Genomic DNA, 72,089 nt, shown 5'->3' on the forward strand with positions numbered 1-72,089 from the left:
CGAGAAATAAAGATGAGCCATACATATGTCAAAGCTAGTGGGAGTAATTGGAATCTTTGTTTCAATGAGAAAAGTTCAAGGAGTTTGAATTTCGAGAAACATAGATAAGCCATATATATGTCAGTGCTAGTGGGAGCATTGTAGTCACCCTTGTATTGTACATAGACAATGTACGATTTATAGGAAACTATATTCTAACTTAGCAGGTGTAAAAGCATGGCTTGGTATGAGAACTGTTTCTATGGAGATAGATCAAAGTGATTTATTGGATTAAGCCAAAGTACATTGAATGTTGAGGAAACTCGACATGCAGAACACAAAAAGGAGTTTAGGCTGGCATGACATTGAGCAATGCTAATGTCCTAGTTCTACTATTGAGCTAAAGCAATTGAGTCGTGTCCCACATGCTTCTGCTATGGGATCGATCATAAATGCCATGACATGTACTTGATCCAATGACTCGTATGCCTTGAGCATGACAATTTTGATTAGATCAATTTGGCAAGAATCAATGAATCAAGATCAAGAACATTCTTAAGTGACCTTGGAGGATAGAAGAGATGATCTTGATAGTATGGAAGAGATCATTGTAAGAGTGACATTGATGCTAAGTTCCACACTAATAAAAGCAATTCCGTTCGCAGTCGGAATTCGTGCTTTTACTGAATGGTGATATATTAGCTTGAAAGAGTACCAGGTAATACACCATAGTGGATTTAACATACTTAGAGTATATTGCAGTTGGTTAGTGGACAATGTGATTGAAAGCGATTCATTAGTGACATCTTTGTTGAAATTCAATCATTGATGGTCCTTATGAAGTTTCTTGTGACTTTGGGTGAACTTACCTCGAGTATGGATCCCAAGTCACACGAGCTCACATGAAACATACTCAGTAAGTACCAACACATTTGATAGTGAGTAAAATGTAAAGACATCATAGTCAATGATTCATATCGAAAGATAATCTTGTCGACCCATTCCATAAGCCGATGTCATTGACCATGTCTGACAGTCAGAAAAAGTTGAGAGGCATTAGATTTGCAAATGAATTGGCTTAAACACTCTTAGTTTGGTTTGTTTTAAAACCCGAGAACTTTAAGCAGTATAAGTTTTAATTTGATTTGGCGATTATTAAGTGGTGATCTTAATATATGATGGATTTCGGTCATTTCAATTAGCCTATCACTGCGTTCTCACTTTTGCATGTTTGGAACCCACTTCCCGAGTATTAATTTACTCAAACGTCCACAGTCGGTCATACTCTTGGAAGTAAGTAGTGATTCAAGACTGTCATGAGTATTGGTGGATTGTCCATATTGATTAGACATAGCATAGTGATTGCGCTAACACTCATGAGTGCTTAATAGAGATTTAAGTATTGGACCAACCCACGCTTAGAGATTACTTCATGGATTCAGTCACGAGTAATTCTAAGACGATAATATCTTCTATTCTTCAAACCTACATGCATGCGGGGTTTTGCTCTATGATTCTGTTATGCATTGGTCTACTCCAACGCTAACCGTAACTGGTAGTTATAAAGGGTATGTCCATGTGTGACATGATGAAATAGACAAAAACTATGTAGTCAAAGTTTATTCGTTCCTTCTGCCTTAATAGGAGAAGCGATATCTTTGGGCCCCTCGATGATTTGGTGCTGACATCTAAAGTGCTTGGCCGAGCCCTGACTGGAATTGATGTGTTCAATTTAGTAGTCAGATGCAGTCGTCACAAATCTATATCGGGAAACATAATATTGAATTCTTGAGATTGACCATTATACATGTCTCGAATTCATACAGATATCATAGAACGAAGGGATAGTTGATCACTTATCTAAGGGCTGAATCTGGATTAGATCAAGAGTTCGGTAGTTGCATTGGATGGCTAACTCTCTGTTGATTATTGAGAAATATTGGTCCTCATATAGTCCAAGTGGGAGACTGTTGGAATAGTGTCCAAGGTCATTAACTATTGCTAATATTTCTAATAATAGCAGGGTCCTTTTGGGTTGCCCTCAAGACCCAAATTGAGTAGAATAAATAAAGGAGAAATTGGTTTATTAATTATTATGGTTAATAATTAATTAGAAACTAATTGGAAATATATTTTGGGAATTAATTAACAGTTTAATTAATTAAAGGGTTGAATGTTCATTAATCGATAGTTGGTTAATCAGGAATGTTCCAGAACCTTATGGAATTAGGGTTGGATGAAAATCACTCCATCCCACATGGGAAAGGAGTGAAATTTCGTGGTTAGGCCTCCATCCCACATGGGAAGGAGTACTAAACCCTAGGAGGCATCCAAGGCTATAAATAGGGCCTTAGGGATTTCATTCCTCCTTGCACCTTGGCTTGAAGTTTCGCCATCCCTTCTTCCTCCCCCTCCTAGGGACGATTTCTAACCCCTTTGGGTTTGTGAAATTGACCCTTCTCCTAGTTATTTTTATTCCACTCTTTGGTGTCATTGGGTGTGATACCATTAGAGGGATTCTGGTTTGGATCCTTTCATCCAAGCAACTTCATGGAGGTTCAAGATCTCAAGCATGGAGATCAAGGGCTACATAAGAGGTATGTTTTCTTACTTATGTTTTAGTTTCTAGGGTTGATGTAATTAGCATGAAGCCATAGATCCATAGGTTGCATGTACACTTAGGTATATCGTTGTTTCGATTTTTCCGCTACCTAGTTTTAGAGTGTATTTGATGCGTAGAAAACCCAACAGCTACAACACTCATGAGTGCTCATAAGTTCTGAGTATTGGATTCAACCCGCGCTCATTTGAATCACTTCATGGATTTTATCACGAGTGATCATGAGACGATAATATCTTATATTCTTCAAACCTAGAGATATGAGTTGTTACTATGAGTTGGTTATACATTGATTGCACGAAAACACATTGGTAACTCGATGTTATAAAACGTGCCTTTGTGTATGATTCAACAAGTAGTAGAACAAGCCATATGAGTCGAAGTTTATCCATTCTTTTTACCTTCGGGATAAAAGCGATATCTGTGGGCCCCTCGATGATTTAAAGATGATACATATGAGTGCTTGGCCAAGCCAGGACTGATTTGATTTGTTCAATCAGCCAGTCATCATGAATCGGAAATCGGGAAACAACAAATGGACAGAGAGAATGATTGATAATCCATGTCTCAGTCCATATGATATCTAGAATGGAGGAATATATGATCCCTTATCTAATGGACAAGTCATTGACAAAGGTCAGAGTTCATCGACAAGGTCAGAGTTCGACAGAAGCTTTTGAGAGCTATGATTGCTGATCGGTTCCTGAAGTCATACGCAATAATAGTTTTAGACTTATCCAAGTGGGAGACTGTTGGATTAATGTCTAAGTCCATAACTATAATTGGTAAGACTTGACCCGACCCGGCATGGTCTATTTGGGTTGCATGGCATCATGCATTTGGATAGACTATAATGAGAGAAATAACACTTAAGGTTGGTTAATAGGCATGGTCCATTTGGGTTGCATGGCATCATGCATTTGGATAGACTATAATGAGAGAAATAACACTTAAGGTTGGTTAATATATTATAAGTTCTAATATATTAATAAGGTTATTTAATTAGTATTGATCAAGAATTAATTTGGAATTAATTAAGTGATCAAAAGGAGACTAATTAAATATATGGGTTGATTGTGTAAATCATTCATTCTTATATATGTGGGCTTGTGATCCAAGATTCCTTATGTTGGTCTAAGTCCATGGGGTGACCCATGGATACTCCATGGAGGTTAAAATCCATGGAGCATAAGGAATGGGTAAAGTTATGAGTTACATGGTGTAACCCTAATAGCCACCATATAAAAGAATCCCATGGCTCAAGAAATCGTACACTAATGTGTGAGTGTGAGGGCTAGACGATTTTAAGGAGTGTTCAAGTTTCTCTCAAGTTATTCCAAGTGTATTTGGTGTTGTGTGAACCATTTGAGGTGTCACACTTGGGGCACTAGGCACTCAAGCTTCATGAAGACATTCTACATCAAAGAGGTATGTATTCTATCTTGTTATATTTATTATTTTGTATGCTAGATTAGGATAATACCTTGGATGTTCATAATTGTATGTATAATAGAGAAAACATAGATCCAAGGTATTTAGGGTTGCATGTACACTTAGGAGTGTTAGAATGCTCATAACCCTTCACATCAATGGTACCACGAATTAAGCTTCCCTAACTCGTTACTCTTTGTTTTCGCCGGCGACTGGAGCGTCAATGGTGTCGGACGGCGGTGTACCGGCGGCAGCGGGCTTGGCAGCGCATCGGCGGACGATCTTGGCTGGGCGGCGGATGAATAGGTCACGATGGAATGGTGGCGGCCGCAAGAGAAGTGAGACTTAGGGTTAGGGTTGCAAGGTGACGGGTTCTTATACCTGGTCACTTAAAAACTTTCCATAATTTACACTTCCAGTCCTTGCTACACCTTTTTCTATCAAATTAGGTCCGAAAATTACTAAATGGTCCCTCCTTTACAAATTACATTCCACTTTAGTCCGTCAATGTTACCATTCAGCCACCGTCTTCTGAAATCTTTACAATCCAGCTCCATATGTTACCCTTTAGCCCTTTCCCTCAAAAATCCTTTCATAATAAGTCTATATTTTACCAAATGGCCCATCACTTTGAGAATCTTTTGCAAAACAAATCCAGAAATGACACTCTAACCCCTGAGACTCTAAATCATGCCATTTGGCTTCCCGGAACCAACACTCCATTAATTATTATTGGATTTTGGGCTATAATAATATAAAATAATAATAAAATTACTTCTCGGGGTCCCGGGTTTATTATTTTAATTATTCTTTTTAAAATGGAATGTTACATTATATGTGATAGTGGTAGGAGGGGTGGTCAGACCCCGTAACCGGTTGTGATAAACCGAAGGGTAGGTCGGGAACCCATATATGCCTGACAATATGTTATGATATGTTATTATGTGGTGGTGGTAGGGGTGAAATAGTCTCCGTAATTGGTTGAGATAAACCGGAGGGTAGGTCGGGCACCCAGATATGCTTGACAGGGGTAGGTCGGACACCCCGGTATGTCAGAAAAAGAATTTCACGCTCTTCCTTTCGGTAAGGGAGGATTAGGGAAATCCTATTGATTTCAGCTTTCTCCAGACCTCAGGGAAAAGCATGAAAAAAAGGCTCGGATGGTATGATCCCTTCGTCACCCCAGAATGAAAGGGGTGATATCGTAGTTCTTGGTCTGTGAAGATGCGTTGTTAAGTGCTCCATTTTATTTTCCCATTGAGGTCGAACCTAAACATGTGCTCGAGAGATGGTTGTCCATACACTGATAAGGGATGTATGGATTCTCGAGAAGATAGGAGCCATGGTGATCCCCCCGGACCGCCCAGATCCCACGAGTAGGTTGGGCACCCTGGTATGCCTAACATGGGTAGGTTGAGCACTGAGGTATGCTCAGCAGGGTAGGTTTGGCACCCAGATATGCCTGACAGTATGTGTTTATGTGGTATGATGGGGGAACTCACTAAGTTTCGTGCTTACGGTTTACAGTTTTGATTTCAGGTACTTCTTCTTCGAAGGGAAAGGAGCCGACATGACTACAACGCATCACACCACGTTTTTCCGCACTATGATATTATGGGGATTTGTACTCTGATATTATTATCCTATGACATGTTTTTGAGACATATGACTTATGGGTTTTTATGATATGAGATAACTTGATGATGTGTTTCAATAATCTGTTTTATGAATTATTAAATTAAAAATGAAATTTTTGGTCTTGGATTTTGGGATGTTACAAGTTGGTATCATAGCCTTGGTTTGAGGGATTCGGACACACCTTCGGGGGTGTCTGAACTTAAATCGCGGATTTGAAAGGTTTTTACAAAAATAAATTTTCTAAGAATTAAAATTAAAGGTTTTGAGAAAGAACAAGGAGTGTGATGTGTGCAATCGGCCGAGCTCAAGTAAGTTTTCCCCAAGATACCCATACATGTTGATATGATATATGATATGATTATGAGAATTGCATGCTAGATTAGGGCTAAGGATCTAGGAAGGATGCCTTATATGCATGTTGTATGTGTATGAGAATTGCATGCTAGATTAGGGCTAAGGATATACGAATGATGCCTTATATGCCTGCTGTATGAGCTTATTGAATTGTATGCTAGTATTGAATAGTCAGTAATATGATGGCCTGATTAGGATATGCTTGGTTTGGTTACTCAAGGCCCGAATGTTGCTTGATTTGTGCTTTTAGGAGTTCTAGTTATCTTTAGTTAACTAGTAAACGAATACGTTAAGTTACATATTACGAGGACTAAATAATTTCAGAAGGTTAGGTCTAGCCGTATTTCGCAGCTCTTGTCTGAGTCCAACCGTTGTAGGGTAGGACCTCTCATTCGAAGAATTATCTGGTCTTAGTGATATGTAATGGTATCCGCGAGCTAGTTAGGGAGAGATAGCAGAGATTTCTCATGCAGCTGATGGCGGAGAGTGGGTCGGAGATTACCCTAGGGTAAGCTTAGGATGAGATTAGCATGGAGAGCAATAGTAGTAGAAGGGACTTGGTGAAGTCAAGGAAATCCTTGAGGAAAGTACGGATAGATGTGGAAGGTAGTATGGGCCCCTACTACTGAAAGCATAGGATCCGTACTCGAGTCAAGGAGGGCCGAGATAGAACCAGGGAACTTATAGTGTGTGAGACCTCTCGAGGTTATGTATGACCCTGACGATTATGTGTTTTGTTTCAGAATGGTGGTGACACGTCACGGAGCAAGAGGTTCAGGGTCAGGGTCTGGGTCAGGTTCAGGTTCAGGTTCAGGTTCGGGTTCGGGTTCGGGTTCCGAGCCAGTCGATGATGGATTACGAGCGTTCATTGCATCCGAGATTACGAGATGCATCCTTGAGGCGACCCCGATGATTTTCGTGTCGATCAAGAAAGGTATCATTGAGCTGATGGAGGATCACCTTAGGGCATTCAGTAGCGACATGGCACTGGGCCAGTCAGGGACTCGCACGCTCTCCTTCAAGGATTTCAGGGCCCAATTATGGCCCAATCTTCCAAGGCCCAACTCAACTACTCAAAAAGCTCAAATCCTAAATGGCAACTCAAGGCCCAGTTATGGCCCAATCTTCCAAATTGGGCCTAAAGCTCATCATGGGCCTAAATCCAAGGAAGCCCAATATACTAGTCAAAAGTCCAAATCAGAAGTCTAATGGCTTAACAAGGCCCAAACTTAGAAAGCCCAAACTATGGCCCAAACCGAGAAAGCCAAGCCCATAACGCCCAACTGTTGAGTACGCGGGGCGTACTCAGCTCGTACGCCCAGCGTACTCCCCTGACCACTAGTCTTCTTCATTAAGCACTTAAACAGTTAAGACCTTTTGCCAAACTCTCAGATCTAGTTCCTAAGGGTGACTTATCACGTAAAGTTGGCAACTTTACACACATTCATGGCTTAATGGGACCCAACACTCAAAAAGAAGCTTAATAAAGATCTTAATACATGCATGGATCAATACCCTCCATAAAGTTTGCATTTTTATGAACAATGGACCTCCATGGAGCTAAGATCTAACATACATTTCTTTTGGAGTAGATCAAAAGCTCAACTTTAACTCAAAAGACTCAAATGCCATAATAATACCATAAACTAGATCTAGTACAAATGACCGTCAAGGTGAGAGCTTTTTACCTCAAAAGACTTGCAAATGAGAAGATAAATCTGGATTTACAAGCTCAAGCTTTTCCCCCCACGTGTTCCTCTTATTCTTCTTCACCACAAAACACCAACAAACACACTTTCAAGCTCAAAACTCACCAAAAGCATTTAGGGTTTCGTTTTTAGGGTAAAGGGAGGTGGAGGCTGGTCAAAAATGTCAAAAGGGTGCTATAATGAGGTTTCAATAGGGTGCAAACCCTACAAATTAGGGTTTGCCGTACGCCCAACGTATGCGGGTGATGCCCGCGACCAACATATAGCCAATATGCTAAGCGTACTCATATAGTACTCCCCACGTACTAGCCAATGACCAAAATGAAAAGAATTTACATTAAAGGGCTAAAAGGAAACTTACCAAAAACTTGAATATTACAATATATGTGTAATTATTATAAGAAAAAAACTTATGAAAATTTATTAAATTAAAAAATAACTTTAAATAAAATTATATATGAATATGATATAATAATTATGATGCTCATATATTTATATTCACAATAAAATCGTATAAAACCGTTTGAACCTCTTTTTTCTATGACTTTCTGTTGAGGGTGTCATATGTATTATTCCTTGTAGATCTTTACCATGGCCGACCCTAGGGGTGTTCAAAATGTTCTATCGCACAGGCCCTGAAAAAAATAGGGTTCGAAAATCATCCTATTTACCTAGTAAGATTATATTATATACAATATTATTGACATTGGTTAAGAAAATTATTGAAGTACACCCGGTAAAGGGTACGTCACTCGGTATCCATCCACCCGTGTTCAACTCCTTTTGGGCTACATATTTTTTTCTATTTTTTTTAGTAATGTGTGTATATATATATATATATATATATATATATATATATATAAATTAATCGGAGATTTTTAAAACCTCTCCTATTGTAGACGAATTGGTGAGACTATATAAACTTATGGTGCCCTTTACCCTAGTTCGATTCCTACGCGGCCATTTTTTGTTTAATGTTTTCCATTTCAACATATACTAGTGATAATTAGGATTTTTTTATATAGATCTATTTTTAGTGTTTTTTTTTTTTTTTTTTTTTTTTTTTTATTACATCAGGCCTAAGATAGGTCAGGGTGGGCCCTAATCATTAGCATATCGTTAAGTCAATTTATTAATATTTAAGTATTCATTATAGATTATTCATGTCATCCATCAATATGTAACAAACTATTTGATTATTTGAGTTATGGTTTTGTTAATAGATCATAAAACGATAACAAATAAGATAATTTTTAAATAAAAAGAAAATTATAAACAAATATTAATATGACAAGCAATATATAAAATATAATATTAGAAACAATATGAAAAATACAAAGAAGTTTAAAATGAAAATACAAATAAAACGAAAAACTTAATAATAATATATTTGACCCAATGTTTATAAAAAACCAAAATATTGACAATGTCCTAACATCTAAAGTAGATTATTGCATATTTTAAAGTCCTTTTTTTCTCGATCTTATTATTAGAACCTAACTATATACTGGGGATGTGAATTTAGCCCGAAAACCCGAACCAAAACGAAACCGAACCGAACTGAACCGAATTGGACCCAAATAAGTAATTCGATTCGGGTCTCGGGTATCTATATATGCTTATTCGGTTCTCGGGTTATTCGGTCTGGGTTACCCAAATAAGAGCTTATTCGGTTCTAAATACCCGACCCGAATAAGCATTCCTCCTCCCCTTTCTCTAATCGATAGAAATCAAAATCACGATTCACACTTTTGTCATCGTCGTTCATAACAGAAAAAAAAACCCAATGCTCGTTCTCTTCGTTTCAAAATCGATCAATCTTCTTATCTATTTGCAAACTCGAAATCACTTATGTCGATCCTTCCTCTTGTTTCAAACTTTCAAAAATTAACCCTTCCTATTGTCTTTAATGATTCACGAATTCCTATTTTGTCTAGTCATGGAAAATTGAGCTCCAACTCAAGTAAGAAATTAATTCTCATTATGTTAATCTACTATGTAAATGTTATTCTTTCAATGTGTTATTGTGTTATGTTAGTCTTTGAATGTTTTATGTTGATGTATAAAATTACATTGTTATTCTATTATTCGGGTTATAGAATCCTAATACGGTTTATTCAGGTTTTTTCGGTTATATTGGGTCCTTACTCATCTTGTAAATGTTATTCGGGTAATAACCGAACCGAACCGAGTAATACCCGAACCGAACCGAACTCGTATTGGTTAATCGGTTCGGTTTTCGGTTCATCCAATTACCCTTATTCGGTTTTTGGGTTATTCGGGTTCGAGGGTCGGGTTGGTTCGGTCCAGTTCCGGTCCGAATAACATCCCTACTATATATATATATATATATATATATATATATATATATATATATATATCAACCATTTAAGTAAAATAAGTTAAAAGAATTTTAAGTTATAATGATTAATTGGTTGAAAGGTAAAATAAAAAATACGAGTAGTATTAAAATAATATTTAATATAGATATAAAAAGTCATTTGATGTTTACTAATGAGAGGATAAGTGAAAATTGTAAGTTTCAAATGAATGTTGTTGAAGTTAATATATATAGATGCTTGAAAGTCCTCGGGGAAGAGACCACACAATTGATGATATGATCTAATTAAGTAATTCCACTTGCTAATATTAATTTTCAAGCCAAGAAAAACCAACACAACCTGACAGGTTGAACTCGTTGATTAAGATGAGCCATGACATATTAAACAAATCAAAGATATGACATTATGACTTACACACAACGAGTAAGCGATGAAAAATAGAAACAAAATGGGTTAGTTGTGAAGGAATGACCTTCACTTCGCTCAAATCACTATTCACTATTCAGTACTAATGCACCAGATCCCATCATCTTAGAAGAACTATTCATGCGGATAAACATATTTGGAAGAAACTATTACTAGAGAGTTTTGGTGTTGTGCCCTTTAAATATCCATTCATTGACCTAACCAATGTAATGAAACACCAAACATGTTGGCAGCTTGTATCATTTAAGCAAATTATGAAGTCTTCTTTAAGATAATCCTAAGATCCTAACTTCAAATATTAATCTTTTGACACGTCTATCCCTAGCAATAACATCTTCACCATGTCCGAACCCCAATGCTATATCACCATCTTTGCATAAAAATTAAGGAGAAAAAAAAGGACAATACTCAAAAATACAATTGAAACATCTTTTTACCAAAAGTCGATTGAGCAATGTCAAAAAATATATGCAACCGACTAACAATTATAACTGCTGCCAAACTCCTGTATCGATCATATGCCAGACAGCAACAAGAAAGCTCAAATCCCACCATTGTTAGTGTTAATTCACTCTGCTAGTGCCAGATTTACGCCTCTTTACCCCCAACTCTTTCACTTTGGTCCCTACTCCTGCACAACATAACCATTGTTGATTCTTTTTCCACCAAAATTATAAATTTAAAATAATAAACCATATACATATAGCATACAGCATTGCATTTGCATTATGCACCAACCTTCTCTTCTCACATCTCGGCAGTATGAGCTGCCACACTGACATTTAAATGCCTTTATTGGATGCCCATCATCCTCAAAGTCAATCTGATAATCCTGGAATCATTTCAAATGCTTCACTTCTCTTTTAACTAAACCTTCATATACAGATACATAAACATATACATATATAACAACTAAGCTTATATGATGTGAAGAGTGCATACCCATGTCAGCTCTTCGTATGCATTAACATTTCTTTTAGTGAAAAAAGCAATCTGTATAAAACAAAACCCAAGTCAGATGTCTAAAAATACTTACTGTTACAAACACTAAATGCAGAAAGTTGATACATATTACATACATGATAGTAGTGATGATCAGGTGTTTCCACTTCAACAGGGATCTCGATCAGGTTTGAATCAAAGCATCTAGATTTATATAAAAAAGAAAAAAGAGTAGCTATAAAGATTCCAGTAAAAGAGCATGACTTTATAGAGATAAATACACATGTAAGTTAATTACCTGTGATTAATAAACCTTGCAACATTTCCATAATTGGTTGCATCCAAACAGAGAGCTTCTTCATCCTTTAGTATTTGTTCAGAACCCCAATCTGAATCGAGGGATACTGGATATGTATGCCTCTCATTAATCCTGGTTTTCTTGTTTCGTTCATATAACTCCATATTTGTTAATATTTCTCCAACATATTCACATACAAATGAGCCTTTTGGCAAGTTTTCAAGTGTGCGAAGACCCCATCCTTTACCCTCCATTGCAAACACCTGATATGCAGTTTATATTCCAATATAATAAGTATCTGTTTATCATACAAGAGGAAAAGTACAACATCCAATATAAATAAGAGTTTATGCCATGCTTTAGCAACCAATTATTCTTTTTAATTTATATTATGTAAACAATATAGAAATACTTTTTGATAATAACATAAATAGTAGGTTGCTAAATCATGATATAACTCCTATATATAAATAAGAAGCAATTAGGAATGGTGTGTTCACATACCTGCAACTTGCAAGTAATACCTCTTTGGACAACACGGTTCCCACATTCCATACTGCAACCACATTTTCTCCAACATTCTTTTATAAACTTCCTCACTAGGTGACCCTTACAAGGTTCAGGATTTTGCACATTCTTGGCCCTCTCCAAGGGGCAATCTTGGCAATAAAAATGATGATGATTATGTGGTTCATGATACATGGAAATGCAAGCCCCTAAAAACTCATCTTTCAACAAACCTTGTGAAGTATAGGCAAATTCTCCCCCTGTTTCACGAGAACAAGCACATGGGACCCGCGAAGAAAGACAATCACCATTACATTTAAGACAGCAATTTTCATCTGCAATTCGAGCTAATGTGAAAGGCACATATGCATCTTGATAAGAGGTATTTTCTGGTATGTACCCAAATTTTGGAAGGTCTATACCAATTTCATCTATCAATGATATTTTCAATCTCTCTGTGCCTCTTGTTATGTCATTGATCTTGTGGATTAACCTTTTATCAGTAGCTTTATCTTCACATGACTCGTTGTTTTGATGTCTCTTTCTTTGTATTCCTGATGAAGATGATACTCTTTGAGCACCTAATCTTGTATCAACAGAGGAGCCTTCCACATTGGAATTATGTGCTTTCCGATTGGAATCGGAATTGGATTCCTTTACCTTGTTTCCATTCTCCCTTGCAGATGAAGCCTGATCTTCAGATTCCACCATTACAGCCTTACTCTTCTTCTGTTAATAACATTCAGACAGAAAAAAAGTACACTGACGTAGGGACTGAAGATAATAGAATAACAGAAGATATATATGTTAATATGTATATATGTATTACCTTGTCATCAAAGGATTCAAATATAGCATCTGCAAGGGTTCGATAGTTATCTTCTTCGATTAGCTCCCAGCTTCCGCCATACAATTTAAGAAGATTCTTGAGGACTGGTGTGACAACTTCACGGGAAATGCCTAAGCACTCCATTGCACTAAAGGCCTTAGAAATTTTTGGATCATTTGGATTTGGAGCCCTTGGTTCAGAGGCCTTTGAAGATCTTTGAGGAGATGCCATGTAAAAACTTCAGTTTCACAAGTAATTCTAATCAGTTTGTAAAATATGAAATTAGGTCTGTGTTTCATAGGATGACATTCACACTAACAGGTAAGAAAATAGCTTCAAATATACAAGTCAATATTCAACGATGGTAAAACAATAGGATGAAGGAATTATCAATCACATGAGTTGTCTCGCCTAATTATAGCAACCACAAAATAAGAATTATACACTCCGTTCATATTAAAGAAGGAGCACCATTTTGCTTTTTGGGATGTAAATTTGCACCATTTATGGAAAAAGGTATCTACATGTCACCAACATTACTTCAATTTGAGTTTCCAGGCATGGGGCTCTAGACACCCATCTGGGCCCACATATAGTCTCCAGAGTCAACAATTACACTTTCATAAATATAGAACAATAGCTGCCTTGACACTTGTAAGGACATCTTTAGCCCATGAGATAATGCTAACCAATGACATTAGGTTTCAGCAGGAATCAAATCCCCTCCGTCAGAATCAGTATCATCATAAAACAAAGCATTTAGCTAATGCATAGAATTCAAGTGTTACGATCATGCTAGTGGAAAAAAGGGGATCATCAATATATTTCAGATCCATGTAAAGGAAGAATAGATCGTTGATATGTATGTATACACACATTAATTCTACCCTAGATGCTACATATCATATAACAGAGAACAGATTAGATTCATAATGATATAAAAGAACATAAATGAATAGCATTTGGGAAGCGTAATCCGAAAATACACAACTCAATAAGACATGAACCTGGTAATAAATACTCTCGAAGCCAAACTAAATATGCTTAATGAAGAGAGTTGTAAATGGAAATACCCTAATTATATGAACAAGGGAATACCAGCACGGTAGGTAGTAAAGGAGACGGCTTTCAAACTTCTTGTGAGTTGAGTAATCAATGAATCACCAAATGACCTCCAGATTTTATAGAAATGCAACTCAAAACAGAGGGTTTGTGTATAAAGGGTTTATGGCATACGTGCGAACAATCGAGGAAATTAGCTACGAGAGAGAGAGTAAGCAGGAAAGATCTTCTCCGATGCATATGCTTGGATTCCTATTTTCGTGGAGGAATGCATCGATCATGACGCAACTGGCAGCGCTCCGTTTCTGCTCTGCTCTTTCTATCTCTCTCTCTCTCTATCTCTGCATGATAGCTAGCAATGCATTGCGTATAGACTATAGAGGGGGCAAAATGGCGTATCCATTTTTTGTTATATTTGGACCCCTAACTTCATGCGATTTCGTTATAGCCTCCCACCTCTTTTCTTTTATTTTTACCAATTCCACAAGAACTTTGGGGCGTTTTAAATCAACTTTTTGAATTTTAACTTTTCCAAAAAGTTAAAAGTCCAAAATTTGTTTGACAAGTGGAAAAATACTTTTAAAACCAAATTTTGTCAAAACATAAAAACTAGTATTTGCAAAAGTCACACATACGTGACTTTTTGTATCTTTGGGAACTTTTGAGGCTGGAAAAACAAAATAAATCACAAACACTTTTTAAACATCATCTTTTGGAAAAATGTCTTTTACAAAAAAATCCTTTTACAAAAATGATTTTTCCCTTTGAAAAATGAATCCAAAACACCCCTTATCGGCAAACTCAAAATTTGTTTTGAATAGTCACATTCACTTGTACCAAATGGAATGCAATAACTATGTTTAAAATATGATAACAAAAACTGATATACAGTTTTGAATAATTAATTTCAATTATGATATAATTATGCAATTGATATAGGTTTTATTAATCGAATATCATTTTCAAACATATTTATTATATTCCATATGATATGTGATTATTCAAAATATTTTTGATTTATAGAAATATGAGTTTAAGTTTTATAATAATATCATTGGATAGGATTATAATTTGAAATTACTCTTTAATTTTAATTTATGTCCGATAGATTATAATTTAAAATTACTTTTTAATTTTATTTTATGTCCCAATTTAAACCCTCTTAATAATTACAAAAAATTGATGTTAAATATTAAAACACCATATTTAAGATTAATTTTTATGCAATTGAAATTATAAACTTAAAATGAAATGAAAACAAATTTATGGATTTAAAATATTATAGATTTGAAATTTTATGAAATTAAACTTATGGATTTAAAATATTATAGATTTGAAATTTTATGAATTTTAACTTATGGATTTAAAATATTATAAAATTAAGTTATGGATTTGAAATTTTATGAAATTAAACTTATGGATTTGAAATATTATAAAATTGAGTTATGAATTTGAAATTTTCTGAAATTAAGTATATGGATTTGAAATATTATAAAATGAAGTTATAGATTTGAAATTTTATGAAATCAAGCTTATGAATTTGAAATTTTATAAAATCAAACTTATATATTGAAATAATACAAATAAAGTTATGGATTTGAAATTTTATAAAATAAAGTTTATAGATTTCAAATATTATAAAATTAAGTTATAAGTTATAGATTTAAAAAAATTTCAAATTTATTTGAAATAATATTAAATCTAATTTATGAATTTAAAATATTATAAGTTTAATTGTGAATTATAATATAAATTTGTTGCTTTTGTCTCAAATTTTATGACTTTATTTCATTTTTTTAGTACTATATTCAAAATTATAAGACTATTAACAAATGAAAATTGTATTTTCAAATATCTTCAAATTTGTTATCAATCATCGATATCTATATAATTACATATAAGTATATGAATACAAAATTCTTGTTTGCGAATTTATAGTAACATAATTTTGATAATTAAATGTTATGTAACATGAATATAATTTGAAAATTAATTAAAACCATATGAGTTTTGATAATAAAATGTAACTTTCTTATAGTTGAACAAATAAGAAAATAAAATTTGATATAAAGTGTGACATGCTATATCTACTGGAAAACGGTATGATTTTCATTTATTTAATTTGAGATGTTTTTGATAACTTGATTTAATAAAAGCATCGATTTGATAATTAAATTCATTACATGTGATATTGTCATCTATCAAATAGGATTTTTTTTTACAGATTTATTTGATAGAAATATAAATATTGAAATCATGTAATTTTGATTCGAAATAATGAATAATGATTCATTACAACAAAACATGATTTGTTCATATTCATCATAGGTAAAAATAGGGGTTAGCATATATGGGCATCGCCTTAATTGCATAGAAAAAGAAGCAATGATTATTAGAATATTCGAACTCAAACGGAAACTTGTTGGATTAGGTGTCTAAGTGTAACACCCGTCAAAATTAGGTCAATAACAAATCACATGTGATTATGCCAATCATGTAATGTGATTTTGTTAAACTAGTAATGTGATAAACTTACTATGTAATTCATGTAAAAGTATGAACATTCATACATAATTTATCATATAACTCAAAGTATACGTCCATACGATTCCAAAAATGTAGAGAACGTCTAAATCTAACTTCGTGTGAAGAAGTTATGATAAACCAAACACTATAACATCTCTATAATAAGAGGAATTTAAAATATACTTATAATTAGCTATTGGAGTCCAAAAGAAAGTTGTAGTACTCGGAGTTAGCTACGCGTGCATATAAAGAACGTCAAAAACGAAGTTCGTATGCAAAAGTTATGAACTTCCGAAGATGCAGCTGTCTTAGAGCATGACACGTGGCAAGAAACCCTAGCCGCCTTAAGCAACGACGTGGCAATTAAGGCCACGACGTGAAACGTGTCTGGGACACTAATCAGGGCTAGAAAACACGTGTTAAAGCTACCGGATAACTCATGGATGGCCACGACGTGGAATGGCCCAGAACACCCTATAAATAGCGATCAAAGCTCATTCAATCCTTACACCTTCTACTTTCATTCTCTCTCGTTTCCGAAGGCCGTTTCCCTTCCCGAGCCTCACTATGACGAGCCTCTGACCGCTTAGATTCTATAGATCACGCTACTAGGGTGAGTTTCACGGCCCCACTTTCTAATATTTCGGGGGAAAACGCATGCTAGATATTATATATATGTTATTATTATGTCTATATGATAGTATATTAGTATCAACGTAGATAGTTATAATAACCGGGATATAGTTATTTCGTATATGAAATTATACAACTATCGTAAAGTTGTTAGTATGTTATTGTTATAGTAGTATACTAATGTAGATCTTGAGTTATACTTACGATTCTATATATATTATGTGTGCGATATAGTTCCAGAGTTATACTCGGAAGTTCTATATGTTAATTGATAAATATGTTGTTATTGTTGGTTTTATGTCAAGATAAAACCATGTATGTTATATGTTGTTGTTATTGGTTTTATGTCAAGATAAAACTGGATATGTTATATGTTGTTATTGTTAGTTTTATGTTAAGATAAAACTTAGTATTGTTATTGATAGTTTTATGTCAAGATAAAACTAGGAATGTTATATGTTGTTATTATTGGTTTTAGGTCAAGATAAAACATGGTTTTACTTCAAGGTATAGTTGTTATACTGCCTAAATGTTATGAAGTTAGGAGTAATGTTTAAAAGCATAGTCTAGTGACTTAGGGTTTTAGACATGAAAATGCTTTTGTTGTTAGAGCTATAGGAAGCCGTCAAAGTCTACATGAGCTACCTCATTCATCAACTAAGATTGGGGATCTTAGTGGAAGTCCTCTAACCTGTAACCGTTAATCCCGTGTGAGCGAGGAAGTCGTGTATTAAATAAGATACGGGTTGACGACCCCACTCGTGGTTGTTAATTACAACCCAAGACAAGCGAGTGACGATTCGTTCCTTTTATTTTTATTCCGGCGTCGATGAAGCGCGCGGTGTTGTTTCTCATGGTAAATCATGAGTGTATTGTTTCTCATGGTAAATCATGAGTGTGTTTTGTCAGAGGTTTTGTTGTCAAGCAGCGGTTACGGACTCATGGTAACAAATTGTTAGAAGCATTATACTTTGTCGTTATACAAGTATTAATGTTAAGTATAAGTTTCCCCCTACTTATACCCTAGGTACTACTTGTATATTAAGTAGATAATTATACCTAACACACATACTCGTATAGAATTGAAATAGATTTATACGTAGCGGTTTTACTCGTATAGAATTGAAATAAGATTTATACGTAGCAACTTTCGTTTGTATGGAATTACAAACACTTATATTCATAGTATATGAGACTTATAGGTAAACTACTTATTTGGTAAGTAAACTTTTATGCCTAGGATATATATGCTAAACGTTGGAGAGTCAAAAATGATACTTTCAAAACTATACTTTTGAACTTGGCAAATGTATTATTTTTATATGGAGTCAAAACCTGTGGACTCACCAACTTTATGTTGACGTATTTTAAATTGCATGTGTTTTCAGGAAGTTGATAACTATGATACGAGAAATGACGTTACACTGCCCGGTGTTTCCGCCGACGGCCGGGGTGTGACACTAAGCCCATAGTTATAATTAGTATATACTTCAATTGATAGTAGCATAATCCTTTTTTATTGCCCTCAAAACTAGCAACTAGACAATATGACTTTTGGAGGGAGAGATTGATTTATTATTTGGATAATAAATTGAAATAAATAATTTGTTAATATATTATGAGAATAATATATTAATTAGAAATAGTAATTTTTAATCAAAAATTAATTGGAATTGATTTTAGGATTAAAAGAATTAATTGAAAGTGCATGGACTGAATTGTAATTGTTCAATAGTTGAGCAAGAGACAATCTAGAACTCTCCATTAGGTATGGACAGTTTCTTGAAGCCTAAGGGATTCTAGAATTATCCCTGATGAATAAACAGGAAGATGGATAATTACCCGGTTTAAGATAATCTTGGATTTGGGTTTATCTAAGGTTTCCTGACTGCACTATAAATACAACCTCAACCCTAGAATTTTCGGCCACTCATTATTTTGAAGTGATAGCCGAATTTTCTAGCCTCCCTTCTCTTTCTCAATCATCTTCCTTTGCTAGTGTTGGGTGTGAACCACTAGAGACGTGACATTTGTGACGCTTGCTCTCAAGGCTTCAACAACACAAGGATTTTCATTGTTATTACTAAATAGCAATCAAAGTATGTTCCTCCTAACCCTATTTGTATTTCTCGAAAATATGATAGTGTTCTATGTTTTCTACTTTTGTTGTTAAAAGTTGTATGTTCAATTAGAGAAAACATAGATCAAGTATTAGTGTTGCATGCACACATATGAATTATATGTTTTGCATAATACCCATCAAAACCAATGATACTAGTTCCTTAAATATTAGAACCAAAGTATCCAGTGTGTGGGTTTTAAAAAATAAAAAATAAACAAGTAACTCCAATAAAATAATATTATTAATATATTAAATATTATATATTAAAAATAATATTTATTAATATATAATAATCCAATAAAAAGAATTAATCCAATAAAAAGAAATTAAACAAATTAATTAAAAAAAACTAATATATAATACGTCAATAAAGTTAAAAAGAAGATATGCAGAAATGGTCCTTATGGTTTTTGATAAAAAGACTCAATTGCAGAAATGGTCCCTGAGGATGAAATAGTCATTTTAAAAAAGTTGACAGTCAAACTGTTAAAGTTAACGACATAGGGACCAAATCCGCACAAGGTATCCAAAATTGGACCACTGGTGCACCACCAAACCTTTTTGGACCAAAACCGCATAATTTTGACAACCACAGGGACCATTTTTGCAATTTTGTCTTTTATATAACTTGTCTGAAGTTTAAATGATTCTTTGAAACTGAATTTGTCTTTCAAATTCCAATTCCATTTCTCTTCCCAATAAAGCTTGCTCCAATCCCCATATCATAAGAAAAACAATCCCCAAAACTCCACACTTGTCTTAGTATTAATTTTAGAATCTAAATACCAAATGTATCACCATTTACCAATAATCCTTACAAGAACACAATCCATGACTAAAATGATGAAACCTCTTCGAATCTCTCACAACAATTTCACGATCCACAATCTTGGCTATCAACTTTATAGTCTCATGACAATCACCACAAATCCTCAAGTTCTTCATCACCTGGATACATGTCCCAGGAACCGAATTCATAATCGCATAAGCAACAGCCAGTTTCTCACTATGAATCTTCAATGTCATTTCCTTCTCTTCTTTATCAATATCATGTAAAACAGATGTCATATTCGCTACATATCCAGCTTCTTGCACCTTCATCATCAATTCTTCCAAATACAAATAAATCTTCTCATGATCAGGATGCTCTTTATCCCCAACCAGAAACACATGAACCCTACCTTTTAATTCAACCAAACTAAACCCTGGTGTTTTACTCAACCCATGATTCTTCATATAAACCCGCATCTTTTCAACATCCTCCCACCTTCCCGCATCAGCATACATGTTACAAAGTAGAACATAATATCCACAGTTTTCAGGGTCAAGCTCAAAAAGATGTCTTGCTGAAATCTCCCCAAGCTCTACATTCTTATGCATTCTACACGCAGCAAGAAGTGAACCCCACACAACAAAATCAGGCTTTACCTTCATTTTCTTGATCAGATCATAAGCTTTATCAAGAAAACCCGCCCTCCCCAAAAGATCAACCATGCAACTGTAGTGCTCAACACCTGGCTCAATAGAGTATTTATGTTTCATGGTTTGAAACCAGTGCCACCCTTCATCAACCATACCTGCATGACTACATGCAGATAGAACTGATACAAATGTTATGTGATTTGGGACTATTTTAACACGAATCATTTCATAGAACATGTTTAAAGCTTCTTTAGCATAACCATGCATCCCATAACCTGCAACCATTGCAGTCCATGATTTTACATTCTTGTTCTTTATGCGGTCAAAGCTTCTTTTTGCAGTCATTACTCTTCCACATTTGCAGTACATGTCCACAATTGATGTGCCCACGATTACTTCCTCTTCAAGACACATCTTTATGACCTACGTATACAAGATTATGTATGTTGTGATTAGTGAGCATATTTATTAATCTATCATATATGTTTTGAGGAGAAGTAGTTTAAAGTACCTGATCATGTATACATTTTCCAAGTTGTAGAGCACCAGAATGAGCACAAGCCAACAGAACAGTGGACAAAGTCACAGCATTGTATTTAACATTTGGATCTTGCACCATGTCAGAAAACAATTTCAGTGCTTCTGTAGAGAATCCATTTTGAGCACAAACTGCAATCATTGAGTTCCAAGTTGTGACATCCTTGTCGTTTATCTCATCAAAGGCCTTCCTACTGAAAGCTACCTGACCACATTTGGCATAAGCATCCACCAGAGTATTCCCAATTTTTGTATTTTCTGCAAATCCCTTTTTGACAACGACCCCATGGACACCCTCTGTAATGCTCTTACTTGAAGTACTAGAACAAGCGGCAAGGACAGAAACCATAGCAACTGAATCAATGCACACCTCGTCTTCGTTCTCACTCATGCTTTCTTCAGTCAGGAAGTCTTTAAAAAGGGATAAAGCCTCATGAGGAAGTCCGTTTTGGACATACCCGGTGATCATTGAAGTCCAAGAAACAACATTTCTCAGAGGCGATTCATCGAACAGGTTGCGTGCATCATCCAGGTGACCACATTTCGAGTACATGTCAATGAGAGCAGATGAAACGAAAAGATCGTTATGAAATCCGAAGACAATAACTTGTTGGTGGGTCTGCTTTCCAGAGTGAAGATCATAGAGAGCGGAACATGATTTGATGGTACAAGGGAAAGTGGAGCGGTTTGGGGTAAGAGATAGCTTTCGCATGGCGGAGAAGGCGAGAAGAGACTCCACAGACTCACCGGCGCGAGAAAGGTCGGCAATGACCGAATTCCATGACCAGACATTGGTGGTGTCTACGTATTTGTTGAAGAAAGTAGCAAGGTTAGGATTACTGCGGGGGAAGTTGTTGATTGTAAGCTCCGACAAAGCAGCGACCATAGCTGCTTTGGTTATCTTCATTCATTTCCCGGGTTTCGGGTTTCCTTCTGGTCGCTTCTTTTTCTACAAACTACGATAGAGACAACTAGTTTGAAGAAGCTATAAGAGTTTCGAATTTCTCTTTATAATGTTGTTTAGTTTGAAGATAAAGTGTCACATGATAAAGTCTCTTTATATACTATTTTTTGCTATATATATAATCATACCTTTTCCAAATCAAACTATTGTAATGAAAGTATCCCTTCAAATCAAAATGTTAAAGTATACATACATACAAACAACTCAAATCAACCATCATCAAAAATCATCAAAAATCACAAATCATAAATCATAAATAAATGTTTGTTTCATGTGTGATGCTACACAAATACACAATTGAAAGAATGCGACTACCATCCCATTTCCCACCACCCTCCGCCGACTTGCCGCCGGAGTTGGCCCTATATCTGCCGCCAGGCCCAACTACTAGTACTAGTCTACTACAGAAGCCGAAGGTGGGAGGTATCATTTAATCTTTTAATCTGCCACCCTGTTTTCCATGAATGTTGGAGTAGTGTCACAGAAGAATCTTCTATGCACATCTTGTTTGACATCACTGGGCTACAACCAAGAACCCCTGTCAAAAGACACTTGATAGGAATCGAGTGACTGAAAACCGCCACACAATGGCTGCTGTTGCTTCTCCCACTCATCCCCACCCCCACATGGTGGTGGTGGTGGTGGTGGTTCGGTTCTTCATCCGCCTCCTGATCTCCGGTGGTTGTCACCATTTGCAGGCGGCTTTTCCCGGACTTCCTCCTGGCCAACACTTGTTTGGGCTTTTGTAGTAAATCCCACCGGGGTGATGGAGGTCCATATTGATGATCTGGAGGTGAAAAACCACCAGATCGGAGCTTTTCCGGCAAGCATACTACTGTTCCGTTTAGGAACTGGAGCATTCGGAATTCCACCTGCCGGAGTGATTCGCCGGAAGGGGCTGCAAAATCCGGCTGGAATCTCTCGATTAAGCTCGACACTTCAGGGGTGTATACATCGGACCTCACGCACCCCTCCCATAGTCCATGACTCATCTCCTGTAGGGCTTCCGATGCTTGTATCAGGTGTTCGGAAAAATTCATCTCCTGCAAACAAACAGAACACGAAAATTAAGATGCAAAACCACAAACCCAAATCTACGACGGATATTAATTGATGGAACTTGAGAACAATCTGTAAGTTAATCAATCAATCGAGATTCATATTTGATATTCCCCTTTTGCAGGAATGCTGACCAGGGGTGGGCCAGTTAGAAGATTCGTGATCGAAATATCACCTCCAATTGAGGATTCTGAAGAATCTATCAATCGAACCAAATTTGAAGCTTCAAGAAGATACACTCATTACTCAAGTCAATCGGTTACTTCCTTAAACTTATCGAAAAATAGGATCAAGATGCGAATTCCTACAAATGAGCATAAGTTGTGAATCAAGCAGATGAAGTAATGGAGTACCTGACAGATGGGAAGAGCTGTCGATCGAGCGCGATCTAAAGGGGAAGTGTAAACGGCATTGAATCGAATCCCCTGAGATTTCAAGAACACTGCTAAGGCTCTAGCTTGTCTCTTCCCGTTAGGCGTCAGTGTAGCTTCAGGGCAACGACCACCGACCAAATCTGGTCTTAAATTAACATGGCACTCGCCTTGGCATATCAAGTACACCTCCGTCATAGCTCTATCGTCATCCACCGCGTCGGAGAAGCTCCGAGTGAACTGCGGCGGCGGAGAAAGGACGTTGCAAGGGTCCCATACCTTGATGGATGGAGCAAGGCGTGGAGTGCCGAAAGACGACGGCTGAGGGGATAACGGCGATGCAGATGCGTGGCAGGGTAACAGTTCCGGCTCTTGTTCCACGACCTTCTTCATTAAACTGTCTTCTTCACCAAGTAATCTGATTGTGTCGTTGTGACCATGATCGTTTCTTTCTTCTTCTTCTTCTTCAATTTCTTCATCGTCGTCGTCGGTTACTTGTACAGACTCAGATGCCCCCATTTCAACCTGCAATCCGTTACTCAGATGTTTCGAAATTCGAATCTACCGAATCAAAATACTCAAACAAACGATTCATGATTCAACATCAGATTATGGGAATTATTATTAAAAAGGGAAATTGAAGTAGATCTGGAGTTGTTACTTGCTTCTGGTTGCGTATGGGATTAGGGCCGAAAAGAGACACAAGTGGATTTCTTCTCTTTCTTCACATGTCAAGCAAGTTTGCTACATACTTCAGTTTTCACTTTACCCATCGAGTGATCAACTGTCTTCTTCGTCTGTGTTTATCAAAATCTTTCCTTTTTTACTCTGAGATAAATCGGTCAAAAACCTATCTGGTTTTGAAACCGGCATTAAAGAAAGTAAAAGTGATTCAAACAAACTAGGAAAACATCTGTGCATTTAATGGTTTTGTCTACTTTTGTAATAGAAACATCTTGTTTACAAATAAATCGAAAAGTTTCTCAATCTACTTTTTATAAACTTCATATGACTTTTAGAAAGCTTATCAATTTTTGGACAAAATTAGTTTCTTGCAAAAAGAATAAAATTGAGTACGTAGGTAGCAAGTGGATTCTACAAAGTACAAACCAGTTTGTCCAAAGTCCAAACAATCGAATTGGTTAGAGATTGTTCACGAAACAAGTAAATATCTTTAGGTTTAAAGGTATATTGTATGTTAAAAATAAAATATGTGTCAACGTCGACATTGCAATCTAAATAATCATGATTTGTTATACGTCTAGATGACTGGAAATATAATTAAATTAATGACAAATTAAATATGTTTGAAGTTTTATTTTATACTTATATATTTGTTGTTCACACCAAAGGGTCAATGACCTAGCGGTAAGGAGTGACTCTCTCATATGAGAGATCATGAGTTCAAGTCTCCGTGGAGAGATAGGTGGTTATTTAGGAGTATGTTAGTTAGTTTGACGTTTGCCGTTATATATATAACGACAATCAATAAGTTCAATTTACTATGCATCTATTAGCCTTAACTAACCGGTAACATAGATTATGTGGTGTTAAATAGTGTGACATGTAATATTGATGTGGCAACTACAAGCTAAAAAGTTATATTACATGTGTGGATGATGTATGATCTGGTTCTTCTCAAATGGATGGTCTATCATATTGTTCTTTTTCTTATCAGTTTTAATATATATAGACAAGCATGTACATGTGGTAAAAAGCCAAAGATGTGGACTTCATCGACCAAGAAGAACTAGGTACCCTAATTCTCTGATATATGAATTTCTTTTTAAGTTAATGTTGTTTCTCTAATGTTTACTTACAGTTTATTTTTGTATGATCCTTCAAAAGATTATGATTTTTTTGTATGAGTGGATTAGGATTTACCTGTTCACCGACATAAGGAAAAATTGATAAATTGCACAACAAAAATATGGATTTTATACAAGGATAATACGATCATGTCCAACAGGAATATAAAATTAGAGAAGGATAACATGGAGCTTCGAACGAAATTACTAAACTTGATGTGTTCGACAAAATAAATGGTTTGTTCATGGTTAAGTTTATTTTGTTTATCATTTTTCTAGTTTGCATCTTTACTTTGTTTTTTAATTATGTGATTGGGCAAGTTAGGTTTATGCTAAATCGTTATATATTTGGGTGTATAGAAGAATTGCACGCATGTTTTCAACAATGTGCTTTGTTGAACGAACAAATGGTAAAAGGGTCCAACAATCATAACAACAACCAAAAAGCTTATCTTGTTGAACGACGTGAGAGGTTGCGGGATAGTTGGCTGTAGCGGACTTCGAGGACAAAGTCTAGTTTAAGTGGGGGAGAGTTGTAACACCCAGTTTTAGAAGTATTCGATTTTTGGTCTCGGAGGCCAAGGGTAGGGGCGATTTGGACTTTTATTGGTCTCAGGTTTATTCGGAAGGATGAAAGGCGTGTGTATGGAGCTACAAGCGTGTGACATCCCCAAATTTCATGGCCAGAAAAGACCGATTTATTTATGCTTTATTTGAAAATCAGAGTATATTTTTAAATAAATATATTGCGGAATTTATTCCCAGAAAAACATGACAAATATATTATCAAAGCATTTTCGAAGAAATGTATTTTATTCATATTAAAATTTTGGGATGTCACCCTATCCAGCATCGAACTTTGCCTAGCAGTGATCTGAATATCGTGAGGTATTTTACCCCCAGACTCACCCTATCCAGCATCGAACTTTGCCTAGCAGTGATCTGAATATCGTGAGGTATTTTACCCCCAGACTCACCCTATCCAGCATCGAACTTTGCCTAGCAGTGGTCTGACATCGTGAACGGAAACGCTGACACATGAAGCTCGTCCGATCACTTCATAAAAGAAACGAAGACTCCAAAGCTCTTCAAAATAAAAAGTATAGGGAAAATACTAATAAAGTACTTCCGTACGCTCCCGTATCCCGACACGCAATAGTTTAAAAAAAAAGAACTGTCGGATGAACACATAGTTCAAAAACACCTAATGAACACTTAGTTCAAAAATACCTACAAGTTACGAGTCTGCTAACGTTCCATTGGACTACCTAGAATAGTCTGTGGTCGTTGTCTATACTCTGCTAGATGACTAAATCATCTTAAACATCGATACCTTTCATCAATTTTTATTTCATCACACATCATCTAATTCATCTACCCATGTTTTACCCCAACATATTTGTAGATATAAAACACATATACAGTTTAAATCATTTAAAACATGTATAATAGTGTTCATCTAACATAGACAACAAGTATACAGATAATATGCACACATAGCACGTAATTTATATAAAATACTTCATATCTATGTGTAAAATGAAAATAATATGCACTCACCTTATTAGCGTGAGTTGATAGAATCTAACTAGAAACGGTCGGCGGTTCGTAATCTTCGGGCTCGGGACGCGGAACAGCTTCAGAAAACGAGAGAGAAAGAAAGTAGAAGGTGTAAGGAATGAAAGGGTCTTGATCGCTATTTATAGGTTGTTCTGGGCCCATTCACGTCTTGAACATGATAGGTTCACGTCGTGAACTTCCATGAGTCATCCCGTAGCTTTAACGCGTGTTTTCTAACCTCGATTAGTGTCTCTGACACGTTTCACGTCGTGAACTTCATGTTCACGTCGTGACTTAAGGCGGCTAGGGTTTCTGCCACGTGTCATGCCCTTAGACAGCTGCATCTTTGGAAGGCCATAACTTTTGCATACGAGCTCCGTTTTCGACGTTCTTTATATCCACGCATAGGTGGAGACGTACTCTACAACTTTCATTTAGGTCACAAAGGTTAAAAAGTATTTTATCATAAACTCACTTTTTATGATTCCCGGTGTCGTGCCGGTTTTGTCGCGAAACTTCGACAAGTCATAACTTCTTCGTTATAACTCGGATTTCAGAGTTCTTTATATGTACGGAAACCTTGTGACATATACTAAAACTTAGTTAAGATTATTTATTCTAAATAATCATCTATCAAAAAATTCATTTTTTACGCTTATCGTCTCTAAATTGACTAGCCCGAATTTGCGGGCGTTACAATTATCTCCCCCTTAGGATGATTACGTCCTGGAATCATAAAAAAACAGGGCTTGTATAATGACTCCATAAGTTATTTTTTCATCCTAGGTAAATCGTAACTTCTATGTTCCTTCGAATGAGTATCTAACTCTTGGACTTCTTGACTGCAGGCGGTGGTCAATCTTGCACCCGCTCTTTATCCTATATTGGACTTTCAATTGTAACCTTCGAGTTACAAAATCGATCCTTATTGGAGAATCCTTCTTCTTCTTAAACAACCTAATCTTAAGAGAAGTTCTTTACTTCATTATCATAACAGATCGATGGGTCATGTTCTAATGACCTCTCATCGTATGATGCAACGCTTAGACTCAGGTCTCTTAGAGTCAAATTCCATAATGAAATATACCTTCCTTCATGTTCTAATGTGATATAATCACATTTTTTTTCATGTAGCATTTCTAGCTATAGGCTTCTTACTTAAACAATGGTCGCGATATTTCTATTGATCGCTTCGATTATCTTTCACTTCAATCTTCTGGCATAAGTTGGATGCTACATCGAACTAGGTTCTCTAAACCATGTAGCATACTTGTCTTAGTCGGACTCGATTTGATATGACCACTAGGGTCGGAATATCAATCATCTTCTTAGACATCACCGAAACGATGGTAACGACATACTTGAACAAAACAGAATCAATTACTAACACCTTGGTAACCTTGTGACTTTCCCTTATCCAAGTGTGAGTCCTGTGCTTCCGGTAGTATAGGCCTCTACTACCTTTCACACCTACTCATACCCGTCCCAAGTATTGTCTCGCAGTTTTCCAAGTTATTATTACAAAAACAATTTAACACATACGAATGTGTCCAAATAATCATAAAAAAAATTCTCTAGACTCTACTAGGACTTCTTCCATGCATATCTTCAACATAATTGTGCTTCAACTTGGTTGGTGATGGAAACGTCAGACGACAAGACAACTTCAGGAATTACACCAACCGTTCTATCATCTCGTCAATCAAATGTGTACATTCGGATGTACGGTACTCCTCTAGACGTACTATTATTTAATTAGACGTATTCTAAAGGCAAGATACTATTCTTACGATATCTTCTGATAGGTATCATTCACTATCGTAAGCCTTCTCATATCCTCCATTTACTCAATTCACTACGAGTCTTCACCATGATGTTCTGCACACCAAAGAAGACGTTCGGTGTACCGAGGCGAGAATTTAAGATAGGAAAGCTTTATTTACGATAGACGTATAAATCTCCTTATTACTTCGAAAAGTTATATGTCAGTTCTAATACCGTAATCAAACGTTTAGAAATCTGAACACATAAAATTTCCAGATCCGGTCGGCAACAGACCATAGATCCGAACAAATAATAGCATATAAGGCATCTTTATAGCTATACATAAAACATTTAGCACATAAAACATTTTAGGCATCTTTCCTAAAATAAACTAGTGCTCGTGTCTAAAATATAGCAGACACTCATCTCATAATCATCGCTTAGCATTCTAAGTTCAAGTCTAAAAATCCTATAAATTCCTAGTTCGCTTAAACTAATGCTCTCATACCAACTGTGACATCCCCAAATTTCACGGCTAGAAAAGACCGATTTGTTTATGCTTTATTTGAAAATCAGAGTATATTTTTAAATAAATATATTGCGGAATTTGTTCCCAGAAAAACATGACAAATATATTATCAAAGCATTTTCGAAGAAATGTATTTTATTCATATTAAAACTTTGGGATGTCATCGTCAATACTGAAACATAAGCATAAACAGACCTTACATTTATTTACACTAGTGATCTACATCTCCTTTAATCTCTCGGTGTAAAGTAGCTTCGTATCGATACTTGTGATACAAATAGACTGAGTGGGTCAGGTTGGGAAACCTGGTGAGTACATAGGGTTTTCAACCCACAATAATATAATTATTATATTTAATCATCAAACAATCAACCCAATTACTCATCCCCATTATCTTCTTTAATCTTAAAGATCTACCCTAAGAATCATCTAACCTTCATTCCTAAGGATTGACCTAAGTAATAGGCACGAAGTCCATCGTTGCCCGAGGTTTATACTACAAGCACTAACGAACGTCGATCCCCATGTACTGATCCTATACAATGATCTTAAAAGATCTAGCCTAAAGGATCAATATGAACAACAAACTGACAAAGCTGCTTCGGAAATTCCCTAACAGCAAACGAGGATCGATAAAGACATCAAATAAGGGGAATGGAATAAGTTTCACCACGAACCTCCGTTCGTAAAAGAAAGAACCACAAGACAATTAAGTTAGGGGTAGTTATCTAGATAACAATGCCTAGCCGTGGTCCGAATATCGTGAGGTATTTTACCCCCAGACTCACCCTATCCAACATCGAACTTTGCCTAGCATTGATCTGATTATCGTGAGGTATTTTACCCCCAGACTCACCCTATCCAGCATCGAACTTTGCCTAGCAGTAATTTGAATATCGTGAGGTATTTTACCCCCAGACTCACCCTATCCAGCATCGAACTTTGCCTAGCAGTGGTCTGACATCGTGAACGGAAACGCTGACACATGAAGCTCGTCCGATCACTTCATAAAAGAAACGAAGACTCCAAAGCTCTTAAAAATAAAAAGTATAGGGAAAATACTAATAAAGTACTCCCGTACGCTCCCGTATCCCGACACACAATAGTGTCAAAAAGAAGAACTATCGGATGAACACATAGTTCAAAAACACCTAATGAACACTTAGTTCAAAAATACCTAATGAACACTTAGTTCAAAAATACATACAGGTTACGAGTCTGCTAACGTTCCAATGGACTATCTAGAATAGTTTGTGGTCGTTGTCTATACTCTGCTAGATGACTAAATCATCTTAAACATCGATACCTCTCATCAATTTTTATTTCATCACACATCATCTAATTCATCTACCCATGTTTTACCCCAACATATTTGTAGATATAAAATACATATACAGTTTAAATAATTTAAAACATGTATAATAGTATTCATCTAACATAGACAACAAGTATACAGATAATATGCACACATAGCACGTAATTTATATAAAATACTTCATATCTGTGTGTAAGATGAAAATAATATGCACTCGCCTTATTAGCGTGAGTTGATAGAATCTAACTAGAAACGGTCGGCGGTTCGTAATCGTCGAGCTCGGGACGCGAAACGGCTTCAGAAAATGATAGAGAAAGAAAGTAGAAGGTGTAAGGAATGAAAGGGTCTTGATCGCTATTTATAGGCTGTTCTGGGCCCATTCACGTCGTGAACATGATAGGTTCACGTCGTGAACTTCCATGAGTCATCTCGTAGCTTTAACGCGTGTTTTCTAACCTCGATTAGTGTCTCTGACACGTTTCATGTCGTGAACTTCATGTTCACGTCGTGACTTAAGGCGGCTAGGGTTTCTGCCACGTGTCATGCCCTTAGACAGCTGCATCTTCGGAAGGCCATAACTTTTGCATACGAGCTCCGTTTTCGACGTTCTTTATATCCACGCGTAGGTGGAGACGTACTCTACAACTTTCATTTAGGTCACAAATGCTAAAAAGTATTTTATCATAAACTCACTTTTTATGATTCCCGGTGTCGTGCCGGTTTTGTCGCGAAACTTCGATAGATAATAACTTCTTCGTTATAACTCGGATTTCGGAGTTCTTTATATGTACGGAAACCTTGTGACATATACTACAACTTAGTTAAGATTATTTATTCTAAGTAATCATCTATAAAAAAATCATTTTTTTACGCTTATCGTCTCTAAATTGACTAGCCCGAATTTGCATGCGTTACAAAGCGTAGGGCTTCTCACCACCTTTTTGTGGATATAAAGTTCATCGGAAACGGACTTAGAACGAAGAAGATATAGTACTTTGAAGTTCTTGTCAATATTAGTCCCTAATGGAGTTTTGTGACAAGGCAGCCCCATGCATGCATGAAATGCATGCGTGTGTTTAGCTGGGTACGCCCAGCGTAAGCTGGGTTATGCCCAGCGTATAAATGGGAATGGTCGCGGATGCGGAGAGGCGTACGCCCAGCGTACGCTCAGAGTCACTAAACCCTAATTTTGGGGTAAGCCCTATATAAAGAACCTTATGTCTCGAAGGCCAACCTCCATTTCCACCCTAAAAGAACTACTACAAAACCCTAATCCGGATTTTAGTGTTCTTGGAGCTTAGAAGGCCACTAGAGAAGAATCTTGGTGTTGTGGATCCATTTTCCAAACAAAAAAGGAGCAAGGCAAGGTGGTGGTTCAAAGGAGAGGTTGCAGATATGGGATTGTTGTTTCATTTCTGACCATTTCAAGGTATAAAGATCTAAACTTGGTGATTATCTCCTTAGATCTATTAGATTGAGTTTTTTTGGACCATTTTGGTCCAAAGGTTGAAGCTTTGTAGTCCAATCCGCTTTCTAGGACTTGGAGTTGCTACTCTCAGTTCTAAATGAGTCCCTAAGGCAGAAAGTTGCCATCGTGGATGCCCTAATGGGTTCATGCATGAGTTAGGACCATTTCCATGGATGTTAGTTATCATATTTTGTCACACCCCCAAACCAGACGGCGGAAACGTCTGGGGGTGGAGGACTTGAATTGTAGTATCACAACACATGCATCATAGTAATCAAAGTAGAAACAACCATTGTATTAAAAAAAATATAAATATTTACATGTGTTCAATCATTGTATATTGAACCAAAATATAGTTATACAAAAGAAGATATGACTCAACAAAGCTCCATCTTCTCAAAAGCTCGGGGAGTACTTGTGTATTATTTCCCTGAGAATACAAGTAATTTGAAAAGAGAGTATCAACATAAAGTTGAGTGAGTGCATAAATGTTTATGTTTGAAAGAGTATCTCTGTATCTTGTATATGTAAACTGTTCCAGAAAATCCTATATTTTCTGTTTGTATATGAAAAGTAGTTTTATTCCCACAAAACCCTTCTCTGTGTATTAATGTTTTGTATTTGTATTACTTATGAAAACTTGTAACTGAGAGTGTGCCTGGCTCCACCAGCTGTTATTGAAAACTGTATTGAATCTTTGTATTTTGTATTCTGTAAACTAGTACTTTGAAGGTGTACTTTCGTTTAGTTATTTATACACTAACGTATCGTTAATATCTTTTTAATGAGTTATTATAACCATACTATGACTGATGGCCTGAAACAAACGCTTTGTGGGCGTTTAAACTGGTGATAACAATTGCCACTCATCTAACTGTAGCTAGCAGCCTGAGTGTAGGGTTGTCAATCCCGATATAGATCTACACACGCTTGTTTCGATCCCCGGCTGGAGATTCTGGTTATAATGTCAGGACTTTTCTATGTTGTCTAAAATGAATTAAACAACCTGAATCTAGTGTCTCATAAAAGCATATAAACGTTACATGTATATTAGTTTGAAAACTCAATCATCCTGAAATAATGATTGACAGTATATTCTTTGAATCAAAACCCAATCATTCTGAAATAATGATTGACAGTATGTCCTTGAATTAGTATTTCCAAACATGTATTTGATAAGTGTAAACCTTGATTTGTTCTGTATCAAAACCCTAGTTTCTTGTGTATTCTAGTATACTTGTATCATGAATTATTATTCTATGTATAAATTATACCTATTATAATTTATATGTACTCCCTGATTGTGTATTTAACCATGTTTGCATATAATCCCTTGCTCAGCATGTTACAAAGGTAGTTAAACTGATGAAATAACTATTATATTTATATACATATACAATTTTATATATAAGTAAAATTTAAACGACACTCGGACAAGTAACCGGTACTTTAAGCCCACATCCAAACAAGGAAAAGGACTCAGAATGAGTTATCAGTCCTAAGCCTTTTAAATCTTATTTATATACATATATATATATACAAATATGAATTTTGGGGAAAATATAAGATTATAAAAGAGTTTGATGTGTTGAGTATTTTTAGATAATTTAATGTTATTTTATCATGATTTGAATCATGATTTTATAACACAAAGTTCTTGTGTTATGCTTGTATTCCCCCCCTTAAAACAGTAGAAATTATGAAAATACGGGGGTATGAACTCACTTGATAGATGGTGAACCGGACAGAGTTTCGTTTCACAAAAAGGAGTTTATTTGTCAAGAAACCGGCTCAAATTGGGCAGAGTTTCGACAGGAGAGAGGTACTTCTCGGGAATCTCGAGGCTTCGAGGCTTGCTTAGGGTTCGAGACTTGATACTGGGGCTTTAGGGGTTGTATATGAGCTTAGGGGAGTGGAAAATGTGAAAGAGAATGATTTTTGGGGTGAAAAAGTGTAAAAAATCTTGAACCCTCGCATGCTATATATAGTCCGAAGGTTCGGACCCGAAGCTGCGCGAAGGTGACACGCGTCGGACAGGTGGCGAGGCGAGGGGGCTTCTTCAAACCGGAGGCTCGATGCTGGCTGGCTCGGATTGGACCAACCCTCGGTCCAATGGGAAGGAGCCACGTGCGAAGAGGAGGGTCCGAGGCGTGTGCGAGGGGTGTCTCCGGGGCATCTCCTGCGAAGCTGTTCGCTTCTAAGTGGACCTCAGCTGCGGTCCAATCAGGAAGTGCCACGCATGGGTTCGGTTCACTCAGCAGCTGTCACGTGCGAGGGTGACGTGGCATGCGAAATTGCCCGGTTTTTCCCATTTTTTCTTTATTTTTGTGCCAAACTTGCGAAAATCATAACTTTCGCATACGAGCTCCGTTTTTGGCGTTCTTTATATGCACGCGTAGGTAAAATCATAATCTACGACTTTCGTTTAGACTTCGTCGGCTAATTTTGACTTTATTTTTAATATTATTATTTTAAACAGACCGGGACGGGAATCCGTTAAAAATTCATAACTTCTTCATCTGACGTCCGTTTTCGTCTGTCTTTTTACCATTGTACTACTACCGACGAGACCTTCAATTCTCGTTTAGGTTGTGTCGGATAAAAATCGCTCGATCTTTATTTCGAGTTTTTAGCTGTACACTGCTATACTGAAACTTTAGAAAAATCATAACTTCCTCATACGAAGTCAGATTTTTCCGTTCTTTTTATGAAAGTTCTCGATTTAACATAAACTACAACTTTCATTTAGATTGTTAAGGCTAAAAAGCCTTTTATCAAAAATTCAGTTTTTACACTGAACAGTGTTTTGTCGGTTTTGTCGCAGATTTTCGATTGGTCATAACTTCTTCGTTATAACTCGGATTTTAGTGTTCTTTATGTTTTTGGAAACCTTGTTACAATCTCCATCACTTGGTTCGTCCCAATCGAGATTGCTAAATAATTTATTTTTGAGGGTCAATTATGTAAATATGCACATTATGCTAAAATTTCTCTTTATTATTATAAAAAGAACTATACATTGACCTAAACTATTACATAGGTTTGAAATTACGATTTGTTACATATTTCAAGTTTGGGCTCTATTGGTGGGTTGCAAGCCACCAAGTGAGGGACTTTATGGTTTAAGACGTTGAAAAGGACTTGGATCTGTGTTTGTACCTTCTGGGGTAGAGTATTAAGCACTTAATGGGAAGGTGACTTAATAGGGGAGTACGCTGAGCGTACATGCAGGTACGCCCAACGTACGCACCATTTAACTTGTACGCTTAGCGTACATAGGAGTACGCCCAGCACACTCATCAGATTGGGCTTGGCGAGTTTTGGGCCTCGGTTTGGGCCATGTAGTGGATTTTGGGTCTTTGGGCCTTAGTGGGCCATCAGAAGTCAGATATTTTGGACCAAGTATATGTTTGGGCTTAGGGTAAGGCCCGTTAGAGGGATTGGGCCCAATTTAGCAAATTGGGCCATTAGTGGGCCACTAGTGGGCTTGGGAAGCCTACTTAGTGTTGGGCCTTTTATGTTATGGTTTTGGGCTTAGATATGGACCAAGTTGGACTAGGGGTAAAATGGTCATTTTAACCTAAGGAAGATTATTAATTTGGACTAAGTGATATTTCGGTATTGGTAGCTCGGGGAGTCGAAGGAGCAGCAGTTTGGGGAATTGCTAGTTAGCAGCCAGAGGAGTATCAGCAGGTCTTCAGCAGTGCGAGGTGAGTCTCCTCACTGTGTGCATGGGTCTACGACTACAATGCTGGCCCATTTAGTTTATGTATGGTAAGAAGACCTGGGGGTTAGCCGTAGGCATTGCATGATAGTATGTTTCTGTACCACGGTCCGATGTCGGGCGAGGCCCGAGGAAGGTCTATAGGTATGTTATTCCGGACCAAGGTCCGATGTCGGGGCAAGCCCGAGGAAATGTTTGTATGTTAGTTTATACTTGTTGTCTGTGTGATACTTGTATGTGCCTGTTAGGGAGGTGAGTGTGGGCGAGGTCCCATATCTCATCACTAGCTGAGTATGGACGGGGTTCCGTATCTCTTTAGTAGCAGAGCAGGGGCGGGGCGGGGCCCGAGATAGGAGGGAAGTGAGTGTGGGCGGGGGCCCGCATCTCACCGTCAGCCGGAGTGTGGACGGGGTTCCATGACTCATCAGTAGCAGGACAGGGGTGATGCCCAAGTTAGGCGAGGCCTTAGGGCAGGAATACAGTAGAATATGTTTGCTTATTGTGCTAGTATGTTTATGTGATTGAAATTTGTTATAGCGGGCGGGGTCCGGAGACAGGCGAGGCCTAAGAAAAGCAGATCTGTATACCGAGCGGGGCTGCGAGGCATGATGCCGGGCGGGGCCCGATGCTGGAGCGAGTCCGATGTCGGGCAAGTCCCGATGCAGCGGGTAGGGGCCCAGTATGTGGTTATATTTATGGTATGTGGTAGTATGGGGAACTCACTAAGCTTCGTGCTTACGGTTTTCAGTTTTGGTTTCAGGTACTTCCAGTAGCGGAGGGAAGAGCTCAGGATGAATGCATCTCACACACCATGATGTTTTTAGCTTGGGATGTTTTACTCTGATATGATATATTTGACAGATGTTATGATATTCTTGAGATACAAGCTTTATGAATTTTATATGTTGAAAGATAATTATGGTTTATTAACGATTTGGTCATGATTTTTGGGACGTTACAAGTTGGTATCAGAGCCTTGGTTTGATGGATTCGGGCACACTCTCGGGAGTGTCTGAACTCAAACTGAGGACTTGGTATGAAAGTTTTCAAAAGGAAATCATTTTTATAAAAAGGAACTTTGAAAAGAGAAAAGGGTGTGGTGCATGCAATCAGCCGAGCTCAAGTAAGTTCTCCCAAATTACCCATACAAGTTTATGATATGATATGAGTATTAGAACTGCATGCTAGATTAGGGCTAAGGATCTAGGAAGGATGTCTTATGTGCCTATTATGTGTATGAGCTTTATAAGTTGCATGCTAGTACAGATTCCTGATATGTTGATAGAATTTCTTGATCATGTTTATGATTAGGTTTTCTGTTGGTCTGAATGCTGATTGCTTTGTGCTTTGTGGGACTTTGAGTGATGGGATTTAGCTATTAGGTGAATACGTTAAGTCACATGTGACCAGGGTTGAATAATCTCAGAGTGCTGGATTTGACCCTATTGCGCAGCTCTTGTCTGAGTCTAACCGTTGTAGGGATGAGTCCTTTACTCGAAGGATTATCCGAGCCTCGTTACATGTGATGGTATTCACGTAGTGGCTAATTGGCATTATGAAGAGTCCTTCAGCAGCTGAGGACTGGGTTGGGTTATAGATTTCCCTAGGGTAAGCCTAGGATGAGATTAGTGCTGGGAGCAGTAGTAGTAGTGCAAGGGACGTTGTGGAGTCGAGGCAATTCTTGAGGAAAGTACGGATAGATGTGGAAGGTAGTATGGGCCCGTACTACTGAAAGCAGAGGATCCATACTCGATTCAAGAAGGGTTGAGATAAAACCAGGAAACTTGTAGTGAGTGTGTGAGATCCCTCAGTAGTGATGAGTATTCTGATGGTTATTATAGGTTGCAAAATGGTGACGCTACGGGGTAGACCAGTTGGCGATTCAGGCGCCGGTGAGGGATCAGGCTCGGGCACAGGGGCCGAGCAGCTCGGGGAGCAGATGAGAGAGTTTATTTCAGCAGATATTACGCGCAGTATTCTAGACCAGCTCCTGTGATCTTTGGTTCGGTCAAGGAGGGTATTTTAGAGCTTCTGGATGAGAAGCTGGGAGTTTTCCGTACTGAGATGATGGCCATGATGGGGACGCGTACCCTGACATTCTGAGAGTTCAGAGCTTGTGGAGCTCCAGATTACCATGGGGCTCGGGACCCCATCGCTAGCAGCAGGTGGTTGGCCGATGTTGCCAACGCTTTTCGTTCGAGCCAATGTCCCGAGGGGGACAAGGCCCGACTTGCCTCCTTACTTTTGAAGGACAGAGCACGGGATTGGTGGGAGGAGGTTGGACACGTAATTGGGGATGATGCCGCGCTGGAAGCGATGAGATGGAGTGATTTCTCCGCCAGGTTCAAGGCCGAGTTTGCACCGGTGATTGAGGTGCAGCAGTTAGCGCGGGAGTTTCAGGACCTCCGGTAGACGACTGAGACTGTGGCAGAGATTACCGCCAAGTTCAAGGAGAGGGCTATTCTTGTTCCTGTTGGATTAATGTCTAAGTCCATAACTATATTTGGTATGTACTTGACCCGACCCGACATGGTCCATTTGGGTTGCACTTCACCGACACAATTTATATGGATAGTGTTTTGAGAATAGTATATTTATGATTTATATTAATATATTATAAGTTCTAATGTATTAATATATAATCATATTATTTAATTAGTATTGATCAAGAATTAATTTATAATTAATTAAGTGATCAAAAGGAACTAATTAAATATGGACTCTTAGATATATATATGTGTAGTGGGCCAAGTTCATTTAGGTTGGGCTAAGTCTTCATGGATAGTCCATGGAGCTTTAACCCATGGATCCTAGGAAATGAAAGGTCATGGGTATTAGGGTTTAACCCTAATCCTCCACACTATATAAAGGGTCTTATGGTTCATGAAATGATGCTAGTGGCTAGTGTGGATACACTAAAGAGGGCAATAACCGATTTCATAGTGTGAGCCAAGTATCCATATTCTCAAAAGGTTTTCCAAGGTGTTTTGGTGATTTGTGATTCCACTTGAGGCTTCCACACTATTGGGGCTAAGCTCTTAAAGCTTGAAGACATCAAGCTACATCAAAAGGTATGTCATCTAACTAGAACGTTGTAGTATAGGTGCTTCATAATATGCTAGTTAGGATGAAACCTTGGAATATTTAATATTTGCATGTATAATAGAGAAAACATAGATCCAAGGTTTATAGGGTTGCATGTACGCCATAGGAGTGTTAGAATGCTCAAAACCCAACAGTGGTATCAGAGCCATGGGTTGTTTTCTGTTATATTGATGCAAATGTTTTATTTTCAAAGTTGGAAAAAAAAGAAAAAAAAACATGACGTTTGTCAAATTTTAAGATAATTACTTGTTTTTGTGAAAAACTAATTATTTGTAAAATTTGAATCATTTGCTATATGAGTTGAATTAGGTCAAATTTAGTAAAAGATAAAATGATATGATTATTTTATTAGTTTTAAAAGTTTGATCTAAAGAGTTTTTTGAAACCTCCATAAGTTATGGATATGAAAAGGTTTTTAAAAAAATTGATTCAAAGTTTTTTATGGAGTTACAAAACTTGGTCTTAATCTAGTAAGGATGCCTTATGTGCCTGTTATATGTGTACCGGCTTATTGAGAACTGCATGCTAGTACAGATTAGTCAGTATGATAGCCAGAGTAGTATATGTTTGATTATGTGTACTTAATGCCCGAATGTTGCTTGCTTTGTGCTTTTAGGAGTTCTAGTTGTCTTTCACTAACTAGTAAACGAATATGATAAGTTACATATTGCAAGGACTAAATAATTTCAGAAGGTTAGGTCTAGCTCTATTTCGCAGCTCTTGTTTGAGTCCAACCGTTGTAGGGTAGGATCTCTCATTCGAAGAATTATCTAGTCTGAGTAATACGTAATAGTATTCGCGAGTTAGTTAGGGGAAGAAAGCAGGGACTTCTTATGTAGCTGATGGCGGAGATTGGGTTGGTGATTACCCTAGGGCAAGCCTAGGATGAGATTAGCATGAGATCAGCAGTAGTAGTAGAAGGGACTTGGTGGAGTCGAGGCAGTTCTTGAGGAAAGTACAGATAGATGTGGAAGGTAGTAGGGGCCCATACTACTGAAAGCAGAGGATCTGTACTCGAATCAAGGAAGGCTGAGATAAGACCAGGGAACTTGTAGTGTGTGAGATCCCTCGAGTTTGACGAGTATTATGGTGATGGTGATAGTATATTTCCGAGTATAGTGACGCTACGTGGTAGACCAGATGACAGTTTTGGTGCCGGCAAGGGATCAGGCTCGGACTCTGGAGCCGGGCAGCTTGATGGTCAGATGAGGGAGTTCATTCCATCTGAGAGTACGCGCAGTATCATTGATTAGACTCCTGTGATCTTCAGTGTGATCAAGGAGAGCAGTTTAGAGATTTGTGATGAGAGGCAGAGTGCATTCCACACTGAGATGACAGTCATGATAGGGACGCGTACGTTGATGTTTCGGGAGTTCAGAGCTTGTGAAGTTTCAGATTGTCATGGGGTTGACTGTTGGATTAATGTCTAAGTCCATAACTATATTTGGTATGTACTTGACCCGACCCGGCATGGTCCATTTGGGTTGCACTTCACCGACACAATTTATATGGATAGTCTTTTGAGAATAGTATATTTATGATTTATATTAATATATTATAAGTTCTAATATATTAATATGGAATCATATTATTTAATTAGTATTGATCAAGAATTAATTTAGAATTAATTAAGTGATCAAAAAGAACTAATTAAATATGGACTCTTATATATATGGAATGAGCCAAGTTCATTTAGGTTGGGCTAAGCTTTCATGGATGGTCCATGGAGATTTTAACCCATGGATCCTATGTAAATGAAAGGTCATGGGTATTAGGGTTTACATGGATGTAACCCTAATCCTCCATAATATATAAAGGGGTCCTTGGCTCACAAAATTGGCACAAGTGTGTGAAAATAAGAGTGGGCCGATTTTAGTGTGCATACATATTCTCTCAAGTTCTTCCAAGGTGTTTTGGTGATTTGTGATTCCATTTGAGGCTTCCACACTATTGGGGCTAAGCTCTTAAAGCTTGAAGACATCAAGCTACATCAAAAGGTATGTCATCTAACTAGAACTTTGTAGTATAGGTGCTTCATAATATGCTAGTTAGGATGAAACCTTGGAATAGTTAATATTTGCATGTATAATAGAGAAAACATAGATCCAAGGTTTATAGGGTTGCATGTACACCATAGGAGTGTTAGAATGCTCAAAACCCAATAGTGGTATCAGAGCCATGGGTTGTTTTCTGTTATATTGATGCAAATGTTTTATTTTCAAGTTGAAAAAAAAGGAAAAAAACATGACGTTTGTCAAATTTTAAGATAATTACTTGTTTTGTGAAAAACGAATTATTTGTAAAATTTGAATCATTTGTTATATGAGTTGAATTATGTCAAATTTAGTAAAAGATAAAATGATATGATTATTTTATTAGTTTTAAAAGTTTGATCTAAATGTTTTAAGGAGTTACATATTTTGTCATAAAATTTTGGAGCTCAAAAGTTTTTTTTAAAGTTGTGATCTTAAGGGTTTTTGAAACTTCCATAAGTTATGGATATGAAAGTTTTTTTTAAAAAAAAAAAAATTGATTCAAAGTTTTTATGGAGTGACAAAATTTGGTGTTAATGTTTTAAAGAATTCCATAACTTGTTCTTAAGTTATGGAACATGGAAAGTTTCATCATAAAACATCATTAATTCCATAAGTTATGGAATACAAAGGTTTTCAAGAATTACAAAACTTGCCCTCAAGTTTTGGAATTTGAGAAAAGTTTTTTTTGAAAAAAAAAGAATTGAATTCTAAAACTCTTGGGTTCATAACTTAAACAATTAATTAAATGGTTTAATTTTGAGTTTAATAATTGGAATTATGATGTTTTGTTGAATAGTTCAAATTAACTCTTATGGACTTTATTAATAGTTAATTAAAGCGTTTAATTAAAAGAGTATTATTAATCCATAAATATATGGTTTGAGTTTAATTAAATTAAAAGTCTAGTTTAATTAATAGATTAAACCACCAAGTATTTTAAATGTCTAAAATACACCCTTATACTATTATAATATTAAAAGTTTAATATATTATATGTATAAGAGCAAGTCGTCTTACCATTAGTAGGCCTCATTCACGAAGCCGGTCTATAAGGGGGGTATAAGGTTACTGCCTATAAAATGGCAGTTTAATGGGTGTCCACTCTCACTCACCGCTTCCTTGACCGGTGGAGGGTCGTTAGCCGAACAGGTAGGACAAGGACTATAATTCTCCCTTCATTATAAGTATAATGATAAATACTAAGTAACTAAACACTTATAAATTCCCAATCTTAGTTACTTAGGAAAATGTGAATAAGGTGCTAATCCATAAAATTACACTTTGCACTTTGTTTAAGCTGTTAGTGGAGCGTGTGTGGTTAACCGGCACACTAACCTGGACTTAACAAGGTAGGCAAAGGGTAACTTAATGTTTATCATAGTATCGTTGGAGCGTGTGTGGTTAACCGGCACATCGATTGAGGGGTAAATATTAAGGGTACCAAGTATATTTGCATGGTTACTTCACACCTTGTTTTGTGATCCTCGGCATCCCAGTCACAAAACCTGAAGGGCACACTCGAGATTGAAACATGCCATTGAAAAGTTCAATGAATCTCAAAAGAATCTAGGAGTTTCAAAACCAATTAAAACCTAATAATACATTTCGTTTATCTTGGTGGAAATTGGTGAATCGTCATTCACCTACCTTCAAATATTTTATAGCTTGGATTACGGCATCCCTCTTCCAAGTTATAAAATAGTTTGTTGGGTCCTAGCCTTAATATATCATATTGGGTGTTATATTAAGGACTTAAATCAACTTTACGTGAATTTCTCCCTTTGTTGATGTCTGGTTTAGACAACAATGATCTTCCCAAACCAAGCTTTCCTAATGAATATGACTTCCCGAGTTTGGATCATGGAAGTCATACTTCTCTTCCTCCACCTCCTCCAATTATTCTCCCTAACCCACAAGTTCAAGGTCACTCAAGCCCTAATGGCAAGCAAGGTCTATGTGTGATCACATCTTAGAGATGAAGTCACATATTGACAAGCCGGGAGAGTTGGGTGTTAAAGTCTTGAGAAAGTTGGATGTTCAATCACTTTCTAAGTCACATAGTGAGTTCCTTTGGGACTACTATAAAACAGACTATGACATGAACCTTAATGATCATATCTATTTGCTTGGTGCTGCTGAATCAGCAATGATTTGGAACGATAGTAAAGCAAATTTGATTAGAAGATCAACTTCCAAAAAAATTTATGGACAGTGACAATGGTGACACTGGAAATCTAGAAAAAGCATTCTCTTCCCAATGGAAAGGGATTGGCCATAGTCAACCCGGTTGACCAAATGGTAAAGAGAAAGGCTAAGTCTGAGATAGTCCCATTACCAAAGGGTCCATATGTTTATTTTGCCAAAGGAAGGGGCGTTGATTGCAAAGCTGCCAAATTTACCTAAGGATGTTAAAGTCAATAAGTTGGACTCTACATCAGGTAGAGCCCATTATCTAACTCTGTTAAGTTCTATTCTGAGATCCTCATTACATGATGTGACTGGGTCATATGTTGATGTTTTAAGAGTCAAAGAATAGAGAGAAATCTTAAAGGAAGTATATGCTGATTCTGATTGCGAAGGTGGATTTCGATCGCATCAGAATTTTGAGCAGTTGCTTAAGAAGTTATGATATATTGCTAAGGAATAGATAACAACAATTTTCCATGTGGATTGTAAGGATAAGTTTTTCCGCAAAGTTTTAAAATAAAAGAAAATTGTTTAATTTTATTTATTTGAAGTATCCTTACAATGACATTTGTGGAAAATTGTTGCTTATATGATTCCACTGACAGCAATATTGGAAAATGGATTTGATTCTTTCATTTATGGTAGTGTCTAAATTTACCAAATCAGGAAAGTTCCTCATCACCCAAGTTTCAATTGGACCGAAACTTGGAATCATGCAAGTTGAATAGTATGATGAATGAGAACTTTCAAACATTGGAAAATCAAGACTAATTACTTGTTCACATGGATGTGTGAGTCAAGTGAAGGACTAAAGGGATCGAGTACACATTCTTGTGCACTGGTCATGTCCACCACAAAGCTCGTTAAGACTATTTGATTTACTAAAGTTTAGTAAATATGGTTATACTTACAAGTTTAAGTATAATTCTGAAACATTGGAAAAGTCTCAATGTATGGCAGAACGAATGGGAAGAATCAAATTAGGCAGAAAGATAAAAGTTTCTCAAATATGAAAAGATGGGAGAGTACTTTAGTATCATGTTTGTGATCATCTTAATGATTTAGAAATCATATCACAATTAGTCCTCTAAAGGTCATCTTAGTGCATTCTTATGACTAAGAAGAGGAGTCATGAATTGTTGAAATGGTTAGATCAGGAAGATGAGTCATACTTCGTTCCAAAACAATTCTTAGAGTCATACTCCAAGATTGTAATTTGAGTGACATATCTTAAAGAAAGGTTTAAAACACTTGTCAAATGTAAGAGTAAAAGTGTCCTACTCTTGTACATTTGAAATTGGTAAGTTGTGATGTTTTGGATAAAACAAAGACCAACTAAGGCCAATTGTGTGAAGTGTTTGTCTTGATAAAGAATCTGCACTATCTCTTGAATATTTGGCAAGATAGTCTTATATGTCAAGAGGATAGTGGGAGTCTTAAAGATCCTAAAAAGAATTTCAAGAACTAATCAAGAATAAAACCTGAGGTTCTTCACTAGCACACGACTTGAGGTTTATAACCTATCGTGTTGACATATTCTGTGCCCATTCCAGTTAAAGTTGGCTTTGCATAGGAGTTCTGAAAGTTCTCAATTGGTTGCATAACAACTTGGAAGCAATGGCAGGCCCTGTACTGCCAGGTAGCAAGAAGTTAAGATTGCATAAGTTCAGTCCATATGAGTTTGGATTTGTCATTATCCTTGTCTTGTTACTATGGTTTTGACGATTCACATGGATAAGAACACATACACCATAAAATCTAAGGGTCATAAGGTTTCTCTCCGATTCATGAAAATGATGGTGAGGAAACACTTCCACCAAGTAGATTTGAAGCAGATGGCAAAAGGTCTAAACAATTGAGACTATGATTACGACATCCCTTTTCATAGTTCTGAAATTGTTTAGACACACATGCATGCTATCTAAGGAAAGGTGTATGATTTTGATAAAGTTTTATCAAAGCATCTCGTATCAGAAATCTGAACTTTGGTAAGAAAGTCAATAAAGTATTGATTTCTAGAAGTCCAGCTGATTTCTGAGTACATGTCAAAGCTAGTGGGAGCATAAGTGTTATGCTAATAATCATCATGTTAGTGGGAGCATGATAATTATTGTTAGTGTTGCAAGTTAGCAATTTTAATTATAGAAAACAAAAGTTTCAATTCGTGAGGCTGCAGGGATTGAAAAAGTTGTTTTGCTATAATTAAGGGTGAGGATATACTTCATTTCAGTTCTAAAGGCTTAGATTGAGACCTTAATCATCTTTAGTCAAGAATATATATATATGAATTTCATGTTGGATTGGTTCAACTTAAGGAAATTCTATATATTGCGTTCTCAAAATTCGATTATGATTACGGCATCCCTCTTCATAGTCAAATTTTGAAAACATGGCAAATAAAAATATTGTAGCAAAAGACTGGTCTAGAATCATGTCTTTATGTGAGACATCATGAATCGTGTACCATTTGCTTTGGTTACAGGATCGATTGCATGTGCTATAATATTTGTCATTTCTAAATTTTTCCAAATGCCCAGAGGCATTAAGAAGGGAAAAGGTCTAGAACTGGATATGACTAAAATGATTAAGCAATTGTCGAGGACAATCTGAGGTTTACCAAAGATTGGTTGCTCAGGGACAGTTGGAAGTATAGTGCTAATTTTGGAAGGACCATATTGACATATTCTGAAAAGAGGCATCTCTTATTCAGAAGTGATAGTCAAAATGAGAACATGGAGTTGTCTCCATAGGTGGAAGTTATCTGTGTAAGATTAGAAAACTTAATGCAAGAAGCATGTCCAAAGCAATGTACTTTGAATATGAGACTTAGTTTCCATGGAGTTGATCTCCATTGGAATACCTTATAATGACTGTTGACAAGTCTTTGTGACTTTGTACATATTCATTACAGGAGGGTCAGTGCATATAAGTTTAAAATCTAAACAAATTTCGATAAATGATAGGAATTTGAAATTCTCACATTTTTCGATAAGGATTTGGGAGTGTGAAATTAGAATCATTGAAATTATTTTCAATTGGTTTATTTCACAAAGTAAGGATCATAGACAAACGTAGAGTGCATACTTGGTGTATGGAAAAACTATTGTTTAAGAAAAACATAGTGTACATGCTTGGAGCATGGGACAACTAGTGTTTTTAATTCAAGTATAAAGTTTATAAAACCGAAACAATGAATAATGAGTAATCAGTATGGTGATAAATAAAAGTGTTTATTTATATTCATAGGGTTTAATACCATATTTGATTCATTTATTCTTGTGTTTCACTTTGCATGTTTTGACTTCCAGAATAACTAAGTCGCTCTTCCTGAATGATTAAGTTATTCAAACCATCCACGGTCGGTCATATGTTGGAAGTAGATATGAATCAAGACTGTCATCGGTTGGTTTGTAGAGGTCCAAGTTGGTGGACAAAGTGGTGCTACAACACTCATGAGTGCTCATAAGTTCTGAGTATTGGATTCAACCCGCGCTCATTTGAATCACTTCATGGATTTTATCACGAGTGATCATGAGACGATAATATCTTATATTCTTCAAACCTATAGATATGAGTTGTTACTATGAGTTGGTTATACATTGATTGCACGAAAACGCATTTGGTAACTCGATGTTATAAAATGTGCCTTTGTGTATGATTCAACAAGTAGTAGAACAAGCCATATGAGTCGAAGTTTATCCATTCCTTTTACCTTCGGGATAAAAGCGATATCTGTGGGCCCCTCGATGATTTAGCGATGACACATGTGAGTGCTTAGCCAAGCCAGGACTGTTTTGATTTGTTCAATCAGTCAGTCATCATAAATCGGAAATCGGGAAACAACAAATGGACAGAGAGAATGATTGATAATCCATGTCTCAGTCCATATGATATCTAGAATGGAGGAATATATGATCCCTTATCTAATGGACAAGTCATTGACAAAGGTCAGAGTTCATTGACAAGATCAGAGTTCGACAACGGCTTTAAGAGCTACGATTGCCAGTTGGTTTTTTAAGTCATACTCAATAATAGTTTTAGACTTATCCAAGTGGGAGACTGTTGGATTAATGTCTAAGTCCATAACTATATTTGGTATGTACTTGACCCGACCCGACATGGTCCATTTGGGTTGCACTTCACCGACACAATTTATATGGATAGTGTTTTGAGAATAGTATATTTATGATTTATATTAATATATTATAAGTTCTAATATATTAATATATAATCATATTATTTAATTAGTATTGATCAAGAATTAATTTATAATTAATTAAGTGATCAAAAGGAACTAATTAAATATGGACTCTTAGATATATATATGTGTAGTGGGCCAAGTTCATTTAGGTTGGGCTAAGTCTTCATGGATAGTCCATGGAGCTTTAACCCATGGATCCTAGGAAATGAAAGGTCATGGGTATTAGGGTTTAACCCTAATCCTCCACACTATATAAAGGGTCTTATGGTTCATGAAATGATGCTAGTGGCTAGTGTGGATACACTAAAGAGGGCAATAACCGATTTCATAGTGTGAGCCAAGTATCCATATTCTCAAAAGGTTTTCCAAGGTGTTTTGGTGATTTGTGATTCCACTTGAGGCTTCCACACTATTGGGGCTAAGCTCTTAAAGCTTGAAGACATCAAGCTACATCAAAATGTATGTCATCTAACTAGAACTTTGTAGTATAGGTGCTTCATAATATGCTAGTTAGGATGAAACCTTGGAATATTTAATATTTGCATGTATAATAGAGAAAACATAGATCCAAGGTTTATAGGGTTGCATGTACACCATAGGAGTGTTAGAATGCTCAAAACCCAACAGTTCCATGGTATGTGGCGGATGAGGAGATGAAGAAGACCCGATATCACGAGATGCTGAGGGATGACATCAGGCAGTTTGTGAGCAAGTGCAGCTGCAAGACGCTGGAGGATATGATTTCTCGAGCCAGGGAGAGGGAGATCGACCTAGAGCACCTCAGGAAGAGGAATCCGGATGAGATTCAGATAACCACAGGTTCAGGAAAGAGACCCAAGGGGTCAGACTCGATATCGAGGGACTATCAGAGCCGCAGCCGATACGGGAAGTGTGGCAGGACGCACGAGGGGGCGTGCAGGAGCGGTAGTGGCGGTGATTATGGTTGCTTCAAGTGCGGCCGGACTGGTCATTTTAGCAGAGATTGTACAGCTACTACCACCCAGGGATCAGACCTGATATGCTTTCATTGCAGTCAGCGGGGCCACAAGAAGGCCCAGTGTCCGAGTTTTCTTTCAGCAGGACAGGTGATAGCACCTGCCCATGCGAATTTGAGGATCACCGACGGCCGTCAGGGCCGCGCAGGAGCGCCTGCGGCGGGGAGCAGGGCATTTCAGTTGGTTGCAGAGGAGACGCGAGCAGTCCCTGATGTGGCAGGTGCGTATCTTTCTATTTCTTATAAGCTTTTATTTGTGATTTATTTTTTATGGTACTGCATTGATGTTAGTTAATGTGCTTTGGAACTATGTTTCCTGCTTATGATTAAGTTATATGCCATCTGCATACCTTGGATTTTAGAATAGTAGTTAGAGGTTGTTCCCTTGTAAAGAAGGTTCTCAGGATGCAGTCACTGTAGCAAGTGTGAGTGGGGATCGGGAGGTGTTCTGTTAGTCTTCAAGAGTGGTTCGGGTTTGGTATTGGTTAGTTTGGAGCACCAGCAGTGGTAAGCGTTGGTTGTCAGCGGATCGACCATTAGATGGAGTGAAGGATTGGGAATCCTTTCCGAGCTGTGAGCGGTAAGGAGTTAGTCGAATCGAAGTGGGGGAGAAACCCCCATATAGTTAGGAACAGAAGTAAGTACGAAGTTGGTATGAGTTTGCAACTCTGTTGAGCAGTATAGTAGCCCGGGTGGCTGTTTGGATAGAGAAGCGAGTGAATCGGGAGTTTGGGAAAAATTCTCGATATTGAGTTTGTGTAATTGCGATTAGTAGATGATTGTTTTGGGAAACCATGTCGAAGATTTTCTCGGCAGGACGCGAGTCTAGCCAGGATGTAAGACTATAGGATAGCTGTAGCATACACCAGCAGTAGACAGTGCAAAAAGTGTTGTAAGACTACGGGTAAGCCGTAGCACTCATTGGCAGCCTAGTCAGCGGAGTGTGGGCGAGGGCCCGTGTGACATCCCCAATTTCACGGCCAGAAAAGACCAATTTGTTTATGCTTTGTTTTATAAATCAGAGTGATCGTTTACAGAAAACAGTTGCGGAATTTGTTCCCAAAACAAAATGTGATAAGAATTTATCAAATCATTTCTTTAAAGAAATGTATTTTCATTAAATAACAAAATCTCGGGATGTCATGTTCCGATACAGACCAAAAGCATAAACAGTATAAAATAGACCTTACAACAGTTATTTATAACTACTGATCTATAATCCAAAATCTCTCATCAAGTCCACCAACTTATACTCTTGTGCCAATACGTGTAACGCAAAGAAAACTGAGCGGGTCAGGCTTGGGAGTCTGGTGAGCATATAGGATTTTCAACCCACAATAATATATTTATTATATTTAATCATCAAACAATCAACCCAATTACCCATCCCCATTATCTCCATTTATCTTAAGGATCTACCCTAAGAATCATCTATCCTTCATTCTTAAGGATTGGCCTGAGGTATAGGCACGAAGTCACATCGTCGCCAGGGTTTACTCAATAGGCGCTAACTCCATAGTCACCAAGGTTTATACAATAGGCGCTAACTCCATAGTCACCAAGGTTTATACAATAGGCGCTAACTCCATAGTCACCAAGGCTTATACAATAGGCGCTAACTCCATAGTCACCAAGGTTTATACAATATGCGCTAACTCCATAGTCACAAAGGTTTACTTAACAGTAGGCGCTAACTCCATAGTCACCAAGGTTTATCTAATAGGCACGAAGTCACATCGTCGCCAAGGTTTATACAACAGGCACTAAGTCCATAGCTGCCAAGGTTTATCTAATAGGCACGAAGTCACATCGTCGCCAGGGTTTATCTAATAGGCACTACGTCTCATAGTCACCAGGGTTTACTCATACCATCTCTATTCACACACCAACTATTTCATCTACCCATGTTCTACCCAACATATTTGTAGATATCAAATACATATACAGTTTAACTCATTTAAAAAACTATATAAAACATCCATTCCACACTCATCTCAAATAAACAACAATATATAAACACATAGCATGTATTTCATAGAAAATACTTCATATTTATGTGTTAGAAGAAAGTAACTACACACTCACATGATTAGACGATTCTCGGACAGCACTACGGCTCTTCGAGTAGTAATTCTTCGGTGAAACCGTGATCTCTTCACACACCGGGCTTCTCGCGGGCAGAGCTTCGGCTCAGAAACTCTTTTCTTCTCGGGATCTTCGAGTTTCGGGACTCGCTTCGGGTCTCGGGATGATGTCAGGGATTCGGGGGGGGGGGGGGGGGGGGTTAAAATAGGGCTTAGAGAGTGTATCGGGAGTGGGAGAGAAGAGATGGAGCAAACATAATCGGCTAGCCCTTGATTTCTATTTATAGGGCAAATTTCTCATTTTCCACGTCGTGAACAATACTTTCACGTCGTGGGCTTGATCATCACTGCATGCGTTATCGTAAGTTGGGTCTGGCAGACTCCAGGAGGCGTCAGAAGACATGCCACGTCGTGACCACTGATTTCACGTCGTGGTCTCTGACAGTTTTGGGGTTTCGCGCCCCGAACTTCAGAAATCCATAACTTTCGCATACGAACTCCGTTTTCGACGTTATTTATATCGACGTGTAGGTAAAAACAAGATCTACAACTTTCATTTAGACTTTGTCGGCTAATTTTGACTTTATTTTTATTATATTATTTTTATATTATTTTTAGTAGGCCGAGACTGGAAAATTCCGTTATAAACTCATAACTCCTTCGTCTGACGTCCGTTTTTGTCTGTCTTTCCGTCGTTGGACTACTATCGACGAGATCTTCAATTCTCGTTTAGATTGTTTCGGCTAAATATCGCTCGATCTCATATTCGAACTTCGGGCTGTAAACTGCTAAGCCGAAACTTCGAAAAATCATAACTTCCTCATACGAAGTCAGATTTGGGCGTTCTTTTTATGCACGCTCTCGGTTTAACATATTCTATGACTTTCATTTAGATTGCTAAGGCCAAACATTGCTCTAACGTAAATTCACTATTTACGTCGCGCTGTGTCGTGTCGGTTCTATCGCGAAACTTCGACATGTCATAACTTCTTCGTTATAACTCGGATTTCGACGTTCTTTATATGTACGAAATCCTTGTAACATATACTACAACTTAGTTAAGATTAATCCTTCTAAATAATCTTCCATCAAAAAGTCATTTTTGATGCTTATCGTCTCTAAATTGACTAGCCCGGATCTACGGGCGTTACAGTTATCTCCCCCTTAGGATGATTACGTCCCGTAATCATCAAAGAAAATAGGACTTGTATGATGATTCCATACGTTATCTTTTCATCCTAGGTAATAATCGTAACTTCTATGTTTCTTCGAATGAGTATCTAACTCTTGGACCTCTTGAACGCAGGCGATGCTCAATCTTGCACCTGCCCTTCGTAGTATGTTGGACTTTCAATCGTAACCTACGAGTTACAAAATAAATCCTTATTGAAGACTCCTTGTTTTTAGGATAAGTACTTTCCTTTATCTATTGTAACAGATCGATGGGTCATGTTCTAATGACCTCTCATCGTATGATGCAACATGTAGACTCAGGTCTTTTAGAGTCAAATTCCAGAATGGAATATACCTTCCTTCATATTCTAATGTGCTATAATCACATTTTAGCATGTAGCATTTCTAGCTACTAACTTCTTTAACAACGAGCGCGTTACCAATGACCGCATTGATTTCAATATTCTGACTTTAGTCAAATGCTACATCGAACTTGGTCCTCTGAACCATGTAACAAACTCATCGTAGTCGGACTCAATTTGATATTACCACTAGGGTCAGAATATCAATTACCTCATTAGTCATTATCGAAACAATGGTAACAACATACTTGAATAAAAACGGAATCAATCACTAGCTTCTTGGTAACCTTGTGACTTTCCCTGGTCCAAACGTGAGTCCTGTGCTTCCAGTAGTGTAGATCTTTACTACTATTCACACCTACTCATACTCGTCCCAAGTATTGTCTCGCAGTCCCCAAGTCCTAAAATCACCAAACAATTTAACACATACTAATGTGTCCAATTAATCAAAAAAAAATTCCTAGACTCTACTAGGACTTCTTCCATGCGCATCTTCACTCATCAATTCTACTTCAACTTGGTTGGTGATGGAAATTCCAGATTATGGGACAACTTCAAGAATTACACCAATCGTTCCATCATCCTGCCAATCAAAGGTGTACTTCAGACGTACCATACTCCTCTAAACGTTCCGTTATTTTATCAGACATAAACTAAAGGCAAGACACCACTCTTACGATATCTTCCGATAGGTGTCATTCACTATCATAAGCCTTTCATTTCCTCCATTTACTCAATTCTCTACGAGTCTTCACCATAACGTTTTGTACACCCAAGCAGACGTTCGGTGTACCGGGCGAGAATTTAAGATAAGAAAGCTTTATTTACGATAGACATATAAATCTCCTTATCACTCCGAAACGTTTACATGCTAGTTCTAATACCGTAGTCGTACGCTTAGAATCCTAAACACATAAGGTTTCCCGATCCGGTCGGCAACAGACCATAGATCCGAACAAATAATATCATATATGGCAACATATAACATTTAGCACATAAAAGAATTTTAGGCAACTTTCCTAAAATAAACTAGTGTTCGTGTCAATTTAGGTGTACTACCTAACATATTTTAGACATACTCCTCAGGATCATTACTTAGCATTCTAAGTTTAAGTCTAGAAATTCCTACAAATTCCTAGTTCGCTTCAACTAATGCTCTGATACCAACTGTGACATCCCCAATTTCACGGCCAAAAAAGACTGATTTGTTTATGCTTTGTTTTATAAATCAGAGTGATCGTTTACAGAAAACAGTTGCGGAATTTGTTCCTAAAACAAAATGTGATAAGAATTTATCAAAGCATTTCTTTAAAGAAATGTATTTTCATTAAATAACAAAATCTTAGGATGTCATGTTCCGATACAGACCAAAAGCATAAACAGTATAAAATAGACCTTACAACAGTTATTTATAACTACTGATCTATAATCCAAAATCTCTCATCAAGTCCACCAACTTATACTCTTGTGCCATTACCTGTAATGCAAAGAAAACTGAGCGGGTCAGGCTTGGGAGCCTGGTGAGCATATAGGGTTTTCAACCCACAATAATATATTTATTATATTTAATCATCAAACAATCAACCCAATTACCCATCCCCATTATCTCCATTTATCTTAAGGATCTACCCTAAGAATCATCTATCCTTCATTCTTAAGGATTGACCTGAGGTATAGGCACGAAGTCACATCGTCGCCAGGGTTTACTCAATAGGCGCTAACTCCATAGTCACCAAGGTTTATACAATAGGCGCTAACTCCATAGTCACCAAGGTTTATACAATAGGCGCTAACTCCATAGTCACCAAGGCTTATACAATAGGCGCTAACTCCATAGTCACCAAGGTTTATACAATAGGCGCTAACTCCATAGTCACCAAGGTTTACTTAACAGTAGGCGCTAACTCCATAGTCACCAAGGTTTATCTAATAGGCACGAAGTCACATCGTCGCCAAGGTTTATACAACAGGCACTAAGTCCATAGCTGCTAAGGTTTATCTAATAGGCACGAAGTCACATCGTCACCAGGGTTTATCTAATAGACACTACGTCTCATAGTCACCAGGGTTTACTCATACCATCTCTCATCACACACCAACTATTTCATCTACCCATGTTCTACCCAACATATTTGTAGATATCAAATACATATACAATTTAGCTCATTTAAAAACTATATAAAACATCCATTCCACACTCATCTCAAATAAACAACAATATATAAACACATAGCACGTATTTCATAGAAAATACTTCATATTTATGTGTTAGAAGAAAGTAACTACACACTCACATGATTAGACGATTCTCGGACAGCACTACGGCTCTTCGAGTAGTAATTCTTCGGTGAAACCGTGATCTCTTCACACACCGGGCTTCTCGCGGGCAGAGCTTCGGCTCGGAAACTCTTTTCTTCTCGGGATCTTCGGGTTTCGGGACTCTCTTCGGGTCTCGGGATGATGTCGGGGCTTCGGGGGGGGGGGGGGGGGGGGGTTAAAATAGGGCTTAGAGAGTGTATCGGGAGTGGGAGAGAAGAGATGGAGCAACCATAATCGGCTGGCCCTTGATTTTTATTTATAGGGCAAATTTCTCATTTTCCACGTCGTGAACAGTACTTTCACGTTGTGGGCTTGATCGTCACTGCATGCGTCATCGCAAGTTGGGTCTGGCAGACTCCAGGAGGTGTCAGAAGACATGCCACATTGTGACCACTGATTTCACGTCGTGGTCTCTGACAGTTTTGGGGTTTCGCGCCCCGAACTTCAGAAATCCATAACTTTCGCATACGAACTCCGTTTTCGACGTTATTTATATCGACGCGTAGGTAAAAACAAGATCTACAACTTTCATTTAGACTTTGTCGGCTAATTTTGACTTTATTTTTATTATATTATTTTTATATTATTTTTAGTAGGCCGGGATAGGAAAACTCCATTATAAACTCATAACTCCTTCGTCTGACGTCCGTTTTCGTCTGTCTTTCCGTCGTTGGACTACTATCGATGAGATATTCAATTCTCGTTTAGATTGTTTCGGCTAAATATCGCTCGATCTCATATTCGAACTTCGGGCTGTATACTGCTAAGCCGAAACTTCGAAAAATCATAACTTCCTCATACGAAGTCAGATTTGGGCGTTCTTTTTATGCACGCTCTCGGTTTAACGTATTCTATGACTTTCATTTAGATTGCTAAGGCCAAACATCGCTCTAACGTAAATTCACTATTTACGTCGCGCTGTGTCGTGCCGGTTCTATCGCGAAACTTCGACAGGTCATAACTTCTTCGTTATAACTCGGATTTCGACGTTCTTTATATGTATGAAATCCTTGTAACATATACTAAAACTTAGTTAAGATTAATCCTTCTAAATAATCTTCCATCAAAAAGTCATTTTTGATGCTTATCGTCTCTAAATTGACTAGCCCGGATCTACGGGCATTAGAGCCCGTATCTCCTAGTTACCAAAGAGTGGGCGAGGCCCGTACCTCCTAGTTAGCATGATAGATATTGAAAAAGGTTAGTTCGTTAAGTCCAGGATGGAGTTGGTCCTGCATAGCCCTAAATAGGTGAGACCTGTGGGAGGGACCACTCCGAGATATAGTTTGGGTGAGACCCGTGGGCGAGGCCCGTGAAATTCTAGCAGCGCAGGTGGGACCTGGTAGAGACCTTAGGGTCAAGATAGGGAATCGAGGATCCTAGGACTTATGGAGCCAGAGTGGCAAAGTAGATAAAGCAGTTTTAGATAGTCGAAGTTTCTCCGGAAGTCGCTGGGAGCGACTGAGAGGTTGAGTTTGGGTTTAGTAACCGGTGGGAGTCCGGTAACCCAGGTTATGGCAGATTAGTTGGGACCAGAGTGGTCTCGGTTCATCCAGAAAGCGGCCAGGAGATAGCAGGATCTTCGGTCAGGGGTAGCGAAAAGGGAATTCTGGAGGAGCAGTTAGTTGACCGAGAGGTTCTAAGTCACTCTCAGCAGGATTAAATAATCTCAGAGTGAAGGTTTTGACTCTGTTGCGCAGCTCTCGTATGAGTCTAACAGTTGCAGGGATGAATTTTCTACTCGGAGGATTATCTGATCCATTCGTCGGGTTAGGCCTTCAGCACTGACGCGTGATAAGAGGAAGCACTCAGTAAGTAGCAGCGATGAGACAGCACTGTGAATGACTGTAAATTTGTTACAGTGAGGGATTGTCCCACACAGAGATAGAGAAGGTTGTTGCTTATGGAAAGTTACCTTGGAAAGGCCAGTGATCGCGCAGTGAGAAAGGGGTGAACCCCCTTGGATGTCCAGCATGAGTACTCGGGGAGTACCGGAAGGATTATCGATTGGGTAAGAGCGATGTACTTTGGGTTTATAGTTATGGGATGGTTCTCAAGAGGATACCATCGAGGAATAGCATTTCGCCCAGGAAGACCGGGTAGAAAGCCAATAGAAGCGGTCCTTTGAGGATTGGACCGAGTAGTCAGAGTATGAATTGTATAGGAATGCCGTGAGAGGTTGCGGGATAGTTGGCCATAGCGGACTTCGAGGAAGAAGTCTAGTTTAAGTGGGGGAGAGTTGTAACACCCCGTTTTGGAAGTATTCGAGTTTTGGTCTCGGAGGCCAATGGTAGGGGCGATTCGGACTTTTATGGGTCTCAGGTTTATTCGGAAGGATGAAAGGCGTGTGTATGGATCTACAAGCGTAAGGCTTCTCGCCACCTTTTCGTGGATATAAAGTTCGTCGGAAGCGGACTTAGAACGAAGAAGATATAGTACTTTGAAGTTATTGTCAATATTAGTCCCTAATGGAGTTTTGTAACAAGGCAGCCCCATGAATGCATGGAATGCATGTGTGTGTTTAGCTGGGTACGCCCAACGTATAAATGGGAATGGTCGCGGGTGCGGAGGGGCGTACGCCCAACGTACGCTTAGAGTCACTAAACCCTAGTTTTGGGGTAAGCCCTATATAAAGAACCTTATGTCTCGAAGGCCAGCCTCCATTTCCACCCTAAAAGAGCTACTACAAAACCCTAATCCAGATTTGAGTGTTCTTTGTCACACCCCAAAACCAAGAACGGCGGAAACGTTCTGGGGCGGAGGACGTCATGTACAGTATCACAACAATGAATAGTAGTAAACAAGCAACAACATCATCCATTGCATTAATAATAAAATTTTAATACAAGTGTGTTCTGACAAGTTTAATAGACGCCAAAAATATAAATCAAAATGAAAGATGAGTCTTGAACGAGCTCCATCTTCACTAAACCCTGCATCGGTACCTGTGTACTGGTGACCTGAAGATACAAGTTATTTTGAAAGAGAGTATCAGCTTTATAGCTGGTGAGATCATAAGTATTTTAATGTGTGTATTTGTAAGAAAGTATTTGTAAGTATGTGAAGTGTAAGTATGTAAAAGCTCGTGAATGTTTGTAAAAGGTTTGAATCTCCTAGAAAACCCTATGTTTCCTACTAAAAGTAGCCTTCTACCAAGGCATCTAGTATCTGTGTGTGTGTGTGTGTCTCTTGTAAGAGTATGTATTTTGCCAAAATCTGACTATCATTTACCAAAAATATAGTTTTACATTACTGTATATTGTGTGAAGATCACAAAGTGAATGCAATGGGAAAATGAAATAGTACTGTAGTGTTGTATTAAGTAACTACTGATGTACTAACTACCTTAAACCAATTGTAATTAAAGTACCATGTGATCGGTCTGTATCCTGCTACCGACTCTATAGAAAAACGACGATGTAAGACATCGTAAGAAATGACGTTTGGCACCCGTAGACTTGCAAGTCCCACTGTAGCGAGCAACAAGGTGTAGGATAGTCAATCCAGTATAGATCTATACACAAACTCATACGCTCCCCACTTAAGGAGATTCTGGATACAAAACGGTCATGACAGGTAGTGCTATGCCCCGTTACGTGGCTCACATAACTGTAGTAATGTTCTAGTATATGTATGTGCTAGCTGTATTGTGTGTTCTCTCTTTGTCTAGTATGTATGTATGTTCTCTCTGTATGGTATTGTTTGTTCTCTCTCTGTCTAGCATGTATGTTCTTTTGTAAAATGTATAGTATGTACTAACTGTATTGTAATGTATTGTATGTACTAGCTGTATTGACTCATGTATGAACTGACTCATTGTATGTTTCATTGTTCTAGTAATAGTATTAGTAACTTCCTAAACTACGCCTATTGTAGCTTACTAGTAATGTTGTTTGAATGTATGAGCATGTGTGTATACCCTTGCTACCCAAAGGTATTGAACTGAATGAAAGAAGGAACCTTTATACCTATATACATATACATGATATATAACTAGGATTCAAACGACCTTCGGACAAATAACCGATACCCTAAGTCCACAACCAAACGAGGAACAAGAGGTAAGGTGAGTTATCAGTCCTAAGTCCTTTCAATCCTACTTATATAACTATATCTATAAAGATATACATTTAACAGAATATAAGTGTAAAAGAGTTTAAGTAAAAGTATTTGACATGTAAAAGAGTTTGTAAAACAGTTTGAAGTAAAACAGTTTGGTAACACAGTTTGAAAAGTAAGAAATCCATTTGTTTGGTAGTTATTAATCACATGTGATTGATATAATAACTATAATAGTTCAACTTGTATCCCCCCCCATAAAAGCATTTAAAAATATTTAAAAGGTTAATTAAGGGGTATGAACTCACCTGTAGTGAGTGGTTTGGATGAACGGATTGTATAGGATGCTAAGTGTCAAGTGAAGACTTGAGCACACACAAGGATCCTAGTTAACATATAATGACACGTATATGTATCCAATTAGTTATAAAACAACTAATTAACCAAGTTAAGACATCCTAAGACATGTAAAACACTTGATTTAAGTGTTATAAGTCCTAAGGATTGCATCTAAGGGTTGTAGGACTTGGCTATTGAGTTTAGAGTTCAAGGGGACCCTCTTTTGGAGTTTACGGTTTTGTGACCAACTCCTTTGGAGTTTACGGTCGTAAACCCATGAGTTTACGGCCGTAAACTCATGGCACTTCTACCAATTTGTGTTTTGAAGCTTTTCAAGTCATAAGGAAGCATCCTACTTCAAGTATAAGCCTTAGGAAGTGTTTGTGGCATCATTTCACTCCTAAATGGAGTTTACGGCCCATGGACCATTTCTCCATGTGTTTATGGCCGTAAACCCATATGGTTTATGGTCTTTTTGATGTTTTAAGTCCTAAGCACATCAAGGATGGGATCTAGACTAGTTTACAAGGCTTGGTAAGGGACTAGGGCACACTTTGGCCCCTTCATTAGGGTTTACGGTCCAAGAACATCTTGGACCGTAAACACCTTTGATCTAGTGTTTCATTGTGATTTCTAGATGTTTTAGAAGTGTAACAAGTCTTATAACAAGCCAAGGTAAGCTTACTATGTAGAAGCTTGAAAAGGTGCTAAAAGTCCAAGAACACTAGTGTATGTTCTTGGTGTTCTTGGTGAAACTAAGAACACTTGAAGATCTACACAAATGGAATGATTTCATGGATGAAATCATGTAAGATCACTAGATTAGGGTAGATATCAACTAAACAAGGAAGAAAACACTTACTTTCTTGAAGATTTTTGAAGAACTTTGGATGATACTTGAGAGAGAATTGTTTCTAGACTTGGAAGTGTGAAAAAAAGTTAAAAATAAACTAAGTGTCACTTATATAGTCATTAGGGTTTACGGACCTAATACCATTTGGGCTGTAAAATCCAAACTCTTGGAGTTTTTGGAACTTTATTGATGCACAATAAACCCTAGGGCATCCTCTCTCCTGTTATCTCTTGAAGTACTATCTTTAAAACACTCAAACTTAATCCCAAAAAGCTTGAAAGTTAGCAGAAACAGTTCTGGTTCCTGTTGAAGTGAATTGTTGTACAGAATAGAAATTTCGGGTTGTCACATTCTTGGAGCTTAGAAGGTCACTAGAGAAGCATCTTGGTGTTGTGGATCCATTTTCCAAACAAGAAAGGAGCAAGGCAAGGTGGTGGTTCAAAGGAGAGGTTGCAGATCTGGGATTGTTGTTTCATTTATGACCATTTCAAGTTATAAAGATCTAAAATTGGTGATTATCTCCTTAGATCTATTAGATTGAGTTTTTCTGGACCATTTTGGTCCAAAGGTTGAAGCTTTGTAGTCCAATCCGATTTCTAGGACTTGGAGTTGCTACTCTCAGTTCTAAATGAGACCCTAAGGCAGAAAGTTGCCATCTTGGATGTCCTAATGGGTTCATGCATGAGTTAAGACCATTTCCATGGATGTTAGTTATCATATTTAGAGTTTGGGCTCTATTGGTGGGTTGCAAGCCACCAAGTGAGGGACTTTATGGTTTAAGACGTTGAAAAGGACTTGGATTTGTGTTTGTACCTTCTGGGGTAGAGTATTAAGCACTTAATGGGAAGGTGACTTAACAGGGGAGTACGCTGAGCGTACATGCAGGTACGCCCAACGTACGCACCATTTAGCTTGTACGCTTAGCGTACATATGAGTACGCCCAGCGTACTCATCAGATTGGGCTTGGCGAGTTTTGGGCCTCGGTTTGGGCCATGTAGTGGATTTTGGGTCTTTAGGACTTAGTGGGCCATCAGAAGTCAGATATTTTGGGTCAAGTATATGTTTGGGCTTAGGGTAAGGCCCATTTGAGGGAATGGGCCTAATTTAGTAAATTAGGCCACTAGTGGGCTTGGGAAGCCTACCTAGTGTTGGGCCTTTTATGTTATGGTTTTGGGCTTCGACATGAACCAAGTTGGACTAGGGGTCAAATGGACATTTTAACCTAAGGAAGATTATTAATTTGGACTAAGTGATATTTCGGTATTGGTAGCTCGGGGAGCCGAAGGAGCAGCAGTTCGGGGAATTGCCAGTTAGCAGCCAGAGGAGTATCAGCAGGTCTTCAGCAGTGCGAGGTGAGTCTCCTCACTGTGTGCATGGGTCTACGGCCACAATGCCGGCCCATTTAGTTTATGTATGGTAAGAAGACTCGGGGGTTAGCCCTAGGCATTGCATGATAGTATGTTTCTGTACCACGGTCCGATGTCGGGCGAGGCCCGAGGAAGGTCTATAGGTATGTTATTCCGGACCAAGGTCCGATGTCGGGGCAAGCCCGAGGAAATGTTTGTATGTTAGTTTATACTTGTTGTCTGTGTGATACTTGTATGTTCCTGGTAGGGTGGTGAGTGTGGGAGAGGTCCCGTATCTCATCACTAGTTGAGTATGGACGGGGTTCCATATCTCTTTAGTAGAAGAGCAGGGGCGGGGACCGAGATAGGAGGGAAGTAAGTGTGGTCGGGGGCCCGCATCTCACCGTCAGCCAGAGTGTGGACATGGTTCCATGACTCATCAGTAGCAGGACAGGGGCGAGGCCCAAGTTAGGCGAGGCCTTAGGGCAGGAATACAATAGAGTATGTTTGCTTATTGTGCTAGTATGTTTATGTGATTGAAATTTGTTATAGCGGGCGGGGCCCGGAGACAGGCGAGGCCTAAGAAAAGCAGATATGTATACCGAGCGGGGCTCGATGCCACGCGGGGCCTGATGTCGGGCGGGGCCCGATGCCAGAGCGATTCCGATGTCGGGCAAGTCCCGATTCAGCGGGCGGGGGCCCAGTATGTGGTTATATGTATGGTATGTGGTAGTATGGGGAACTCACTAAGCTTCGTGCTTACAGTTTTCATTTTTGGTTTCAGGTACTTCCAGTAGCGGAGGGAAGAGCTCGGGATGACTGCATCGCACACACCATGATGTTTTTAGCCTGGGATGCTTTACTCTGATATGATATATTTGACAGATGTTATGATATTCTTGAGATACACGCTTTATGAATTTTATATGTTGAAAGATAATTATGGTTTATTAACAATTTAAAACGAAATTTTTGGTCATGATTTTTGGGACGTTACATTATAGCAATGTACTTTTGTACTTCATTTATATCAATGTACTTCATTTGTTTATATCAATGTACTTTAACGGTGATTTTTTTTTTTGCAAAAATGGACGTGTTTCCTATTACATTGTAGAAGTGGGTATGGTTCTTGTTTCTTTGTAGAAATTGGGTGTGACCCCGCATCATCACTAAATCATGTAAATATTTATATGTATCTGCAATTGAGTTTTTAAAACGTCCCATTATCCTTATGCTTGTACATAAGGTTGGCTTTATGACAACTTTTGTCGATATAGTTGGACGTCTTCTTAACGAAATGTGGGGATAATTTGCATACATATTGTCTATTATGCCATGTATTCTTATTTCAGGGAACTTATATGTTAAAAAGCTTCAGAGTCATAGGTGGATCATGGTAGCTATTTATGTGTTAATATACGCATGGATTCCGCATTCCAATGGTGGCATAATAGGTGAGTCGATCATTGCGTGGTTTCTTTTATGTGTGAAGACTTAACGGTGGAACCTAACTACCAAATATCTATGAATTAATTCCATACTGAACAATATACACAACCACCACCCAACTAGCAAATAACTATGAAACGAAAACCTTAAATATGTGCATAGATTTCATTAATACAAATGATCATTAAATGTGATTAAAACATACAATATCACATATCGTTAATTTTTTGAACTTAAATCCAAAAAAATCGTATGATAATTTTGTTTTTTCTTTCCATCAACCTATACTTTTGATTTATTCATATTCTCCATGATGCTTTTAAAATTCGTCTCTTTACGTATAACCTTATATTCATATCTTCTTATCCACCATTCTTGTAACAAACCATCTTTCAAGTAACATCAAATTCAACGCTTGGGTTGTAATTATGTCATTTTGGTCCTTGGATCTGGTAAGAAGTGGTCATGGAAAGCCCTAGTGGCAAAATGGTGATTATGGGAACATGAGTGGTACGCAGGGCGTACATGTGAGTATGATGAGCGTACGTGTGTCCGGGGAGGCCCTAATTTTTAGGGTTTGTGGAGTATTTAAGCACCATAATGGGTCATTTTGACTCACTCTTTCAGCCCCCAAGTTATTTAGCCGTTTTGAGAGAACCCTAACCCCCATAAGTGAGCATCTTGAGCTTATAGTGTGATTTTGTGTGCCAAAAGGAGAAGATAATTCACCAAAGGTGTCAAGTAAGGAAGCAAGCTTGTAGATATTGGATTATCATCTTTTTGGGAAGCTCCAGATGATATAAAGCTTCTATCTTTATGCTTGGATTGTTTAGATATTGTTTTGGTTGCTTTTTGGTATTCTTCTTGAGACTTTATGATTTGGGAGTACTTTTGAGTCATGGATCTGAAGTTTGAGCTTAGGTGCTTAATCTATTAATCACTTATAAGGAATTTAAGACATGTGAGGGGTACACCCCGCGTACCTGGTCAACGTCCCTGTATGCGGTCAATGTGAGTCTCGCGTATGCCCTGCGTACCTTTGGGGTACGCCTAGCGTACGCCATCTGGTGGGCTTTCCCTTTTGGGCTTTGATTCTTGGGCCCTAATGGGCTATCTGAGTACTGTGTTCTGGACTAATTGGAGGATTGGACCTTAGGATAAGGCCCAATAAGGGGATTGGGCCTAATTTGGAAAGTTGGGCCAATTATGGACCTTGAGGTAAGTTGGGCCTTTTGGATCAAAGATTTGGACTTGGGCCTTGGCCCAGTAAGGAAAAGGGTAAAATGGATATTTACCCTAAGTATGGATCTTTAGTCAAGGATGGTAATCCAATTGTTAATTGGATGTTTGTTTTGTTGTGATAGTTCGGGATTTTCGTGAGCCAGCAATCGGAAGTTTTCAGTATGATTCGACATTGCGAGGTGAGTTTTCCTCATTGTACTTGCGGGTAGAAGGCACCAATGACGGCCCATTGGATTGATATCTTGTTGCTATATTGTTATGATCTGTTAGATCGGTATCGTTGTAGATAGGATGTTGCTATGCTGTTAGAATCTGTTAGATCGGTGTCCTAATATATAGGACGATGGTATGTTTAGTGATATGTAGATCTGTTGACTGACTGTAGTATGCTATATGTTTATCTGTTAAATGTGCACACGTCTGGTTTGTGGATGAGGCTTCACTGCTTTGTGTGTAAGCCAACAGGTCGGGGGTATTCCAACCCAATGGTTGATTAAACTCATAGTATGGTGGCATTCCAACCCGATGGTTAAGGGTCAAGGGTATTCCAACCCGATGGTTGACTGGACCCATAGTATGTTGGCATTCCAACCCGATGGTTGAGGGCCTGGGGTATTCCAAATCGATGGTTGATTGGACCCATAGTATGTTGCCATTCTAACCTGATAGTTGAGGGGCCTGGGGTATTCCAACCGGATGGTTGATTGGGCTCATAGTATGATGTTTTGTATATGTGCTATTGTTTGTGTATTAGTATTTTGGGGGAACTCACTAAGCTTCGTGCTTACAGTTTTGGTTTATGGTTTCTGGTACTTCAGTGGATCGTGTCAATGTGAAGGTGTGACCGTACACATCCTCGCATTTTTGGACTTAGTGAGTTCCCCATACTTCCACATACCATACACATAATCACATATAATGGGCCCCTGCCTGACCTTCCTTGGACCCTGCCCGACATCAAGCTCTGTCTGGCATCAGGCCCCGCCTGGCATCGATCCCCGCTCGGTATACAAATATGTTTCTTCCAGGCCCCGCCTGTCACTGGGCCTCACCCGCTATACACATATAAACAATATCATATAATCATGCTAGCACATAAAGAATCATACACAATATTAATGCTCCAGTCCTAAGGCCTCGCCTATCATGGGCCCCGCCCCTGCTCTGCTAATGATGAGATATGGAACCCCATCCACACTCAGCTAGTGATGAGATATGGGACCCCGCCCACACTCACCTCCCTACCATGGACATGCAAGTATCACGTAGACAACAAGTATAATCTAACATGCACATAGTCATCGGGTACCACCTGACATCGAACTGTAGTCCGGAAACACACATATAAACATTCCTCGGGCACCGCCCGACATCGGATCTTAGTCCGGAAAAGCATACATATAAACATTCCTCGGGCACCACCTGGTATCGGATCGTAATCCGGAAACATACAAATTCCGACACATGCAAGAATCACAGAGACCTCAAGCATAACAAACATTCCTCGGGTATCGCCCAACATCAGATCGTAATCCGGAAAACATATAAACATATATATAGGGGCCGACATTGGTGCCTTCGACCCGTTCAAACAGGAGGAAACTCACCTCGAATGCTGAAGCTCACTACACGAAGTCCTTAGTTGCTGCCCTGACAATTCCTCGAGCTATCAATACCAAAATATTACCCAATTAGCAATTGGATCCCAAACCATGATCTATAATCCATACTTGGGGGTAAATTGACCATTTAACCCCTGGCCCAACAATATTCATAACTAAAGCCCAAAACTATCAAATCCATAAAAAACCCATCAATGGCCCAATTTTCCAAATTGGGCCCAAACTCTTACATGGGCCTTTCCCTAAAGCCCATTTACTTTTTGGAACCAATGATTTTCCGATGACTCAAAGGTCCAAGCCCATTAGGCCCAATCAAGGCCTAACTACATTGGTCCCACTAAGGCCCAATTCATCATCCAAGGCCCATTAGGGCAAGCCCAGCAAGGCAAGCCCAACCCGAAGTCCATTACCCTAAAATCCTTAGTCCATTATGAGCCCAAACCAAAGGATAAGTCCAATACCAAGCTAGCTAACAATCAAAGAGCCCAAAACTTGCACAAGTGATGCTCACGTCGTGAGCACCTTATGCTCACGTCGTGAGGTCATGACTTTGGCCCAAAAACTTCCTCGAACATGCTCTCACGTCGTGAGGCTTCATTCCTCACGTCGTGAGTCTGGATCTGACAAAAAATGAGCATTAAGCTCCTAATCCATTAAGACTTAACATGGGACAGTCTAGAGGGTCTTCCTTGACCCCAAGGACCATAAAAACCGAAGCTTTCCACTCACATATGTCCAATACATGATTAAACACCAACTTGGATCAAAATGAAGGACAAAGGGCCAAGACTCAAACTTGGAGTCCAAAACCATGACCAAAGTCCAAATCTAGAACATATAGGACTTAAGATACCACCATGATCCATAAATGACTATGACTATGCCTCCCGTCAACTTAAGGCACTCGAAGCCAGCTATACAACACACGATCTAGAGTTAGAGGCAGTGGTAATTGCTCCAAAGGTCCGGAGATCATTCGGGAAACGACAGAGAAGATCATTCAGATTCGTGAACGATTGAAAGCCTCTAGAGACCGACAGAAAAGCTACGCAGACAAAAGAAGGAAACCTTTGGAATTCCAGGTGGGAGACCGAGTTCTTTTGAAAGTCTCACCCTGGAAGGGCTTGATACGCTTCGGAAAGCATGGAAAGCTAAATCCAAGATACGTAGGGCCTTTCGAGATTCTCGCTAGAATCGGCCCTGTAGCGTACAAACTCAATCTACCTCGCGAACTTAGTAACGTAATCCCACTCGACGAGACTCTTCGAGACTCGTGTAATCCCACTCGACGAGATCGAGATCAACGAGAGCCTCACCTTCATGAAAGAACCAGTAGAGATCATGGACCGAGAGGTCAAACAAACGAAGCAAAGCCGTATCCGGATAGTGAACATTCGCTAGAATGCCAAGCGAGGACCTGAATTCACTTGGGAGCGCGAGGATCAGATGAAACTGAAATATCCTCATCTTTTTACTTAGTTAATTGTAACTACTTATTTGCTTCAAATCTAGTTTCGGGACGAAATTCTCTCTAACGGGGGGATGATGTGACAACCCGAAATTTCTATCTTGTACAAACCCTACATTTCAATCAAGTCAAACTTGTTTCTGCTAACTTTTAGCACTGTTTAGAGTCTGTTTGAGTGTTCTAAAGCCTAGTACCTTCAAGAGGTAATTATAGGAAGTATACTCTAGAGTTCAATGTGCAACATTCAAGTCTCAAAACTCCAAGAATTAGAGTTTACGGCCATAAAATGGAGTTTACGGCTGTAAACTCTATGGTATATATATGACACTTAGTCATTTTTAGTCACTTTTACCATTTTAAGCCAAATAACTCATTCTCTCTCAAGTATCATCCGATTTTTCACTAAGATCTTCAAGATTGTAAGTGTTTCTTCCCTTGATTAGTTGATATCCATCAATATCTAGTGATCGTACATGATTTCATCCATGAAATCTCTTTATTTTGATAGATCTTCAAGTGTTCTTCATTTCACCAAGAACACCAAGAACACACACTAGTGTTCTTGGACCTTAAACACCCTATCAAGCTTCTATCTTGTAAGTACACTTTCCTTAGCTTGTTTTCATGCTTGAATTACTTAGTTTACACCTTGAAATCATCAAGAACTCAAGAACATATGGTGTTTATGGCCAAGGCAATCTCCTTGGGCCGTAAACACTCATAAGTATGTGCCACCACTCCTTCCTAAGGCTTAGACTTGAACTTAGAACACTTCCTATTGACTTGTAAGACCTTAAAACACAAAGAAATCAAGAACAAAGGGTGTTTATGGCCAAGGAAATCTCCCTTGGCTATAAACCCAAATGATTGGTGCAAAGTTGCCACAAACACCTTCCTAAGCCTTGAAACTAAGCCTAGAACACTTCCAAGATGATTATAGGACCTTAAACACACAAAATGGTACAAGATACCATGAGTTTACGACCGTAAACTCATTGGGCCGTAAACTCATGGGGGTTTACACTTGGGTCGTAAACTCCAATGTGAGGCCTTACAACCCTTAGGTGCAACCCTATGTACTTCTAGCACTTGAATCAAAGTGTTTTCCTTGTCCTAAGGTGTCTTTACATGCTTAATTAGTTGTTAAATAACTAATTAGATACATATATGTGTCATTATATGTTAAATAGGATCCGTGTGTGTGCTCAAGTCTTCACTTGACACTTAGCATCCTATACCACTCGTTCATCCAAACCACTCACTGCAGGTGAGTTCATACCCCCGTATTTTCATAGTTTTTACTGTTTTAAGGGGGGGGGGATACAAGTCTAACACAAAGATTTTGTGTTATAACAAATGATTTCAAATGGATTACAGTTATCAAAACAAATGGTTTCAAACATCTTATCAAAATGAATTTCAGTATCATCAAATAAAGTGGTTTTAAGTGATTGTTTCAAAAAGACGTCAAGTCACCAAAATGGATTTCAAAATATGAAACTTCTTAAATATTTTATAAACTTATATTTTTCCCCAAAAATCATACTAGTATATATATATTTATATAAATAAGATTTAAAAGATTTAGGACTGATAACCCACTTTGGTTCCTTTTCCTTGTTTGGATGTGGGATTACAAGTATTAGTTATTTGTCCGAGTGTCATTTAAATTTTACTTATATATATTGTATATGTATACAAGTATAAAAGGTTATTCATTTAGTTTTAATTACCCTTTTGTAACAAGTTGAGCAAGGGGTTGTATTCATTAATTCTAAGTATCAATACAGAAAGTACATATAAATTATAATAGGTATAATTTATGATTCACAGAACAATAAATCATGATTCAAGCATACTAGAGTACATTGTTTTACAAGAACAAAGATTGATTCAAAACTATTCAAGGATATACATTCTTTCAGATACATGTTAAGAGTACTAATTCAAGAGCATACTATCAATCATTTACTTCAAAATGATTGGGTTTTCATAACTAATATACATGTAACGTTTATATGCTTTTATGAGACAAGTAGTACAGTTTGTTTAATTCATTTTAAACAATATAGTAAAGTCCTGATATTATAACCAGAGTCTCCAGCAGGGGATCGAAACAATGGGTGTATAGATCTATATTGGGATTAACAATCCCGCACTCGGACTGCTAGCTACAGTCAGACATACACGCCTGTGAGTGACAATTGTTATCATCAACTTTCAGCGCATTCATAGCGTTGGATCAGGCCATCTAGTTAGTATGGTTATAATAACTCATTTAAAAGATATTAACAATACGTTAGTGTATAATTAACTAAATTTAAGTACATTTTCAAAGTACTAGTTTAAAAGATACAGTTTACAAGATACAATTAACAAGATACAAGTTTACATAAAGATTTCAAATACAGATACTTGGTTTACAAATAGAACAGTTTTATACAAATATAACTACTTTTCATATACAACAGAAAATATAGGATTTTCTGGAAACAACTTACATATTCAAGAATCAGAAGATATTCTTACATACATAAAAACTTATGCACTCACTCAACTTTATGTTGATACTCTCTTTCAAAATAACTTGTATTCTTAGGTCATCAGTAGACAGGTACAGTCGACCAGGTTTTGAGAAGACGGAGCGTGTTCCAGACTCGTCTTTTATTTTGATTACTTGTTTTTGGTATCTTATTATTATGAAAGAACACACTTGTATTAAATTATACTATTAATGCAATGGATGATGTTGTTGCTTGTTTACTACTATGCTTTGTTGTGATACTGTACATGACGTCCTCCACCCCCGAACGTTTCCGCCGTTCCGGTTTTGGGGTGTGACAGATTGGTATCAGAGCATCGTTTATAGTGAATCGAGTATATCAACCCATAGAAAGATATACAAACTATAAACACAACGGGATTAAAATACTCTGATCCAGAGTTTGTACTTTTAAATAATAAAATATTTAACTAAGTATACATACCTGCATTCATACTAAAATCAGTGTCACTAGGACAAAACAAAAGTATTACGATATTGAACATCACAAGTAGACTCGGGGATGTATGATCAGTTCTGGGAGTGACATAGCCTGATCAACTATGTTGATCCGAGAAGTTATTAGAATATGCCCGAGAATGGTTGTGATGTGGCAACAAGTCTAAAAACTTACCAATACTATTACAACGAAAACATTAGAACAAAACATAAACTTAAAATACTATAGGAGTATTTTGTGTTACTATAAATTACTTATGTGCAAACTAAAAAGGTCTTTATTAGTATGTCAATAGTTGCTAAGTGGATACGCTAAGTATATATGTAACTAGGATGTCATAGACTTAGAATCTGTGACCTTTCCTTTACTCCCTGTCCCTTGTGGATTTGCAGTTAGGGTCTCTTATTCGAAGGTCTATCATGTTTTGATTTCATATAACTGGTATGTACTATACAAGTATTGGAGTAACTGATAAAGATCATCTTATAATTATCCAATTAGTACGTCTATTAATTATTTCTTTACCCCTTTTCTTGCGTAGATAACATGGCTGGATTCCATATCCCCGGAGACCCATACTTTCCTAACGAAGGCAATGCTGGATGGCTTGAAGAGGAGCCAGAAGATAATCATCCAATCCCTTTGGATGATCACCATGCTGAAGGCTTTTCTGATGGCTCTGACTCCGAGCCAGAAGTCAACAACCTACCCCCAGTAGCTCTAAACCCCAGACCAGCATTTCAAGGTCCCACACCCTTGTGTGCGACGACCTTGAACCGTTGGAGTGATGAGCAGGGTCAGCCTTTACCCTTCCATGGAGACCGAAGCTTTTACAATCTAAGCGAGGGAGGTTCAGCTGACCGAGTCCTGCCCATCATGGTCTGTAGGATTGCTCGGAATACCGAGCAAGGTCGAGCAGCCATCGACCGAGTCATGGAAATTGACGCCAATTCAGGCGTTAACACGGTCCGCATTCGCCATCTCGAAGAAGCTATGGAAAGGACTAGGAGAACCAATGAGACTCTGCAACAACAACTAGCTTCCTCCCAAGCTGAAGTCAGGGAACTTCGAGCTCGACAGACAATGTCTGAAAGGCGCATGAGAGACATGGAGCGCCGTCTGTCAGAATCAAATACTCATTCTAGTGGTTCTCGTCGTAGATAGAGCCTACTCAACTTTCTCTTTTGGGTGTAACTTAGTTTATGTAAAAACTCTAGTTTAATTTCCTATCTTTGTGACGACCTTGGATCTGTTAAGTCTTGATTTGGTCGTAATTCTGTCAAAATTTTCCCATCTTGGTTTGATGTAAGACCTACTTCTAGGTCAATTTTCCCAAATTTATTACATCTTAAATATCACTGATATTGACAGTCGGCAAATCCCTGTGGCAACCCTTGTTCAAATACTTTCATTCTACTATCGTTAGAATTCTATCTAAATCTCACTCTCGTCAAATTCATCAAGCTACGGTAATTTAGCTCATGGATCACTTCCAATTCTTTTCAGAAGTTGGATCATGTTACCCATCAACCAATGATAGCCTAGTTCGAAATAACAATCGTCTGGTGACCATTCTACGAACTTACTTCAACTCTTTACCAGTACTGCATCATAGAGATGTAGGTCAAACCGTCGAGAACAGTTTAACAAAACGAAAAATATACATTTACATGAATGAGTATAATACATCTAGGACCGACCATAATCACTCATGAACTCCTTTCTTGTCATATAACAGAATCATGTCGACATCCAGAAATAGTCAGCCGAACGACGTAACCCCGATCCTTCATATAGAAGCTGCCACCTTCCAAGCCGTGGTAACAGCTGCCATGGCAGCTGTCCTTGCACACTTCAACGCTGGTAACGCAATCGAGGCTGTAAAAGGTGTTGACAGTTCAAATTGTTGTAACAATCCGGGAAATCAACAAATGATAACTGTTACAAACACCCAAAGCCACAAATCCGAGTATAAGAAACGAAAGCGTCAAGACCAAAATGAGCGCAAGCTATCTCAAAGACTTGCCATGCAACAGCAACAAGTGGCGATTCCTGCCACTTCAACACCGATCAAACCATATGAGGGAACACTCCGAAGTGTGAAAAGTGTAATTTTCATCATAACGGAGTTTGTCGTGATTTGCAATGCATGAATTGCAATCGAATGGGGCACACTACTCGTGTCTGTAGGGCGCCGGCACGAACCGTCTTCCAAGCCACTAGCATCGGGGTCAGCCCGACTTGCTATGGTTGTAGTGAAACCGGACACTATAAAAGGAGTTGTCCAAAAGAGAGGAACAACGAA

At 38.0% G+C, this 72,089-nt stretch overlaps 3 protein-coding genes across 6 annotated transcripts; all 3 read right to left on the reverse strand.

Annotated features, from left to right (window-relative positions):
* Nucleotides 1–10,685: 10,685 nt before the first annotated feature.
* SUVR4 (SET-domain containing protein lysine methyltransferase family protein) lies at nt 10,686–14,548 on the reverse strand. Of its 3 annotated transcripts, none has more exons than XM_079079922.1 (8): nt 14,174–14,548; nt 13,076–13,313; nt 12,244–12,975; nt 11,740–12,002; nt 11,579–11,645; nt 11,442–11,492; nt 11,238–11,331; nt 10,686–11,130 (listed from the first exon to the last, which is right to left on the reverse strand). In XM_079079922.1, exons 2-8 carry the CDS (start codon nt 13,304–13,306, stop codon nt 11,063–11,065), a joined length of 1,506 nt encoding a protein of 501 aa, XP_078936048.1. In that variant the 5' UTR covers nt 13,307–13,313; nt 14,174–14,548; the 3' UTR covers nt 10,686–11,062. The 3 variants fall into 3 exon arrangements, with proteins under 3 accessions (XP_078936048.1, XP_078936050.1, XP_078936049.1); XM_079079924.1 differs by having other exon boundaries at nt 13,076–13,333; XM_079079923.1 differs by having other exon boundaries at nt 14,149–14,548.
* A 5,532-nt stretch (nt 14,549–20,080) lies between these two features.
* LOC145160645 (Tetratricopeptide repeat (TPR)-like superfamily protein) lies at nt 20,081–22,414 on the reverse strand. Its single transcript, XM_079079925.1, has 2 exons — nt 21,352–22,414; nt 20,081–21,263 (listed from the first exon to the last, which is right to left on the reverse strand). Exons 1-2 carry the CDS (start codon nt 22,282–22,284, stop codon nt 20,220–20,222), a joined length of 1,977 nt encoding a protein of 658 aa, XP_078936051.1. The 5' UTR covers nt 22,285–22,414; the 3' UTR covers nt 20,081–20,219.
* Nucleotides 22,415–22,565: 151 nt separating this feature from the next.
* LOC145160646 (uncharacterized) lies at nt 22,566–24,682 on the reverse strand. Of its 2 annotated transcripts, none has more exons than XM_079079927.1 (3): nt 24,437–24,682; nt 23,754–24,296; nt 22,566–23,384 (listed from the first exon to the last, which is right to left on the reverse strand). In XM_079079927.1, the coding sequence occupies exons 2-3, from the start codon at nt 24,288–24,290 to the stop codon at nt 22,743–22,745; spliced, it is 1,179 nt and encodes a 392-aa protein (XP_078936053.1). In that variant the 5' UTR covers nt 24,291–24,296; nt 24,437–24,682; the 3' UTR covers nt 22,566–22,742. The 2 variants fall into 2 exon arrangements, with proteins under 2 accessions (XP_078936053.1, XP_078936052.1); XM_079079926.1 differs by having other exon boundaries at nt 24,433–24,681.
* Between the last annotated feature and the right edge of the window lie 47,407 nt (nt 24,683–72,089).

This window comes from Lactuca virosa, chromosome 2 (genome assembly GCF_052849685.1).
Source record: "Lactuca virosa cultivar CGN04683 chromosome 2, Lactuca_virosa_CGN04683_v6, whole genome shotgun sequence".
In the NCBI taxonomy this organism is placed as follows: Eukaryota; Viridiplantae; Streptophyta; class Magnoliopsida; order Asterales; family Asteraceae; genus Lactuca; species Lactuca virosa.

Excerpts from the sequence above, each read along its gene's own strand:
- SUVR4 (XM_079079922.1), bottom strand. The coding sequence starts at position 13,306 with ATGGCATCTCCTCAAAGATCTTCAAAGGCCTCTGAACCAAGGGCTCCA. Across the intron at positions 11,493-11,578 it reads CTGATCATCACTACTATCAT|ATTGCTTTTTTCACTAAAAG; the intron begins GTATGTAATATG and ends TGTTTTATACAG. Across the intron at positions 11,332-11,441 it reads CATACGAAGAGCTGACATGG|GATTATCAGATTGACTTTGA; the intron begins GTATGCACTCTT and ends AAATGATTCCAG.
- LOC145160645 (XM_079079925.1), bottom strand. The coding sequence starts at position 22,284 with ATGAAGATAACCAAAGCAGCTATGGTCGCTGCTTTGTCGGAGCTTACA. Across the intron at positions 21,264-21,351 it reads GAAAATGTATACATGATCAG|GTCATAAAGATGTGTCTTGA; the intron begins GTACTTTAAACT and ends TTGTATACGTAG.
- LOC145160646 (XM_079079927.1), bottom strand. The coding sequence starts at position 24,290 with ATGGGGGCATCTGAGTCTGTACAAGTAACCGACGACGACGATGAAGAA. Across the intron at positions 23,385-23,753 it reads CAGCTCTTCCCATCTGTCAG|GAGATGAATTTTTCCGAACA; the intron begins GTACTCCATTAC and ends GTTTGTTTGCAG.